The sequence below is a fragment of the Lygodium microphyllum genome, chromosome 9 (genome assembly GCF_053477565.2).
Source record: "Lygodium microphyllum isolate KBCC chromosome 9, Lygodium_microphyllum_v1.1.10, whole genome shotgun sequence".
NCBI lineage: Eukaryota > Viridiplantae > Streptophyta > Polypodiopsida > Schizaeales > Lygodiaceae > Lygodium > Lygodium microphyllum.
Window position 1 is genome coordinate 117,617,820 of NC_141143.1, and position 72,089 is coordinate 117,689,908.

The following is a 72,089-nucleotide window of genomic DNA, read 5'->3' on the forward strand; positions in this document are numbered from 1 at the left end:
GCTTAGAGAGATAAAGAAACTTCAAAAGAGAAAAAACCTTCTAATACGCAAAGCATCATTTTCCCAAATTGTAAGTAAAATGTTATGGAGCTATGAAGATGACAAGGTATACAAGGTGTAGCACTAGAGACCCTACAAGAGGTAGTAGAGGCTTATTGACAAAGGTTGTTTGAGGATGCACACCTATGGGTGATAGATGAAAAAAGTGACCCTCATGCACACAGATATGAAAATAATTAGGAGAATTAGAGGAAAATGGTACTAAGCTCCTCACAACTATAAATTTCTTATGATGGACCCAACTGGTAATCCATTTGCAAAGCCTTTCATTCCTATTTCAATGAGATGTAATTCTTTTTTATTTTACATATTCTTTTGCATCTATTAGTGAGTTTTTAGTAATGTTCATTTTCACTTATGCCAATCAAATATCCAAGTAGGGCCAATAAGTATTCCATTTCAAAAGTGCATGTTTTCATTCAATCAATGGCAGCTACATCACATGTAGGCTAGATTCGTAATTGACATACCACATTTCATTAGTATGGAGATGATTGCATTCCCTTCAATGAGCATCTTGTTTTGCATTGTAGTCCTTCTGAAGGGTATTTACTTCCTAGGGCCATTAAATATGCATTGTCTCATATTACTTAGGGTTAATCATGTGGAATAGTAGAGAAAGGGGATACATTTTGAGCTAGAGGACAAACAAGTACTAAGTGGTAGGAAATCTTTTGTGAATGCTTCATAACCTGGCATCATGAGTTACACTAGTGGTTTTGCTGCCACGTAGTAATAGGATCCCTTGGAAAAGTATAGGTTTTTATAGTGACTTTTGATCATCACACATGTTTAGATATGGATGTGAGGATGCATGTTATAATATCTTAGAAATGTAGCTTCATGGCTTGATAGACATTCTAGCTTTCTTAAAATGGACTAATTATTTAAAAAAATGGAAATTTTGATTAGAGTGTCTCCCCTTTCTTATTACACAAAACATCAAGAGGATTGTGAAATGGACCATGAGAGTGTACCACATGTTGGAACTAATGTTATGTCATCTTAAGAGTGAAAAAAATGCTACCAATGCCACTTCGAGCAAGAGATTTGATGCATTTAAAGGTGATTGTAGGCACATGCCCTATTTATAAAAGGTATTGAAGCTTGGGAATAGTTGAAGAAACTCTACTGCATCAAGACTTGATTGCATGAGAGACATGGCTAATGTTTCTAAGACTTCAACAATACCCAAAAATCAAAGAGATTGCAGATAGCTATTAAGGTCAACCAAAGTAGGAGAAACTATATTGTTGAAAGCAATGCCAGACTACTATGGTTTAATACTATATTGCTAAAATCAAGAGAGACTACCATTGTTTAATTTTTGTAGAGAAAAGACATATATATGCTACTACATATTTCATAAAATTGTTATCTATAGTTACATGTGGAAGAATAATTTCCCCATTGCATATCCAGAAGTAATTTTATACCTACATAGGGAAGGCAACTCTATGTTTGATATTTTTTTCTCTTCCATAAGGAGCATACATTTGATATCTATCAAAGTTTTATCAATGTGTAATGACATGTTGTCCAAAAAATATCAATTGCATTACTTGTAGGGATACATCCTAGCTAGCATTTGATTTAAAAAACTTTAAAAATTCTTCACCATGAGACTAAGTGGCATACAATGCAATGAAGGTAGTCCATGAGAGTGAATTACTGATAGGTAGCTAATCAAGCACTTGATGTGATTCTACAATAAAGCTACACTTCCCATACATATCAATAAGTGTCTGCCAATAAAGGTTCTTTGTGAAAAATCTCCCTTAGTAATTTTAGTGTATATTAATCCACCTAACTTTCTTGCTTTCATGGTGCTACATGCTTTTAAGAAAAGAATAAGGATGTCAACATTCACAAGGACTACAAGCATACTAGAAGGGGGGACTCTAAAAGAACTAACTGATAGTGCATGATCAAGGAGCATGTGCCTCATGTAAGTTTGAGATAGATCTCTTTATTGTAAATCCAAGTAGGGATAGCAAGCATTCCATTTCAAATCTACACATTTTCATTCATTCAATGTTAACTACATCAAATATAGGATGCTTTAGTAATTGGCATACCACATTTCATCAATATGGAGGTGATTGCAATCTCCTTAGTGAGCATATTTTTTGTGTTGCAATCCTTCGGAAGGGTATTTCCTTCCTAGGGTCATCACAAATGCATTGCTTGACATTACTTAGGGTTTTTCATGTAGTGTAGTAAAGAAATGGGACACATTTTGAGCAGACAAGACAAAAAAGTACTAAGTGGTTGGTAGGAAGTCTTTCCTCAATGCTCCATACCTTGACATGATGAGTTACACTATTGGTTTTGTAGCCATGTAGTAAGATGATGCTTTGGAAAAGTATAGATTTTATAGAAACTTTTGATTCATCTAGCATGTTTAGGTAGGGATGTGGGGATGCTTTTTAAGCTACAGAATTGGATTAGCACTTTGCAACTATAGACAAGAAAAGAAAGTAGATATGAAAAGAGCTTGTATAATTAAATTCTAGAATGAGCATTAGAATTACATCCAATTGCTAGAAACTACCGTCTGCTTATGCTACTTAAATGTCAAAGCTTGCAAGATGCTACACAACCTTTGGACAGCTTGGTGCTTTTCATGTTAGGAACCACTACTTCTTGAATTCTTTGATTTCAGTTTAGATGAGATATGCAAAGATACAATATGCCCCACTAGGGCCTCTATTTCCATTTTTTAGGAGGGTTTTTAGAAATGCTATGGTGATATCACACATTCTTATTTTGAATCTAAATGTCACACATTCTTGCCTATGACTTCAAGTGCCTTGTAGGATTGGCATGTCAATATACATGTATTTCATATTTTTGGTTAATGTCACATAGAATTGGAACCCATATCTCTTGATAGGTGCTTGTTTACAATCAATAGCCATTGGGAGATTTGGTCCATCGTAATTCTTCATCATGGTGTGACAAGGAAATATCAGTGATGCAAGAAAGAAAACGCTAATGTCTTAGAAATGTAGCTTCATGGTTTGATAGATATGCTAGCTTTCTTAAAATTGATTAGTTAGATTTAAAAATTAAACTTTTGATTGGAGTGTCTCCCCCTACTTGTTACACAATACATCAATAAGATTGTAAAATGGACCTTGAGAATGTACCACATGTTGGACATGATATTATGTTACCATGGTCACTTGTAGCAAGAGGTTTGATGCATTCAGAGGTGACTATAGGCACATGCCCTATTTATATAGGGTATTGAAGCTTGGAAATAGTTGAAGCAACTCTATTGCATCAAGTATTCACTAATTATAGAGACATGGTTAATGTTTCTAAGACTTTTGTTACCTATATACATGAGATACAACAATACCCAAAGACCGAAGAGTCAAAGGAAAAAGTAGTAGTGCAACATAGGAATTCCTGACCAAATGGCACAATCCCAAGTGACTTGGCCTATTTGCTAGTAATCTTTCTATAAAAGGCAAGGGTTAGAACCTAGTAAGGTAATTTTTGAAGACATCATTTGTATTGATGTTCTTCAAAAGATTAATGGGAACCCAATCCTATTGGGATACCTCAAATGATGTCATGAACTTGTGAAAGTGGTTGTTCATGTGTTTGGCGGGTCCTCTTAGATTGCATCAATGCTAAAGTACTATGTCATAGATATTAAGAGATGGGAAAGTTGACAATTTGAAAGTGAACTTCACGACCTTTGAATTTTTTTTTTCCCAAAAACTCCATGAAGTTTCTTAGTTGGGAGTCCATGCTTCTACACAATGGATGGGAAGGGATTCAGGGTAGGAGTGCTTGGGTGAGAGGGAAGCAAAAAGAAAGCTATGAACAGTGAGAATCAAAGCCCAATGAGCGCACATATATAGGGTCTGAGATAAGATCATTAAAAATAGGAAAAAATAAAAAATTTACACACAAGAGAGAAGAGAAATATTTACAACCTAAGAAAAAAGAATGTAAAAAATAAGCATAATACATCATTCTTCATTTTCATTTCCATCATCAAATTGTACATGGATCTCAACTCCATTTAAAGATGTAGATAACATTATAGATTTTTCTAGTCTCTTTTCACGTGCATGCAAAAAAATTACAACTCTTACGCACACATCAAAGCATAGAAGATCATAGATAAACTCAAATAAACATACATTCTTACATCCAACATGAAGCTAAAATGATCAAAATCCGTAGTCCCCATCAAATTTATTGGAGGGCCATGCAAGGGGGTTAAAATATTCAAACGTCGCTTATATGATGATGGGGCCATCACATTGGCAACTTTGTCATCCTACAAGTGACATAATTGTTTTTGTAAAAAGCTTGTTGTCGTATAAGTGACGACAAACGTCGCTTACGTGACGATATCGCTTAAGAGAATTTTGAAAACGACGCAAAGAGTGACATTTACACATTGCTTTGTGTTGCTTAAGAAATGGTATTTTTTGTCGCTTAAGCGATGCTAGAAATTCGTCTCCCCAGTTGCGGGAGATCATTACCTTGTTTGTATAAGAGCGTTTCAAAAAGCACGGACAGAGAGCGCACAAGACGATAGAGACAGAGAGAGCAAGAGGGAGCCACATCAACAGAGCGACCAACTACTTCTTCACCGAGAGAGGGAGCCACAACCAGACTCTTGGAGGCTTGGCGGTCAGCTGCATTAGGTAAGAAGAGAGAGACAGAGAGCTCCCCTCCTTTGGCCAAATGCTCGGTATGTGGGTTAGCATCCTTTGAAGAATAGACAATGTACATCAGAATGTCTAGCCACACATGTGCAAGAAGCTGCCACTTTAGGTGCTTCTCTTGTTCCGACATCTTTTGATGTAGACTTAGGGCGAATGGAAAAGCCAATTCCGCCATCTTTGAGGTCGCTGCCACCATACTCAAGAAAGGCCTCCCACTTTGGCTTAGGAGCATTCTTTAGGAATGAAAACTTTAGCCTCTTCTTTACATTAGTATACAACACGTTGGCCACATTCACGTCTTCCCGCATTAGCTTAGGCTTCTTGAGCATCAAATGCATGCAATACCTTGATATCCTTATGTTCACAATCACATCCATATCTCATGCATGTCCCCCATAAATAGATGAATGTAGAAGATGGAGTTCGAAGACACACATAAGCAAATGCTCGAGGCTTGGCGGTCGGATACATTAGGTAAGAAGAGAGAGAGAGAGAGTGTGTGTGCGTGTAAGAAGAGAGAGAGAGAGAGCTCCCCTCCTTTTTGGCCAGCTGCTTGGTATGTGGATTAGCATCCTCTAAAGAATAGATAATGTACATCAGAATGTCTAGCCACACATTTTGAAGAAGCTGCCACTTTAGGTGCTTCTCTTGTTTTGACATCTTTTGATGTAGACTCAGGGAAAATTGCAAATCAATACCGCCATCTTCGAGGTCACTACCACCATACTCGAGAAAAGCCTCCCACTTTGGCTTATGAGCATTCTCTAGGAACAAAAACTTTAGCCTCTGCTTCACACGTATACAGCATGTTGGCCACATTCGGGTCTTCTGGCATTAGCTTAGGCTTCTTGAGCATAAAATGCATGCAATACCTTGAAATCCCTATGTTCACAATCACATCCATATCCCAAGCATTTCCCCCATAAATAGATGAATGTAGAAGATGGAGTTTGAAGACACACGTAAGCAGATGGCATCTCACAATAACATCTTGCAAGCCTCCATCCTCATCGAAAGGAACATTATATATGTTCTTTAATATTTCACTCCTCAGTCGCGCTAGATCCTTGAATCTACTAAGAACTTTGTATCTTTCAACCATCTTATGGATCAAGAAATCTTGCACCTTCTCCATGTCAACTTGCACAAAGACATTAGTGATCTCCAATTGTAAGGTTTGCACCTCACATAATTTATCAATTTGAAACTAAATCAAGTAATGTCATCTGACAAGATTCAAGGTGTCTACGAGAATGGAGAGGTTTCCAAGTTTGAAATTCCAATGAGTGCTCTTGGTATTCCCCACAAATCTAAATGCACATGCGATTTCTTTCTTAATGATAAGATGTAACCTCCTTTGTCTCTCCTGGAAATGATTGCTTGTACTATCCTTGATGGGGTGTCGCATTTTGAGGCGCTTATAATGAACGTGGTATCCTGAGCTACTTGAAATGCTAGCTAGACGGCCCCTTGCAATGAACTTGGATGCCAGCCATACTCTCAACCAATTAAACCTCACAATCTTGTGAATTTGCAGGCACTCAATTAATAGGAAAACAATTACCAACATGTGTGCTAAATCGAGTTTTAATGGAAGCTCTATTAGTTTATGTCGAGCCTTATGAGCCCCATTGCAGTGCTAAAGAGTAATACCACTCTAATAAACCTAGTTAAGATTCCTATTTCTTAGTTTTTGAATAGATAGATTGAGCTCTCCTCTAAGAATGTATCTCTAGTCTGACATATAGTTGTTTTAAATATATAGATACGATGAGTGACCACAACCGTAAAGTGAAGTTGGCAATCATCAAGACTTTGCTATGTGAGGCACTGGACTTTCTAGAGATACATTATTAGAGGCCATGGCATATTATGTGGAGATGGATGATGCCAATTTAGACAGTGCCATAGTGATTCTTGGGAGATTCAATATGCTCGTACATCCTAGAGAGGGTATATCCTCCCAGCCACATGCAAGAGTGGAGACTTTTTCTCATGCATATACTACAATGCATCCGTAAGCTTCTCAATTGATAAAATAGTAATGTCATCCTTTTTTACTTATAGAATTCTTAATATATATATCCTTTTGATGTCTTTGTTTTCTTAGGACTCCTATCCTAGGTATACACATGAGAGTCAGCGGCTTACTCTTGATGTACCTCCTCCTACTTAGGTGACACCTGATTCACACGCTAGTGGCCGTTAGTCCCATAGGTATATCTTTTATGGTGATTACGGATTAAATATCAAGTAGTTTTTAAGAAGTCACATCTCAATGTATATTACGTTTGTATTTCATGTAGGCATTAGTAGCAGAGTAGCACACCACTATCCCGATCGATTGGCGAGACAACACCATTGCCCCTACCATTACCGATGCGCACGTGCACTGGCACTTTGGGTGTCACATGCGCCATCAAGCCTGATTGGGGTATCCTTCAGGTTAGAGCCAACATCGCCTTCAAACGTCGGATAAGAGACCTATGCATGCCTTATCTATAGCGAGTTCATGTACCATAAAAGTAAGTATTATTTAACATAAAGAATATGAATTATAGTTTTTTATTTGAATTTCTAATTGACTTTATTTTGCAATGTAGCAATCAGCTTGAGGATGACAAGAAATATGTCATCAACACACTGGAGTTGGAGTTTGGGACAGGACGGAGTTGGAAGTGGTTGCTCAAGAAAATGTGCAAACTCATGAGTCATTTACAAGACAATGCATGGTAAGCGCACAAAGAGAGAGAGAGAGAGAGAGAGAGAGAGAGAGAGAGAGAGAGAGAGAGAGAGAGAGAGAGAGAGAGAGAGAGAGAGAGAGAGAGAGAGAGAGAGAGAGAGAGAGAGAGAGAGAGAGAGAGAGATGAAACAAAATGAACTACTATATTTATGTCTTCAAAAGGCCAAAATGACCTATGATACCAAAAAGTTAGGACCAGAGAGCTCTAATACCAATGTTAAGTAGAACAGTGATACTGATGGTTTGCTGCGAAACAAGCATGAAATGATACATATATGTGGTCTCTCAATGTGAAACCATGAGGCAACTGACAAGCATGGGGCCCATAATACTGCTGCATACATCAAAGCTAGGGTGACCATAGTGTCATAGAGAGAGAGAGAGAGAGAGAGAGAGAGAGAGAGAGAGAGAGAGAGAGAGAGCATGATTCAAGCAACAAATGGGCAACGTGGGGGGGGTACTGTGGCTAAGGGTATTGTGGGTACTCACTGAGAGTGCTGTTGGAACTGCTGCTAGGAAACGATAGAAGACTATTGGCTTCGATGGTCTACTAAGTCGATCCAGGAAACAATGCTTGATTGCGGGTATTGAAGGTTGAGATGTTGATATTGGGATTAAATGCTATATAGAAGCCCTGGTAGAGGAGGGGAATCAAACCTCAATACAAAATTTCTTATAGTGAACTTGAAGTTAAGATTACCCTGTACACAACCAGAGAAAGAAAAATGAGTCTAAGGGGAATCGAACCCCGACATTAGCTGTATGAGGCTATCACCATGAGACTCCCCACCACCCACCCTTGTTAGTAAGTTTTCAAAAGAATAAAAATCATGACTTCACAATTAATTATTTTGAGATTAAATCTTATCGAACATAGGTTGAGAACATAGGTTGATGTGTGAGTTGACACATAAGACTAATAGTCCTCATCATCATCTTTGAGATTAACTGTCAATAAAATTTCATCTTTATTGACCTTGTTGACTTCTTCGAACTCCTCCATCATTAAATTTGTGTTGATATTCATTTTCTCCATAGGTTTGACATCCATTATTTCTTCCTCTTCGGTGTCTATAGTGTCAGAGTCTGGATCATTGTCATTCTCATCATCTACAATGTCATCATGATCGAAAAGAAGAATTCTACACCTCTCTGACACTGATGTGTCTAGGTTCAAGGACCTAATCAATTCATCTTGATCTTCTTCCTCAAGGTCAATGCTATTAAACAAGTGTCAACCTCTAGGTTGGACATGCACAACTTGCCACCACGGATGAGCATCCCTATTCTTGTAAAAGAATGCTTGTTGAACATGAGTTCACAGAATGTAAGGCTCTTTTGTTGTGCGCAATAACTTTGAGGAGTCGATGGACCAAAATCGGGACTGTTCTCTTTTCATTGTGGCATTATTGCCTTTATACTCGGCATAAAATCAATCCACCTTCAAAATCACCTGTCAAAATACACGAATCAAAACTTTAGAATTATGTATAGCTTTAAGAAATTGACATCTCATTGTTGCATGAAGAGAGATTTCATTTACTTGCTTGAAGATATGATCTGATACTTCATAAATTCTAACTATGGTTCCTATGTAACCGAGTTCATTGTCAACAAGATTTGTGTCTCTGGAACTTGCATGTGTTTAAAAAAAAAAGAAACTCACTTCCTTAGTTCAGAGCTTTCAAAACCCAACAAGTTACTTTTCTTTCACACCCGATCATAAACTCTCTTTGTTTCGTTGAATTTGACCATTGCATACGGGTGTATATCCAATCCATGAAAGTAGGCAAATCCCCATTGTTATTCACATTGGTTTGATGTCTCTATCTCCTCTTTTTTATGTCTACCAACTCATTTGCTTGCAAGTTCCTCCTCATACTCATCAACGAATTGTTGCATCCATTCGCTATTATAGACAATGAAAGTAGAAATATCCAATTTACCTTGGACCTTAAGTCGAAAAGGGACTCCCTTACCAGACAATACCTTGTGTGACCTGGTAGAAGATGACTCATTTGTCCATATTCATGGAGCTTGAGAATCGGTTTTCTCAAGGTATTCAAAAACGTAATACATGCATTCTTCAAGCATCCATCCCTCTGTCATAGAACTCTCTAGTCTTACTTTTTGATGTACATAACCTTTTAATACTCCCATAAATCTCTCAGCCCAAAACATCCATCGAGTGCTCACAACACCAGCGAGCTCTATCTTGTCCACTAGATGGATTAGAAGATGATATTGGATATAAAAAAAGGAGGCTGGAAGTTCCTTTTCCATTAAACAATGAAGCTCTATACATTCACTCTTCTTTTGTGGAATTGACCCTTTGGCAATCTCTTTAGATGTAATCCATCTATCAGTAAAAGAAAGAAGATATTAGAGATGTTTTTGAATTAAGAAGATATCAAATAAAATTTTATACTAAAAATTAATTAGCGATAAATACCTTGCAAGCAATCCAAGGCAATATATTACATCTCGGATTTCTCTTGTAGTACATTCATCAATAACAAGGGGTACAACATGCTGCATACATGATTATTCCGATCAACAAAACATGAAAGAAAATAAATACTTATAAAGATCTAGATAGATTTACCTTCAAAAAAGTGTGCTAATCATGTGTTTTTAAACCAGACAATCTCTTGCCATCTAGAGTGAACATGTTTCGACAAGATGCTCCATATCATGTAGGCGTACGAATCGACCGAATCTTCCTGTTGATAGTCTCTAGCTCTTCTATCGTGAGCACCCATGGGGTTGGCTCATAGGTTGTCTCATGTCTAGTTTCATCATAAAGTGGCCATAGAATGGGCTTTGAGTTTCGATCCTTTAAGTCATTTATTGATGCCACTGTGTCTTTCAAGCCAACAAGGTGTTGCCATAACGAATGACCAACATTCTTGAATATATGCATAGGATCAAGAATATGACATATCTTCAAATCCTTCCAATATTCCAAAGTATACCAAATCGAAGGACTTTGAACTAGAGCACATTTTCCTCTCACTCCCTTCTTCACAGCATCATCATCATTGCCACTTATGATCTCCGACTTTGAATTGATAGTGGATCCAATAGTCCACTTTAGATACCAATCCTTCAATGTCATTGGTATTGGACATCTCCCTTCTTCTAGCTTTCCATTAAAATGTATGTCTTTCCTTCTATTTTGTAGATAATGATCTTGACATAAAAATCATCTATGTTGAAGATATATATTTTTGTTCAGGTTTTTCTTGTAAGTTGATCTCAACCAATCACCACAAATTGGACAAGCTTTATGTAACATTTTCGAATCTAAAACACACATTGTTCATATGAATCTCCTCTTAGGAGGCCAAAAAGGTTAGGATAATGTAAATTTTATTATTATTATTATTCCCATTATCCCCCCAGCCGACTGTCGTGCTGGAGGGGAGGGGAATAGCAGGTATGATCAAGCTCCTCGATGGAGCTTGTAGGGGGGAAGATCCCATGTGAAATGACGCATGGGGGAGGGAGGATCCCCTCCCCTCACCTATTTAAGTTGAGGATGGTGGGAGGAGTTAAGGACATTGTTGCTGCCATGAGAGGGAGAGGAGGAGTGGAGACGTGCCAGTTGTTGCCCACCAGAAACCATTTTCTTATTTTCTTCCTCTCCTCCACGTGAGCTTTCCACGTTGCAGAAGCTCTTTGGAAGCTTCTGGAAGCTTCCAAGGGGGCTTCTTAAGCCCCCTTTCATATCCTTTCCTTTCCCCCCCACACAAAAGTTCCCTCCTAAGGGCTCTTTAAGCCCCTTTTCCCCCACACACAATCCCCTATATCCAATAGGGTCTTCTACACCCTTTTCCCCCCTTTTTTCCCCTTTTTACCCACCTAGAGCATCCTAAAAACTACCCCTCGAGATTCAAGAAAAGCCCATTCCCATGGCTTGATAAGCCTTGCTCTAAAAAGATTTTTCTACCCCCTTCCCGAGATTTAAACCTTTTCCCGTGGGTTTCTTTCCCCCTCCACGGAGATATCCCTTTTAAGGACTTTTTGGCCCTTTTTCCAATCTGTTAAAAGTCTAGCTAGTACCCTTTTCCGTGGGTCCTATTCGAGGCCTTTAAAAATGCTCATTAAGCTTGTCCCCTTGGATTTCCTTCAATCTCCCAATTAGCCTGAGTGCTAAACCCCTTTCCATATATTCAATTTGCATCGGAGCTTCTACAAAAGGAAGGAAAAAACATTCATAAGGGACGGTGGAATTACAAAGGGAGTTTCGCAAAGCCGCATCCATGACAGAAGGGCCGCATTCACGACGGCTCCTAAGAAAGCACAAGGCGCAACCGCAGGAGGATCCTCTCCTAACATCCACATGGACATCTCACCAGAAGTCCAGGTTTTTCTTCCTAATTTTTATTTTTCGTTGTTATAATTCAATCGTGCATGGATGATTTTTGGAGATAGGATGCATTTTTTGTCATAAATACTTTGGTTAATTTAAAAGAATTAGCTCATGATGGAAGAGTTCGGCCATTAGTATTTTCAATAAAACGAACAAAATAGAGTGAGCAGAAGATTGATATGCATTTCTAGCAAGTAGTTTTTGTGCATTGCAATGAATTGAAATTAGATTAATGTCCATATTTACAAAATGGAGTTATGAAAGTACACTCCAATTAAGCATGAAAGGAATAAGCCTCATATTTCATTCATTCACGTAATGTAGGGATAGTAGGGCATACTTGCGAGAAAAGATCTAGGGTTTTTACCCTAAGGATATCTTGATAAAAAGATGAAACTCAAAACCATAGGACCGACAATGTCCGCCTAATGCAATCAAGAACGGGTTGTTATATCTAATCATGACACCGTGATTAGAAGACACCGTTGATGGATAGAATAGTCCCATAGTTGATGCAACACTTGTGCAACAAGTTGCAGAGTCGCATGATCTTGTGATTGGATCACAAGGGAATGGCTAATTCCTCGGAATGAGGTTGGCAGATTCTTACGCAAGTTATCTTGCAAGAGGATGAATAATCGTCGTAATATAGTATCTTTCTTGGATAAAGATAATTGCTTGGAAGAAAAAGACCAACGAATAAATTGGAATAACATATGAACTTAAAGTATTGATCAAGTCGGGTTAATAGGGTATGCCCTAACCCAGGATATAGGGGATCTTGCCAAGTTGAAATTAATCCCGGATTGAGTGCTGGATGCATTCGGAAAGAAGGATTCACTCCTTAGTAGTTGGCCAACAATAACGACCAATGGAAATGATTGTGCTTGTTACAGATTTAAGAGCACTGTTTTTCTTTGTTTGATCAAAGAATTAAAGGATAAATGGATATCTAATGCTTCAGGTTGAAGGCCTGAAGGGAGAGGCAGCTTCAGTTACCCTCGACTGCCTGTCTGACCCTAACCAAGGGGGTTGTTAACCGCGCCGGGAAGGTGGAGCGAACCCGCCGCGTGAGAGGTCTCTCCATTAAGTGCTACTTGGAGTAGGAGGACACTTTGGTGCCAGGGGGCTCTGGCCGTAAATCCCTCACCTTTTGGGCCCTGCACAAGAGGCTAAGGTGACTCGGGATTGGATCTCGAGGCCCGCATACTAGTCTATGGGTAGAATCTTGTATTAGTGATCCCTGTGGATTGCTGGATAGCCTTTGGGCGGATTGTGGATAAGCCTATAGGCTGGAATTTATGTATTTCCAAGATAAATATGATAGCCTGTTAAAAAGGAACTTGTTTGACATTGTTTTTTCTATGTCAAGTGCTATGATTACGTGAAGGAACCAGTGCCTAATGGGCTAATTAAGGAAGCTGATTGATACATGTCCAACTAAATGTGTTAGGTAATTAAATAACTAAAACAACCTGACGAAAGTGCGGTGGATGTGGCCATAGGTTCGTCCTACGAATGGGTGGTCCCGGTTGGATAGGAACTTTTCTCAATCAAGATGGACAACAGGAAGATCGTTCAAAGAACACGAACAACAAGAGTGTTGACCTAGAGTTATAACTGATCCCAATTTACGCTATTTTAGGGGAATGGAATGGGACTATGCCTTATGGCAGAGAGGTTGAGCTTCGCATCCCTCTCGTTTCCCATTCTCCTTGAACCAAGTGCAGCGTGAATTCATTTCGGACCTGGCATTTCTGCGTAAAGTAGTTCACTCAAGTTCGATGCTAGTTGCCGTTAGGAATTGACCAATAGCGAAAACCCTCATTCACGTTGGTCCTAAGTGGGAACGGCCGGAATACTTTTGCTACATGGCAGATGCGGAAAGTCCTAGATCGCAAACCCCGTAACATTCCATGGGAATGCCGGGCGGAGCTTTCTAGACATCTTTTTCGATTGACTACTAAGACGTGTCCTGAAGATAATAGGTGGACATGTTATAGTTGGTATCAGAGCAAACCAACGAAGGATTTGTTTTTATGAAATCTTAATAAGATAAAGTAAAGTAAATGTTGATGTCCAAACATTTCCTTACTTTCAATGCTGTCTTGCAAAACTACGAAGCATGGAATAGGTTCTTGGTATTTCGAGTCATGTTTATGACTGCGATTCATTCCCCGCATTATCGACAAAGGGTTGAGATGATGAACATCCTAGAACATATCTATAATCCATCGCCTTTGTACATGGAAGGAAGATGGACGGGTACCTCAGGAATCTACTATATAGCTGCCCACCAGTTTGCATACCTACAAACCAACCTAAAGAGGATCAAGTGGTTGGAAGACCTGAAAGTTGTGAAGCTGTTTATTTTTGTGGAGGCTTAGGTAAACTCAACTATATTCAAGGTTGGAGGGTTGAACTGAACTCATATGTCTATGAGGAAGTGACCCGTGTAATCCCCGCCGACAGGATCAAAGTGTTGGGGCGCCATGAGAAGAATGGGTTCCAAAGGGAAGGATACCCTGAACTTCCAATGACTTACCGATTCCTGAAGATCCATGATCCAAAACCATACTATTATCCAATTCCTGTAGATAAATGTAATACAATATTATTCTTCCCAAACTAAATGTAAACAATTGGCTTATTATCCCAAGACATGTTGTATTCCGAAAGGGCTATGCCCATACAAATACAATAAGACTTCTTTTTATCAATGTCTGTTCCGTCGTTGAGAATTGATAAGAAATTAAGTGGTTAGATTACTTATTGATTGCTGAAATGGAAGTGAAATATAAATCACATCATTTAACGAGTAATAATGATAAGAAATCTTTGTCTAGGCACAACCCCAAGTACAAAATCCTTGTTCGCCTCCTACATCAAGTACTGCTGTAATCCAGGAGAAGAAGTTTCTTCTCAAGCAGATTAAGCCACCCCAATTTGATGGGAGAGGCAGGTCCATCCAAGCAGATGCTGAAATTTGGATTGAATCCATGGAGGACTACTTTGAAGTAGTCGATACTGCGCCCGCCAACCAGGCTATGCTCGCCAAGCTAAAGCTCACCGGCGAGGCCAGGCTTTGGTGGAAGCAATGGTGCAGAGATCAAGGGATTGCGGAAGGATCCGTTACCTGGGAGAAGTTGAAGAAAGCGGTGCAGGGAAAATACTTACCACCTGCGTATCGCACGCAGAAAATGAATGAGTTCTACGAGCTAAAACAACTGGGACTCACTCTTGACACATACTACTCTAAATTTGTCTCACTTCTTAAGTATGCGCCAGAGATGGACATGACACAGCAGGTGTCAAAATTTTGTGCTGGTTTAAACCCACCAGTGAATACCCGTCTCGAATCTATGTGCCCATCGGATCTACATGACGAACTCATTCAAGCTGCCCCTATAATTCAGGAGGTGCATGCTAGACCAAGAGGTAACAAAACTTGGTCTTATAATGACCTGAACAGAAGAGCATTCACGCCTCATATGAAGAAGGTTCAAGGTCAGAATCAGGGACAAAGAAAGAAAGCAAGGACTAATAATGTCAACAACTTTGTCCCTACTCAAAGCAATGGCTGAAACCTCCGTTGTTTCCACTGCAACAAGCCCGGTCATTTCAAGAGGCAATGTCCCAAGCTTGGAGGAGGACATCGCCAAGCACCTTTCCAAGGAAGTGACTGTGGTCAGGGAGTTGCTACCCGAGGCAGAGGAAGAACCGCCTGCATTGCTAAAAGGAAAATGTGCGAAAAAGAAGAAGATCCGACCATGGAAGCAGAGTTTGAAAGGGCGACAGTCCATGCCGCTCTTCACAAGAAAGGGCCGAATTGCCAGTTCTCGGTGATTCAGACACCGTCAGACTATCAAGGTAAAAGTTTCAAGACCTTGATTGATTGTGACAGTACACATTCCTTTATCTCACCAGCTTGTGCGAAAAGATTAGGAATAGCCATAGTAGAAGCACCTATCTTGCTTGTGGAATTGGCAAATGGTCGTGAGGTTACTTGTACCAGGCAAACTGCTAAGGTGAAATTCTTTTTGGGAGGAAAGACGACTTTGGTCAAATTCAGAGTCATGAACCTAGGTATTCATGAGTGTCTACTTGGAATGGATTGGCTTAAGCCTAATGACGCCCAAATTCATTGTGGAAAGGACCAAATTTCCTTTCGAAACTTTGAAGGGGATTTGGTCACAACTCAAGGTGAGGCTGGAGTGCCAAAAATTCAGTTGGACAAAGCATCTCGGATTATAAAGGGAGTCAGAAAGGGACTACTTGTTTACTTGATTAAGCTCAACAAGTTAGATCAAAAGCAGGAGTCTAGTGAAGGACCTTCTTGGCTAAAGGAATACACGGATGTATTTCCTGAAGAGTTGACTAAACTCCCGCCTCAAAGAGAAGTGGATCATGAGATCAAGCTAGTACCAGGAGTTGTGCCAATTGCAAAGAGACCTTATAGAATGTCTATCCCGGAAGCAATCTAGCTAAAGGAACAACTCAAGCAACTACTAGATCAGGGCTACATCCGTCCTAGCAGTTCACCATGGGGAGCTCCAGTACTATTCCAGAAAAAGAAAGATGGAACACTTCGACTATGTATTGATTACAGAGGATTGCATCAATAAACTATCAAGAACAAGTACCCTATTCCTAGAATAGATGAGCTTCTTGATCATCTTCAGGGTGCGAAGATCTTCTCCAAGATTAATCTTAGGTCTTGTTACTATCAGATAAGGATCAAGGAAGAAGATATCCCAAAGACGGCCTTCAACACAAGATATGGGCACTTTGAGTTCCTAGTTATGGCATTTGAGAGCTTACGAATGCGCCTACCACCTTCAACAGGTTAATGCAGGATATTTTTAGGCCATATCTTGATGACTTTGTGCTCGTCTTCTTTGACAACACTTTAATCTATTCTAAACAGGAAGAAGATCATGAACCCCAACTTCGGATTGTCCTTGAGATAATGAGGTCACATAAGTTGTATGCTAAGATGAAGAAATGCACATTCTTCAAGCGTCAGATTGAATATCTGGGATTCATCGTATCAACAAAAGGAATCTCAGTAGACCCTGCCAAAGTCAGAGATGTGCTAGAAATACGTAGTTTTCTTGGATTGACAGGATGGTATAGGGTCTTCATAAAAAACTATGCTTTGATTGCAGCACCTCTTACGAACTTACTGAAGAAGCAAACATCCATTGCATGGTCAACTCTCGAACAAACCAGCTTTGATCGACTAAAGCAAAGTTTGGTATCAGCACCTATCTTGAAACTTCCAAACCTCAGTAAGGAGTTCGAGGTAGTAACTGATGCTAGCACAGTTGCCTTAGGATGTGTGCTCATGCAGGAAGGTCAACCGGTAGCCTACTCTTAAAGAAAAATGAAGAGTCATGAGAGGAATTATGCTACCCATGATCTAGAATTGTTAGCTGTCATCCATGCTCTAAAACTTTGGAGACACTACCTGTTGGGTAACAAGTTTACTCTAGTGATTGATAAGAGTCTCAAGTGGATCTTTACACAGAACAAGCTCAACATGAGGCAACGTCGGTGGATTGAAGTGCTGAAGGAGTATGACTTTGAAATCAAGTACTGACCTGGAAAAGAGAATGTAGTTGCCGATGCACTCAGTCACAAGGCATTCCTTAACTCATTAATCCTACAAAATCCATCAACAGCTAGATCTCTAGCTACAAAGGTATCTATGCCAAATAACCCAATACTTGAGTTAGCTAGAGAGGAAGCATGCCATGATCAAGCCTACCAAACGATGCTAAGGGAGATCTCTACCAAGGATCAGAACCAAAAGCTCCAGGCTAAGTATCATGAATTCTCTGTCAATAGTGGACTTGTCTACTATAGAACGAGGCTATGTATACCGGTAAGCCAGTCACTTAAGCAGAAGATATTGTGGGAAGCTCATGACTCCCCTTTCTCAGGACATCCTGGCTATGCCAAGACTCTCAATGTAGTTAGGAAGAGCTACCATTGGGAGAGGCTTAAAGGTGACGTTCTCAAATATGTCACCAAGTGTTTGTCTTGTCAATGTATCAAAGCCAAACATGTCAAAATGCTAGGGAAGTTGCAACCACTTGACATTCCCCAAATGAAATGAGAATTCATCAGTATGGATTTTGTTGTTGGCCTACCCCAAGTTCAGGGAGGATACAACTCCATCATGGTTGTGGTTGACATGCTAACTAAGGTTGCACACCTTATTCTAGTAAAGACAAACTATAAAGCCTTAGACATTGCAAGACTATTTATCAAGGAGATATTCAAGCTACATGGGCTACCAAGAAGAATCGTTAGTGATCGTGATTCTCTCTTCACATCACACTTCTGGAGAGCCATCTTTGATGCCATTGGGACTCAACTCTGTTTTAGCACAGCTTATCATCCCCAAACGGATGGCCAAACAGAGTGAGTCAATCAAGTCATCGAGGATATGCTTAGGGCATACTGCGGTCGTGAACCAATCCAACCTTGAGGGTTGAAGTTTCAAGGCAGATGTTGGAAGAGATGGATGACCAAATAAAGTCAATAAGACAGGACATCCAAGCTGCCAAGGATAGACAAAAGGCATACGCAAATCTGAAGCATCAAGATAGAGTCTTCAAAGAAGGAGACATGGTCTTCATTCGCATACGCCCAAAGAAGAGTTCCCTATCCTTAGGAGATTGCAAGAAGCTAAGTCTAGGTATTATGGACCGTACAAGATCCTCAAGTGCCTAGGACCTAATGCTTATAGATTGAAACTCCCTGAGAACCTAAAGGTTCATAATGTATTCCATATCAGCCTATTGAAGAAGTATGTATCTAATCCTAACCATGTACTTGATGACCAATAAGTTGTAATGCCTAGTCAAGGAATCCTTGAACTACAACTTGACAGGATCTTAGATGTTAGGGAGAGACAACTGAGATCCAGAACCTTGAGAGAATGCCTCGTCCACCAGTGGAAAGATTATCCCAAGGAGGATGCCACTAGGATAGATGAAAGCACTCTCAACCACCAATATCCCCAGTTTATCTCGAGATAAGGACATCTTGATTCCTCCAAGGGGGAGAGAATGTAACATTTCCGAATCTAAAATACGCATTGTTCATATGAATCTCCTCTTAGGAGGCCAAAAATGTTAGGATAATGGCAATTTTTTTTAAAATTATTATTCCCGTATCCCCCCAGCCAACTGTCCTGCTGGAGGGGAGGGGAATAGCAGGTATGATCAAGCTCCTCGATGGAGCTTGCAGGGGGGAATATCCCATGCGAAATGACGCGTGGGGGAGGGAGGATCCCCTCCCCTCACCTATTTAAGTTGAGGATGGTGGGAGAACGCTACCACTGCCATGAGAGGGAGAGGAGGAGTGGAGACACTGTCACTGTCGTGAAGGAGGGAGAATCTGCCAACGCCGCTGTCGTATTGCTGCCCATTCGAGGTGTGAAAACCACCCAAAACTTGTGCGTGTGATTTGATACTTTGTACATGCTTAGTTGTTATGTTTGCTCTTTCATTCTATGCTGAAGACGGAGAAGAACAGGGAGTTTTGGTAGACTCGTAACTCGAGATGCAATCTCATGGGCTACACTTATTTCAAGATATGCCGATTATGGGCTTTGTGAGGATGTTTCCAACATCTACAACTGGATGGTATTTCTGCTGATGCTAGTACATTTGTTTACAGCCTGAAATCATGTAGCATCATAGGAGCTTTAGATACAAGCCGAGAACTTTATGTAGAGATATAAAAAAGGGGCTAGATAATGAGTTTCATGTTGGCAATACACTTGTGGACATGTATAACAGATGTGGTCGGGCTTCAAGCATGTGGCATTCTTTGGGCATGGCTGTAGCATATTGAGCTCATCTTTGGTGGCATGGATCCTAGACATTACATTGGACAACATACTTACGTGCCAGTCACACGAAAAGGCTACTGGCAGTTTGATATGGGAGAGTTTCTCGTAGGTGGAAAGACAACAGGTTTCTGTGCCGATGGCTGTGCTGCTATTGCTGATTCTGGAACATCTTTGATGGCTGGGCCAACGGGAATCATAACAGCTATAAATGAGGCCATTCGAGCATCTGGTGTCATGAATCAGCAATGCAAGGCCATGTTGTCTCAATATGGTGATATGATTATTGAAATGGCTAAGCAGCAGATCAGTCCAGAAAAGATATGTGCACAGATTGGCATGTGCTTCCAAAGAGCAAAGGATTTGAGCCCAGATATTGCAAGCGTACTAGATAGGGGTCATGAGGGTCTGCACGACACTGGATGTACTATGTGTCAAATGGCAGTAGTATGGGCACAGAACCAACTGATCACTGATGAGTCTGGAGAGCTTATCAAAGCGTATCTTAGCAAGATGTGTGAACGCCTTCCGAATCCGAATGGAGAGAGTGTTGTGGAGTGTGACCAAGTTTCTTCCATGCCCACAGTGACCTTTACGATAGGAGGGAAACATTTTGATCTTACGCCTGAGCAGTATATCTTGAAACTTGGAGAGGGTAATGAAATGCAATGTGTTAGTGGGTTTATGGGTCTGGATGTTCCTTCAGGGCCTCTATGGATTCTTGGAGATGTTTTCATGGGCGTTTACCACACGGTTTTCGATTATGGAAATACACATGTAGGCTTTGCTAAGGCCGCCTAATTGTCGTGAGGGCCATGGGAAAATATCTTTAATCATATTGACAATGAAGTGATTTGCAAGCTTGGTCGATATAAAAAAGTGTGATTAATGCTGAAATTGGCCCGCTTTCCTGGGGGAAAAGGAAGCTTTTCTGGAAAAAGGGGGGAAAAAGCTGATTCGAAAAGCAGGGAAGATTCGGCAGTTTAAGGAAAGGAAGGAAAAAACAGAGGAGGGGATCGATGGGAGATGAACGAAGAAGGAAGAAGTAATAAGGAATGAAAAGCGATGCTAATCGGGAGAAGACATTGGAAACGCAGAAGAACAGGGGAGCTACGGAACGAATCGGGGGAAGGATCTCTGCAGTCTGCCCACCAAGATCGTCCTCTGAGTCTGGATGACCTTGCAAGCAAAGAGATTGTGCATTTTGAGTTTTCATGCCCTTTCTGCTATGCAGAGTATGATATCGGTTCTCTCTGTTCTCATCTTGAGGAGGAATTCTGCAACTTTAGAAAGGAGGAAAGGAAATCAGGGAAGGGGGGCGATCCTCCTATCTACTTACTTGCCAGTCCGGAGTTTTTCATAATGTAATGGAAAGAGAAGATGAAGCCGATGATTACAAAGAAAGAGGACGACGCTAGTGGCAACTGCTTTACCCTTTCTTATGTGGTCTTCTCAGACATGGAGTGCCTCATTGAAGAACCCAAGAGGAGCTCGGAGGCAGGGACACTGCTGCGAGCGCAGGAGTGCCTGGTATATATGACACTAATGAAAACTATTGTAGATCGGAAGGAAAGGAGCAGCTCGACATTGCTGCGAAACGAAGAGAGAGTCATGGCGTTAAAAAATCAGAAGCTGATTATCAGGGAATAAAGATAACGAAGTGGTAGATGATGACAGAGAGGATTGAGGAACTGACCGGGAACCTCTCAGTGCCAAGGAGATTGAGCAAGCTGTGGAGATTGGGTACCAAATCGTTGGGCGCGTCAAACCTGAAGAAATCCCGCCTTACAGGGCACCTAAGGCTTTTGCAATCGTGCAGGTTGGTTCTCATCAATTCAAGATCTCACCTCGAGATTATATCTACACAGAAAAGCTGAAGCATGCTGATGTGAACGACAAGCTATGTTTACTGAAGGTCTTGTTACTAGGCTCAAAGGCACAAACAATCATAGGAAGGCCTGTTGTACCAAAGGCTGCTGTACATGCAGTGGTTGAAGAGAAGCTTTTGGATGCCAAAGTTATCATTTTCAAAAAGAAGCAGAGGAAAAATTATCGTAGGCATAGAGGGCATCGACAGGAACTAACCCGCCTGCGCATACTTGACATTAAAGGATTTGGAGAGGCTCGAAGCGCAAGGGTTGGGGCTTTGCAACCATCATAATTTATGTTCTGGAGAACAAAAACTTGGACTACTGTTTCCAAGGGGGGAGAGTATAGCAACTACAAGCAGGAAAGCAATGGATGCCTGCAACCAAGTTGGACTGTTGATTTTACATCTTAAATGTGGAAAGGAAATCTTTCAGCTTTTAACGGCATCCTAACACAGGGTGCTGCTCTTCCTTTTTTTTATGGAATGCAAAATAAAATGCTGTCCAAGACTGTGCCACATCAGCATGGCACCATCATATCAGTAGTGCAGTGACACGTGACCTACTTACAACGCCAATTGATTTGTATGGAGGCCCAATAAAGTTTAGATATGACTGCCTACATGGAGCAATTTTTGTTGCAACAGGAAAAAGGGGTTTCCAGAAGCTTGCTGTTGTATTCTGCAAAAGCCATTCATAATTCTTTCTTGAATGTACACCCACAACCATAAAACAGAGTCGTCCAGAACTTGTTGCTGTGTGGAAAATTGGATAATAGGATTATTCACATGATGGATCTTCTATCTTGAAATTTATCAAGGACTTCTGAAGTTGCGACATTGCTTTCGAAACCCTTCGACATCTTTGGTGAACCTGATGTGAAAGCATCGCAGAAATTTCAGGATGGGAGATACTTCAGCCTCTATTTCAGCCTCTTCTACAACTCCAGCTGCGTCTACTTCAGCTCCATCAATGACTGCTGCGTCAAGTACTTCAACGGAGGATCTAAAGCTGATTTTGCAGAATATGTCCATGTATATGCAACTCCAAAATCAGCAGACACAATTGTATATGCAGCAGCAGCAACAATTACATCAACAGCAGTTGTCTTAGCAAAGGCAACTCTATTCGGAGCAGGAGAATGCAAATAGCGCGACTAAGGCTATTGAAGCAGTTGAGAATGAGAAGAAGCTATTTGACGGGCGTAATGTTTCAGCATATTTGAAGACATATGAGATCAAGATGGGGTTTTTTGGAGTTCCAGCTGGACTTATGAGTAAGTACTTCGTTCGTCTTGTCACACCCGCTTTGAGGACAAAAGTGACTGATCTTTTTATTCAAAATACACATTGGCAAGATTTTAAGAAGGCCTTGAAAGAAGAATACTTCCTTGAGGACTTTGGTGTGGCTACTCGGCGGTCATTCCGAGAGTGGGTCTACATGCCAAACAAAGGTCTGGCTGCTTTGGAGTTGATTCGAGAATTTGAGGAGAGGTATAGTCAGCTTGATGCCAATGAACAAAGAGCATTGGATGTTGAAAAAGTTGAGCTTTTCTTGCAAGCTGCAGATCCTGCTCTTCAAGAAGAATTGGGTGAGCTTCTTGAGGATCGCACAAAGCCTATGGGTCTTAAAATGGATTGGCAGGATGGTCAGGATGCAGTCTCGACTTTGACCAAGAGGAGGATATGGAAGACTCGCCTACAGAATGGTTCTATGACACCTACACCATCATCAGCTCCTATGCCTGCTTCTATCCTTGTTATTTCTTCTCCTCCTCAGCTAGTTTCTTGGCCTATGCCAGTGCCTACTGTTTCCACTCCACCTATTCCTCCTGTTCCACGACCGATGCCTACACCTTCTGCTCCAAAACCATCTGCTCCAGGGTGCCTACCTCTCTTGATGACATAATCAAAGGCATCACAGATTTGACACTGGAGTCAATCAAAGCGGATTTGGTGGGAAAGTTGAAAGAGCAGTTTGCTTCGACTGCGCCTACTACTTCTTCTAGTGCTCCTACTGCACCTAGGATTGCTCCTAGTGCACCTAGGAGAGATCGGAGATGTATTTGGTGCGATAGTACGGATCATCAGCATTGCAGGGATTGTGAATCTTTTCAGGATGCAAGGAGGAAGAATTTGGTATATTGGGGACAAGATGGTAAGATTTGGTTGACTGAGACAGGAGCTCTACTTGCTACCAACTTTGGTAAAGGTGGAATGAAGAAGTTAGTGGATGACGTGGCTACGCGTACTTCTTATGTGACAGCTAGAGGTGATGCTTCTGCATATGGGGTCCAGATTGAGAAGGGATCAGAGACTCAGTCAGCACTATGGACTTATGCTATGGAGACTGCAAACAAGGGAAAAATTCAGCAAATTGTTTTGACTAGTGCAGGCTCTAGCATCAGATCAGAGACAGGTTGGGACTCACCTGTTGACAGGTATTCTATTTATGCTTATTTGGCTAAGTCTCATGGTGCAGATGTACTTATTGAGGAGAAGCGTAAGAGGGATGAAGAAAATCCAAGTGCAGCTAAGAAGACTAGAGGGGGTGAGTTTGTTACTCCACCTACTGCAGGACCGTCTTCAAGACCAGAGCCAGATCGACAGATGGAAGATGCTCAAAAGAGAGAAAAGAGGCAAGAGCCTAGAGAGAGAAAGCAGCCAGGGTTCAGATTGATGTCCGATATTGAGACATCTACAGACATGAAGAAAATCTTTAATGATAAGATACTTGGCAGTGAGGTGACTTTCACTATTTCTGAGATTTTGGGCATCTCGAAAAGAGAGTTTCAGGATCAGTTTCAGGAGGTCCTGAAGAGGAAAAGACATGCATTGTCTACCACAGATACACAGGGAGTTTTGATTGGGGAGTTGGATGAGGATGAGGATGAGGTTATGGTTGATAATGCTTCTGTTTTTCCGCAGGTAGAGAAGAGGGTTCAGCCTATGCATTATGCTGAAATTGATGAGCCTATCATGATACCGCGTAGTCACTTTTCGCGGAGCCATTGGGCTAGGGCAACTACAGAGACGATGGTAAAGATTGGAGAGAAACAGGTGCCTTATGTTGCATTGGTGGATCATGGTTCAGAGATTAATCTCATAGTTCATGGAGTTTATGAGAGTAACAGATGGCCTATGGATGTAGAGCATGGGTGGCGTATGAGAGCCGCCAATAACACTGCAGGTGATTTGTATGCTGCATGTCCTAGTGTCAGGGTTTCTATTGGTGATGTAGAGGAGGATTTTCATTTCTTTGTGCAGGATTCATGCTCTTATCCCATAATTCTTGGTCAGCCATTCATCACAGAGATGCGCATGGAAACAAAGGTCATGGATGATGGATCTGCTTATGCACGGATTCGCAGTAAAGATGCTATGAGAGCAGTTCAGTTTATGACTGTATGTGTGAACCATGTTAGAAACAGGGATATTCTCAGAGATGCACCTTTACCCACTGTGAGGGATTCGGGTTTTCATTAGGTACCGCCGTTTCACGAGACGACGGTGGTACATAGGAGAGGAGATTGGAGTTCTCGCCTCCTGGCAGCAGTGTTTTCTCCTCCAGTTTTGTTGGGATTTCAGCAAACAGTTCGATAAGCTATCAGAAGACTTCTAGGTTGCCTAGAGCTTCCAGGCAGTATATATGCAGGAAGGAGAAAATTTTGAAAAATGCAGGAATTTTGGAGGATGATGAGCATATAGATGGGATGTATGACAGTGTGATTTGTGCAGATACGATGACAGAGATGGGAGATATGCTGAAAACTGATATGCAGAATTGTCACAGTAATGTATTAGTGCAGTCCCTGGACATGTTTCATGAAATTGTAGATTTTATGTCACAGATTGAGTCAGAGGTTGAGGTAACTCAGCAAAGAGTGTTGAGTGCTGAAGAAATTCAACAAACAGAGTTTCCAGCTGGTTATGATCAGCTTTCAGAGAGACAGAGGGCTGAAAACTTTCAGCCAACAGAGTTTACTGCTGAAATATTTCAGCATTCAGAGTTTGGGGCTGTTTCTATGCAATCCATAGAGCAGAGGGCTGAGAATATTCAGCCATTGGAGTGCAGAATTGCTGATTTACAGCAAGATTTATGTAATGCAGAAGAGCATAATGAAGCCAGGGTTGACACAAAATACAAAACTATGGATAAGAAGGTGAAGCCGGTTGCTGTACCGCTTCCACCTGACAATGATCAGCAAATAGAGAGGGCTGCTAAACAGCCAATTTTGAGGAATTCGGAGCATATTGGTCATAAATTTTCAGCAGAGACTCTTGCTGAACTGAAAATTGGAAATGGTGATTTCTTGCTACCCATAGAGAAGCAATGCTTTCAGGATATGCTTGAGCGACATGAAAGGGGATTTGCTTTTTTCCCACATGAGATTGGATGTGTGAATCCTGATATTGTTTCTCCTATGGTCATTCTTACTATTCCTCATATCCCATGGAATCTCCGACCTATTCCAGTGCCTAAAGCACACTTACCAAAGCTGATTGATTTATTGAATGAGAAAATCAGGATGAGAATCCTTGAGCCTTTATCTACACCATACTCAAACAGGTGGTTTACAGTTCCAAAGAAGAATGGTACTCTCCGATTTATTCAGGACATGCAGCCAGTGAACATAGTTACTATCAAGAATGCTGGTATAGGTCCAGTTGTGGATGAGTTTGCAGAGGCATTTGCTGGACGTGCCATCTATTCTTTAGGTGATTTGTATTCAGGATATGATCAGTTTCAGTTGGCTTTGGAAAGCAGGGATATAACCACCATGAGAACTCCTATTGGGCTTGTCAGGATGTGTACTTTGCCTCAAGGTGCCACTAATTCTGTTGCGCATATGATGAATGCCATGCATAAGGTCCTTCGTGGTTACATACCTCAGCTTACCATGCCTTTCTTGGATGTTGTGCCCATTAAGGGGTGTGCAGAAGAAGAGAAGAATGAGAGTCTAAATGAGGAGGGATGCAGATACTTTGTGGCTGATCATATTTCAGCATGTGAGAAGATTTTGGCCAGGTTAGAAGAAGTGGACTTGACACTTTCAGGGCAAAAATCTATTTTTGGAGTGAATGAGGTTGTCATTGTTGGGCATATGTGTGGATATTATGGCAGGAAACCCTCACCTGATAAGGTGAATGCTATAGGCAAGATTGCGGAGTATTGTTCTACCACTTCAGAGGTACGGAGATTCATTGGAGCTTGTGTGTTTTATATGATTTGGATACCTCATTTTGCACACATAGTAGATTGTTTGTATCAGCTGCTTCGAAAGGGGCAGAAATTCTATTGGGATGAGAGCCACACTAGAGCCATGCGGAAATTGAAGAAGTTATTGCAGAATGCTCCTACTCTCAGGAAAGCGGATTATAATTGTGAAAGGTCTATTGTATTGACAGTTGACACTAGTCCAATTGGCATAGGTTGGGCTGTGGGTCAAGATGATGCAGATGGAAATAGGTGTGCTATTCGGTTTGGGGCGAAAGTCCGAAACGAGAGACAGAGGAGATATCCGCAAATCAAGAGGGAGTTATTGGGGATTGTCACGGCTCTCAAATGTGACAATGAGTACTTTATTGGAGCTTCAGTTGTGGTAGTGACAGATTGCTTGCCATTGATTGGTATGATCATGAGTTGCTCTACTCCGGATATAGCCATGTTGAGATGGATTGCATACATCAAGTCATTAAATCAGGAATTTAAACACATAGCAGGGAAGGATAATCCAGTGGCAGATATGTTGTCTAGAGCTAGATATGATGATGAGGAGACTCTACTTGCAGAAGAGGATGATGCAGAAATTTCAGCCACTATGGTTGATCATGTTTGTTATGTCTATGATATTGTGGCTTTCATAGAAGAACTCTATGTTGGAGATTGGTTGCAGATTGGCAGGTACCTTAGTACACTAAGCAAAAGAGATTAATGGACAGATGAAGAGTTCAAGAAGATCAGAAGGAAAGCCTATGATTATTTTCTCAAGGACGGATTTCTTTGGAAGCATCCGAAGAAAACAGGCGGATTACCTTTGTGGGTTGTCTGCGATAGAGAGACACAGTTACAGGTGATGAGGGAGTTTCATGAGATTCCTTAGGCTGGTCATAGAGGAGTGTGGGCTACTTATGAGAAAATTAAGGAGAAATATTGGTGGAAAGGCATGTACAGAGATGTTTCTCACTTTGTTGAGACTTGCAAAGACTGTCAGATGTATTCTGTAGTGCGTCATCGAGATGAGCTTCATCCGACCTATCTGCTATGCATTCATTATAAGTGGGTAGTTGACTTGGTTACCATGCCTATGGGTCTATGGCAGATGAGATACATTGTTGTGGCTAGAGAGGATCTTACCAATCATGTTGAGGGCAGATCTTTGAGAACGAAGACCACTAGTGCAGTGTGTAAGTTCTTATTGGAGGAAATTTTCTGCAGGTATGGTTGTGTGGGTAAGATCACTGCGGATCGTGGTGAATTGGATGCAGATGAAGCTAGGGAGTTTTTCTCTCAGCTAGGAATCAAGTTGGCTCTAACTACAGCATATAATCCAGAGGGAAATGGGAAGAATGAAAGAGGACATCCGCCGATAGTGAAAGCATTAGCCAAAGCATGCAGAGGACGAATTGGAGAATTGGTCTTTGATAGCAGCCTTGAAAATCAGCATACTGCACTTCGGAAGATGGTGAAAAGATGGGATGGGACAGTGCTTAGAGTGCCTATTGGTGGAAAAAGAATCAAGCTTTTCAAGAAAAGAGATGATGAGGATTATGTATTGGAAGAATTTTCAAGAGAAGAGCAACGAGAAGAAACTTCAGTGGAAGAGACAGATGATATGACAGATAATCTTGTTGATCTACCAGAAATGCATAATGATGAGATTGATCTATTTGTGGATCTTGATGATAACGATCATGGATAGTTGGCCCATCCGGAGGATGCGTAGGATTAGAGGGGGTGGATGTCGTATTGCTGCACATTCGAGGTGTGAAAACCACCCAAAAGTTGTGCGTGTGATTTGATACTTTGTACATACTTAGTTGTTATGTTTGCTCTTTCATTCTATGCTGAAGACGGAGAAGAACAGGGAGTTTTGGTAGACTGGTAACTCGAGATGCAATCTCATGGGCTACACTTATTTCAAGATATGCCGATTATGGGCTTTGTGAGGACGTTTCCAACATCTACAACTGGATGGTATTTCTGCTGATGCTAGTACATTTGTTTACAACCTGAAATCATGTAGCATCATAGGAGCTTTAGATACAAGCCGAGAACTTCATGTAGAGATATAAAAAAGGGGCTAGATAATGAGTTTCATGTTGGCAATACACTTGTGGACATGTATAACAGATGTGGTCGCGCTTCAAGCATGTGGCATTCTTTGGGCATGGCTGCAGCATATTGAGCTCATCTTTGGTGGCATGGATCCTAGACATTACATTGGACAACATACTTACGTGCCAGTCACACGAAAAGGCTACTGGCAGTTTGATATGGGAGACTTTCTCGTAGGTGGAAAGACAACAGGTTTCTGTGCCAATGGCTGTGCTGCTATTGCTGATTCTGGAACATCTTTGATGGCTGGGCCAAAGGGAATCATAACAGCTATAAATGAGGCCATTGGAGCATCTGGTGTCATGAATCAGCAATGCAAGGCCATGTTGTCTCAATATGGTGATATGATTATTGAAATGGTTAAGCAGCAGATCAGTCCAGAAAAGATATGTGCACAAATTGGCATGTGCTTCCAAAGAGCAAAGGATTTGAGCCCAGATATTGCAAGCGTACTGGATAGGGGTCATGAGGGTCTGCACGACACTGGATGTACTATGTGTGAAATGGCAGTAGTATGGGCACAGAACCAACTGATCACTGATGAGTTTGGAGAGCTTATCAAAGCGTATCTTAGCAAGATGTGCGAACGCCTTCCGAATTCGAATGGAGAGAGTGTTGTGGAGTGTGACTAAGTTTCTTCCATGCCCACAGTGACCTTTATGATAGGAGGGAAACATTTTGATCTTACGCCTGAGCAGTATATCTTGAAAGTTGGAGAGGGTAATGAAATGCAATGTGTTAGTGGGTTTATGGGTCTGGATGTTCCTGTAGGGCCTCTACGGATTCTTGGAGATGTTTTCATGGGCGTTTACCACACGGTTTTCGATTATGGAAATACACGTGTAGGCTTTGCTAAGGCCGCCTAATTGTCGTGAGGGCCATGGGAAAATATCGTTAATCATATTGACAATGAAGTGATTTGCAGGCTTGGTCGATATAAAAAAGTGTGATTAATGCTGAAATTGGCCCGCTTTCCTGGGGGAAAAAGAGGCTTTTCTGGAAAAAGGGGGGAAAAAGCTGATTCGAAAAGCAGGGAAGATTCGGCAGTTTAAGGAAAGGAAGGAAAAAACAGAGGACGGGATCGACGGGAGATGAACGAAGAAGGAAGAAGTAATAAGGAATGAAAAGCGATGCTAATCGGGAGAAGACATTGGAAACGCAGAAGAACACGGGAGCTACGGAAGGAATCGGGGGAAGGATCTCTACAGTCTGCCCACATAGATCGTCCTCTGAGTCTGGATGACCTTGCAAGCGAAGAGATTGTGCATTTTGAGTTTTCATGCCCTTTCTGCTATGCAGAGTACGATATCGGTTCTCTCTGTTCTCATCTTGGGGAGGAATTCTGCAACTTTAGAAAGGAGGAAAGGAAATCAGGGAAGGGGGGCGATCCTCCTATCTACTTACTTGCCAGTCTGGAGTTTTTCATAATGTAATGGAAAGAGAAGATGAAGCCGATGATTACAAAGGAAGAGGACGATGCTAGTGGCAACTGCTTTACCCTTTCTTATGTGGTCTTCTCAGACATGGAGTGCCTCATTGAAGAACCCAAGAGGAGCTCGGAGGCAGGGACACTGCTGTGAGCGCAGGAGTGCGTGGTATATATGACACTAATGAAAACTATTGTAGATCAGAAGGAAAGGAGCAGCTTGACATTGCTACGAAACGAAGAGAGAGTCATGGCATTAAAAAATCAGAAGCTGATTATCAGGGAATAAAGATAACGAAGTGGTAGATGATGATAGAGAGGATTGAGGAACTGACCGGGAGCCTCTCAGTGCCAAGGAGATTGAGCAAGCTGTGGAGGATGGGTACCAAATCGTTGGGCACGTCAAACCTGAAGAAATCCCGCCTTACAGGGCACCTAAGGCTTTTGCAATTGTGCAGGTTGGTTCTCATCAATTCAAGATCTCAGCTGGAGATTATATCTACACAGAGAAGCTGAAGCATGCTGATGTGAACGACAAGCTATGTTTACTGAAGGTCTTGCTACTACGCTCAAAGGCACAAACAATCATAGGAAGGCCTGTTGTACCAAAGGCTGCTGTTCATGCAGTGGTTGAAGAGCAGCTTTTGGATGCCAAAGTTATCATTTTCAAAAAGAAGCGGAGGAAAAATTATCGTAGGCATAGACGGCATCGACAGGAACTGACCCGCCTGCGCATACTTGACATTAGAGGACTTGGAGAGGCTCGAAGCGCAAGGGTTGGGGCTTTGCAGCCATCATAATTTATGTTTCGGAGAACAAAAACTTGGACTACTGTTTCCAAGGGGGGGGAGAGTATAGCAACTACAAGCAGGAAAGCAATGGATGCCTGCAACCAAGTTGGACTGTTGATTTTACATCTTAAATGTGGAAAGGAAATCTTTCAGCTTTTAACGGCATCCTAAAACAGGGTGCTGGTCTTCCTTTTTTTTATGGAATGCAAAATAAAATGTTGTCCAAGACTGTGCCACATCAGCATGGCACCATCATATCAGTAGTGCAGTGACACGTGACCTACTTACAACGCCAATTGATTTGTATGGAGGCCCAATAAAGTTTAGATATGACTGCCTACATGGAGCAATTTCTGTTGCAACAGGAAAAAGGGGTTTCCAGAAGCTTGCTGTTGTATTCTGCAAAAACTATTCATAATTCTTTCTTAAACGTACACCCACAACCATAAAACAGAGTCGTCCAGAACTTGTTGTTGTGTGGAAAATTGGATAATAGGATTATTCACATGATGGATCTTCTATCTTGAAATTTATCAAGGACTTCTGAAGTTGCGACATTGCTTTCGAAACCCTTCAACATCTTTGGTGAACCTGACGTGAAAGCGTCGCAGAAATTTCAGGATGGGAGATACTTCAGCCTCTATTTCAGCCTCTTCTACAACTCCAGCTGCGTCTACTTCAACTCCATCAATGACTGCTGCGTCAAGTACTTCAACGGAGGATCTAAAGCAGATTTTGCAGAATATGTCCATGTATATGCAGCTCCAAAATCAGCAGACAAAATTGTATATGCAGCAGCAGCAACAATTACATCAACAACAGTTGTCTCAGCAAAGGCAACTCTATTCGGAGCAGGAGAATGCAAACAACGCGACTAAGGCTATTGAAGCAGTTGAGAATGAGAAGAAGCTATTTGACGGGCGTAATGTTTCAGCATATTTGAAGACATATGAGATCAAGATGGGGTTTTTTGGAGTTCCAGCTGGACTTATGAGTAAGTACTTCGTTCGTCTTGTCACACCCGCTTTGAGGACAAAAGTGACTGATCTTTTTATTCAAAATACACATTGGCAAGATTTTAAGAAGGCCTAGAAAGAAGAATACTTCGTTGAGGACTTTGGTATGGCTACTTGGCGGTCATTCCGAGAGTGGGTCTACATGCCAAACAAAGGTCTGGCTACTTCGGAGTTGATTCGAGAATTTGAGGAGAGGTATAGTCAGCTTGATGCCAATGAACAAAGAGCATTGGATGTTGAAAAAGTTGAGCTTTTCTTGCAAGCTGCAGATCCTGCTCTTCAAGAAGAATTGGGTGAGCTTCTTGAGGATCGCACGAAGCCTATGGGTCTTAAAACGGATTGGCAGGATGCTCAGGATGCAGTCTTGACTTTGACCAAGAGGAGGATATGGAAGACTCGCCTACAAAATGGTTCCATGACACCTACACCATCATCAGCTCCTATGCCTGCTTCTATCCCTGTTATTTCTTCTCCTCCTCAGCCAGTTTCTTGGCCTATGCCAGTGCCTACTGTTTCCACTCCACCTATTCCTCCTGTTCCACGACCGATGCCTACACCTTCTGCTCCAAAACCATCCGCTCCATCGGTGCCTACCTCTCTTGATGACATAATCAAAGGCATCACAGATTTGACACTGGAGTCGGTCAAAGCGGAGTTGGTGGGAAAGTTGAAAGAGTAGTTTGCTTCAACTGCGCCTACTACTTCTTCTAGTGCTCCTACTGCACCTAGGAGTGCTCCTAGTGCACCTAGGAGAGATCGGAGATGTATTTGGTGCGATAGTACGGATCATCAGCATTGCAGGGATTGTGAATCTTTTCAGGATGCAAGGAGGAAGAATTTGGTATATTGGGGACAAGATGGTAAGATTTGGTTGACTGAGACAGGAGCTCTACTTGCTACCAACTTTGGTAAAGGTGGAATGAAGAAGTTAGTGGATGACGTGGCTGCGCGTACTTCTTATGTGACAGCTAGAGGTGATGCTTCTGCATATGGAGTCCAGATTGAGAAGGGATCAGAGACTCAGTCAGCGCTATGGACTTATGCTATGGAGACTGCAAACAAGGGAAAAATTCAGCAAACTGTTTTGACTAGTGCAGGCTCTAGCATCAGATCAGAGACAGGTCGGGACTCGCCTGCTGACAGGTATTCTATTTGTGCTTATTTGGCTAAGTCTCATGGTGCAGATGTACTTGTTGAGGAGAAGTGTAAGAGGGATGAAGAAAATCCAAGTGCAGCTAAGAAGACTAGAGGGGGTGAGTTTGTTACTCCACCTACTGCAGGACCGTGTTCAAGACCAGGGCCAGATCGACAGATGGAAGATGCTCAAAAGAGAGAAAAGAGGCAAGAGCCTAGAGAGAGAAAGCAGCCAGGGTTCAGATTGATGTCCGATATTGAGACATCTACAGACATGAAGAAAATCTTTAATGATAAGATACTTGGCAGTGAGGTGACTTTCACTATTTCTGAGATTTTGGGCATCTCGAAAAGAGAGTTTCAGGATCAGTTTCAGGATGTCCTGAAGAGGAAAAGACATGCATTGTCTACCACTGATACACAGGGAGTTTTGATTGGGGAGTTGGATGAGGATGAGGATGAGGATGAGGTTATGGTTGATAATGCTTCTGGTTTTCCGCATGTAGAGAAGAGGGTTCAGCCTATGCATTATGCTGAAATTGATGAGCCTATCATGATACCGCGTAGTCACTTTTCGCGGAGCCATTGGGCTAGGGCAACTACAGAGACGATGGTAAAGATTGGAGAGAAATAGGTGCCTTATGTTGCATTGGTTGATCATGGTTCAAAGATTAATCTCATAGTTCGTGGAGTTTATGAGAGTAACAGATAGCCTATGGATGTAGAGCATGGCTGGCGTATGAGAGCCGCCAATAACACTGCAGGTGATTTGTATGCTGCTTGTCCTAGTGTTAGGGTTTCTATTGGTGATGTAGAGGAGGATTTTCATTTCTTTGTGCAGGATTCATGCTCTTATCCCATAATTCTTGGTCAGCCATTCATTATAGAGATGCGCATGGAAACAAAGGTCATGGATGATGGATCTGCTTATGCACGGATTCGTAGTAAAGATAGTATGAGAGCAGTTCAGTTTATGACTGTATGTGTGAACCATGTTAGAAACAGGGATACTCTCAGAGATGCACCTTTGCCCACTGTGAGGGATTCGGGTTTTCATTAGGTACCACCGTTTCGCGAGACGACGGTGGTACAGAGGAGAGGAGATTGGAGTTCTCGCCTCCTGGTAGCGGTGTTTTCTCCTCTGGTTTTTTTGGGATTTCAGCAAATAGTTCGATGAGCTATCAGAGGACTTCTAGGTTGCCTAAAGCTGCCAGGCAGTATATATGCAGGAAGGAGAAAAATTTGAAAAATGCAGGAATTTTGGAGGATGATGAGTACATAGATGGGATGTATGACAGTGTGATTTGTGCAGATACGATGACAGAGATGGGAGATATGCTGAAAACTGATATGCAGAATTGTCACAGTAATGTATTAGTGCAGTCCTTGGACATGTTTCATGAAATTGCAGATTTTATGTCACAGATTGAGTCAGAGGCTGAGGTAACTCAGCAAAGAGTGTTGAGTGCTGAAGAAATTCAGCAAACAGAGTTTCCAGCTGGTTATGATCAGCTTTCAGAGAGACAGAGGGCTGAAAACTTTCAGCCAACATAGTTTACTGCTGAAATATTTCAGCATTCAGAGTTTGGGGCTGTTTCTATGCAGTACATAGAGTAGAGGGCTGAGAATATTCAGACATTGGAGTGCAGAATTGCTGATTTACAGCAAGATTTATGTAATGCAGAAGAGCATAATGAAGCCAGGGTTGACACGAAATACAAAACTCTGGATAAGAAGGTGAAGTCGGTTGCTGTACCGCTTCCACATGACAGTGATCAGCAAATAGAGAGGGCTGCTAAACAGCCAATTTTGAGGAATCCGGAGCATATTGGTCATAAATTTTCAGTAGAGACTCTTGCTGAACTGAAAATTGGAAATGGTGATTTCTTGCTACCCATAGAGAAGCAATGCTTTCAGGATATGCTTGAGTGACATGAAAGGGGATTTGCTTTTTTCCCACATGAGATTGGATGTGTGAATCTTGATATTGTTGCTCCTATGGTCATTTTTACTATTCCTCATATCCCATGGAATCTCCGACCTATTCCAGTGCCTAAAGCACACTTGCCAAAGTTGATTGATTTATTGAATGAGAAAATCAGGATGGGAATCCTTGAGCCTTCATCTGCACCATACTCAAACAGGTGGTTTACAGTTCCAAAGAAGAATGGTACTCTCCGATTTATTCAGGACATGCAGCCAGTGAACATAGTTACTATCAGGAATGTTGGTATAGGTCCAGTTGTGGATGAGTTTGCAGAGGCATTTGCTGGACGTGCCATCTATTCTTTAGGTGATTTGTATTCAGGATATGATCAGTTTCAGTTGGCTTTGGAAAGCAGGGATATAACCACCATGAGAACTCCTATTGGGCTTGTCAGGATGTGTACTTTGCCTCAAGGTGCCACTAATTCTGTTGCGCATATGATGAATGCTATGCATAAGGTCCTTCGTGATTACATGCCTCAGCTTACCATGGCTTTCTTGGATGATGTGCCCATTAAGGGGTGTGCAGAAGAAGAGAAGAATGAGAGTCTAAATGAGCAGGGATGCAGATACTTTGTGGCTGATCATATTTCAGCATGTGAGAAGATTTTGGCCAGGTTAGAAGAAGTGAACTTGACACTTTCAGGGCAAAAATCTGTTTTTGGAGTGAATGAGGTTGTCATTCTTGGGCATATGTGTGGATATTATGGCAGGAAACCCTCACTTGATAAGGTGAATGCTATAGGCAAGATTGCGGAGTATTGTTCTACCACTTCAGAGGTACGGAGATTCATTGGAGCTTGTGTGTTTTATATGATTTGGATACCTCATTTTGCACACATAGTAGATTGTTTGTATCAGCTGCTTCGAAAGGGGCAGAAATTCTATTGGGATGAGAGCCACACTAGAGCCATGCGAAAATTGAAGAAGTTATTGCAGAATGCTCCTACTCTCAGGAAAGCGGATTATAATTGTGAAAGGCCTATTGTATTGACAGTTGACACTAGTCCAATTGGCATAGGTTGGGCTGTGGGTCAAGATGATGCAGATGGAAATAGGTATGCTATTCGGTTTGGGGCGAAAGTCCTAAACGAGAGACAGAGGAGATATCCGCAAATCAAGAGGGAGTTATTGGGGATTGTCACGGCTCTCAAATGTGACAAGGAGTACTTTATTGGAGCTTCAGTTGTGGTAGAGACAGATTGCTTGCCATTGATTGGTATGATCACGAGTTGCTCTACTTCGGATATAGCCATGCTGAGATGGATTGCATACATCAAGTCATTAAATCCGGAATTTAAACACATAGCAGGGAAGGATAATCCAGTGGCAGATATGTTGTCTAGAGCCAGATATGATGATGAGGAGACTCTACTTGCAGAAGAGGATGATGCAGAAATTTCAGCCACTATGGTTGATCATGTTTGTCATGTCTATGATATTGTGGCTTTCATAGAAGAACTCTATGTTGGAGATTGGTTGCAGATTGGCAGGTACCTTAGTATACTAAGCAAAAGAGATTAATGGACAGATGAAGAGTTCAAGAAGATCAGAAGGAAAGCCTATGGTTATTTTCTCAAGGACGGATTTCTTTGGAAGCATCCGAAGAAAAGAGGCAGATTACCTTTGCGGGTTGTCTGCGATAGAGAGACACAGTTACAGGTGATGAGGGAGTTTCATAAGAGTCCTTGGGCTGGTCATAGAGGAGTGTGGGCTACTTATGAGAAAATTAAGGAGAAATATTGGTGCAAAGGAATGTACAGAGATGTTTCTCACTTTGTTGAGACTTGCAAAGACTGTCAGATGTATTCGGTATTGCGTCATCGAGATGAGCTTCATCCGACCTATCCGCTATGCATTCATTATAAGTGGGTAGTTGACTTGGTTACCATGCCTATGGGTCTATGGCAGATGAGATACATTGTTTTGGCTAGAGAGGATCTTACCAATCATGTTGAGGGCAGATCTTTGAGAAAGAAAACCACTAGTGCAGTGTGTAAGTTCTTATTGGAGGAAATTTTCTGCAGGTATGGTTGTGTGGGTAAGATCACTGCGGATCGTGGTGAATTGGATGCAGATGAAGCTAGGGAGTTTTTATCTCAGCTAGGAATCAAGTTGGCTCTAACTACAGCATATAATCCAGAGGGAAATGGGAAGAATGAAAGAGGACATCCGCCGATAGTGAAAGCATTAGCCAAAGCATGCAGAGGACGAATTGGAGAATGGCCGAGACTTCTACCATTTGCTTTCTGGGCTGATCATACGACTCATAGTGTTACCACAGGATATATGCCTGCAGAGTTGATGTATAGACAGAAACCTGTTATGCCGACTGAGACTTGTGCTTTGACTTGGTCAGTTTTACCTTGGCAGGAGGATTTGACGAGAGAGGAGCTCTTAGCTCTTCGGATTCGACAATTGGAGAGGAGACCTGAGGATATTCAGCTAGCTATTGACAGGTTGAAGGTTGCTAGACTAAGGAATAAGGACAGGTTTGACAGCAGGCATCGCTTGCGGCCTAGAGCAATAGAAGAGGGAGATTAAGTATTGGTCTTTGATAGCAGCCTTGAAAATCAGCATACTGCACTTCGGAAGATGGTGAAAAGATGGGATGGGACAGTGCTTAGAGTGCCTATTGGTGGAAAAAGAATCAAGCTTTTCAAGAAAAGAGATGATGAGGATTATGTATTGGAAGAATTTTCAAGAGAAGAGCAACGAGAAGAAACTTCAGTGGAAGAGACAGATGATATGACAGATAATCTTGTTGATCTACCAGAAATGCATAATGATGAGATTGATCTATTTGTGGATCTTGATGATAACGATCATGGATAGTTGGCCCATCCGGAGGATGCGTAGGATTAGAGGGGGTGGATGTCGTATTGCTGCACATTCGAGGTGTGAAAACCACCCAAAAGTTGTGCGTGTGATTTGATACTTTGTACATACTTAGTTGTTATGTTTGCTCTTTCATTCTATGCTGAAGACGGAGAAGAACAGGGAGTTTTGGTAGACTGGTAACTCGAGATGCAATCTCATGGGCTACACTTATTTCAAGATATGCCGATTATGGGCTTTGTGAGGACGTTTCCAACATCTACAACTGGATGGTATTTCTGCTGATGCTAGTACATTTGTTTACAACCTGAAATCATGTAGCATCATAGGAGCTTTAGATACAAGCCGAGAACTTCATGTAGAGATATAAAAAAGGGGCTAGATAATGAGTTTCATGTTGGCAATACACTTGTGGACATGTATAACAGATGTGGTCGCGCTTCAAGCATGTGGCATTCTTTGGGCATGGCTGCAGCATATTGAGCTCATCTTTGGTGGCATGGATCCTAGACATTACATTGGACAACATACTTACGTGCCAGTCACACGAAAAGGCTACTGGCAGTTTGATATGGGAGACTTTCTCGTAGGTGGAAAGACAACAGGTTTCTGTGCCAATGCCTATGCTGCTATTGCTGATTCTGGAACATATTTGATGGTTGGGCCAACGGGAATCATAACAGCTGTAAATGAGGCCATTGGAGCATCTGGTGTCATGAATTAGCAATGCAAGGCCATGGTGTCTCAATATGGTGATATGATTATTGAAATGGTGAAGCAGCAGATCAGTCCAGAAAAGATATGTGCACAGATTGGCATGTGCTTCCAAAGAGCAAAGGATTTCGGCCCAGATATTGCAAGCGTACTGGATAGGGGTCATGAGGGTCTGCACGACACTGGATGTACTATGTGTGAAATGGCAGTAGTATGGGCACAGAACCAACTAATCACTGATGAGTCTGGAGAGCTTATCAAAGCGTATCTTAGCAAGATGTGCGAACGCCTTCCGAATCCGAATGGAGAGAGTGTTGTGGAGTGTGACCAAGTTTCTTCCATGCCCACAGTGACCTTTACGATAGGAGGGAAACATTTTGATCTTATGCCTGAGTAGTACATCTTGAAAGTTGGAGAGGGTAATGAAATGCAATGTGTTAGTGGGTTTATGGGTATGGATGTTCCTTCAGGGCCTCTATGGATTCTTGGAGATGTTTTCATGGGCATTTACCACACGGTTTTCGATTATGGAAATACACGTGTAGGTTTGTCTAAGGCAGCCTAATTGTCGTGAGGGCCATGGGAAAATATCTTTAATCATATTGACAATGAAGTGATTTGCAGGCTTGGTCGATATAAAAAAGTGTGATTAATGCTGAAATTGGCCCGCTTTCCTGGGGGAAAAAGAGGCTTTTCTGGAAAAAGGGGGGAAAAAGCTGATTCGAAAAGCAGGGAAGATTCGGCAGTTTAAGGAAAGGAAGGAAAAAACAGAGGAGGGGATCGACGGGAGATGAACGAAGAAGGAAGAAGTAATAAGGAATGAAAAGCAATGCTAATCGGGAGAAGACATTGGAAACGCAGAAGAACAGGGGAGCTACGGAACGAATCGGGGGAAGGATCTCTACAGTCTGCCCACATAGATCGTCCTCTGAGTGTGGATGACCTTGCAAGCGAAGAGATTGTGCATTTTGATTTTTCATGCCCTTTCTGCTATGCAGAGTACGATATCGGTTCTCTCTGTTCTCATCTTGAGGAGGAATTCTGCAACTTTAGAAAGGAGGAAAGGAAATCAGGGAAGGGGGGCGATCCTCCTATCTACTTACTTTCCAGTCTGAAGTTTTTCATAATGTAATGGAAAGAGAAGATGAAGCCGATGATTACAAAGGAAGAGGACGACGTTAGTGGCAACTGCTTTACCCTTTCTTATGTGGTCTTCTCAGACATGGAGTGCCTCATTGAAGAACCCAAGAGGAGCTCGGAGGCAGGGACACTGCTGTGAGCGCAGGAGTGCCTGGTATATATGACACTAATGAAAACTATTGTAGATCAGAAGGAAAGGAGCAGCTCGACATTGCTGCGAAACGAAGAGAGAGTCATGGCGTTAAAAAATCAGAAGCTGATTATCAGGGAATAAAGATAACGAAGTGGTAGATGATGACAGAGAGGATTGAGGAACTGACCGGGAGCCTCTCAGTGCCAAGGAGATTGAGCAATCTGTGGAGATTGGGTACCAAATCATTGGGCGCGTCAAACCTGAAGAAATCCCGCCTTACAGGGCACCTAAGGCTTTTGCAATCGTGTAGGTTGGTTCTCATCAATTCAAGATCTCACCTGGAGATTATATCTACACAGAAAAGCTAAAGCATGCTGATGTGAACGTCAAGCTATGTTTACTGAAGGTCTTGTTACTAGGCTCAAAGGCACAGACAATCATATGAAGGCCTGTTGTACCAAAGGCTGCTGTTCATGCAGTGGTGGAAGAGCAACTTTTGGATGCCAAAGTCATCATTTTCAAAAAGAAGCGGAGGGAAAATTATCATAGGCATAGAGGGCATCGACAGGAACTGACCCGCCTGCGCATACTTGACATTAGAGGACTTGGAGAGGCTCGAAGCGCAAGGGTTGGGGCTTTGCAGCCATCATAATTTATGTTCTGGAGAACAAAAACTTGGACTACTATTTCCAAGGGGGGGGAGAGTATAGCAACTACAAGCAGGAAAGCAATGGATGCCTGCAACCAAGTTGGACTGTTGATTTTACATCTTAAATGTGGAAAGGAAATCTTTTAGCTTTTAACAGCATCCTAAAACAGGGTGCTGCTCTTCCTTTGTTTTATGGAATGCAAAATAAAATGCTGTCCAAGACTGTGCCACATCAGCATGGCACCATCATATCAGTAGTGCAGTGACACGTGACCTACTTACAACGCCAATTGATTTGTATGGAGGCCCAATAAAGTTTAGATATGACTGCCTACATGGAGCAATTTTTGTTGCAACAGGAAAAAGGGGTTTCCAGAAGCTTGCTGTTGTATTCTGCAAAAACTATTCATAATTCTTTCTTGAACGTACACCCACAACCATAAAACAGAGTTGTCCAGAACTTGTTGCTGTGTGGAAAATTGGATAATAGGATTATTCACATGATGGATCTTCTATCTTGAAATTTATCAAGGACTTCTAAAGTTGCAACATTGCTTTCGAAACCCTTCGACATCTTTGGTGAACCTGACGTGAAAGCGTCGCAGAAATTTCAGGATGGGAGATACTTCAGCCTCTATTTCAGCCTCTTCTACAACTCCAGCTGCGTCTACTTCAGCTCCATCAATGACTGCTGCGTCAAATACTTCAACGGAGGATCTAAAGCAGATTTTGCAGAATATGTCCATGTATATGCAGCTCCAAAATCAGCAGACACAATTGTATATGCAGCAGCAGCAACAATTACATCAACAGCAGTTGTCTCAGCAAAGGCAACTCTATTCAGAGCAGGAGAATGCAAACAGCGCGACTAAGGGTATTGAAGCAGTTGAGAATGAGAAGAAGCTATTTGACGGGCGTAATGTTTCAGCATATTTGAAGACATATGAGATCAAGATGGGGTTTTTTGGAGTTCCAGCTGGATTTATGAGTAAGTACTTCCTTCGTCTTGTCACACCCGCTTTGAGGACAAAAGTGACTGATCTTTTTATTCAAAATACACATTGGCAAGATTTTAAGAAGGCCTAGAAAGAAGAATACTTCCTTGAGGACTTTGGTATGGCTACTCGGCGGTCATTCCGAGAGTGGGTCTACATGCCACACAACTGGCTGCTTCGGAGTTGATTCGAGAATTTGAGGAGAGGTATAGTCAGCTTGATGCCATTGAACAAAGAGCATTGGATGTTGAAAAAGTTGAGCTTTTCTTGCAAGCTGCAGATCCTGCTCTTCAAGAAGAATTGGGTGAGCTTCTTGAGGATCGCACGAAGCCTATGTGCTTTAGGCACTCGAATAGGTCGAAGATTCCATGGGATATGAGGAATAGTAAAAATGATCATAGGAGCAACAATATCAGGATTCACACATCCAATCTCATGCGGGAAAAAAGCAAATCCCCTTCCATGTCGCTCAAGAATATCCTGAAAACATTGCTTCTCTATGGGTAGCAAGAAATCACCATTTCCAATTTTCAATTTAGCAAGAGTCTCTGCTGAAAATTTATGACCAATATGCTCCGGATTCCTCAAAATTTGCTGTTTAATAGCCCTCTCTATTTGCTGATCACTGTCAGGTGGAAGCGGTACAGCAACCGGCTTCACCTTCTTATCCACAGTTTTGTATTTCGTGTCAACCCTGGCTTCATTATGCTCTTCTGCATTACACAAATCTTGCTGTAAATCAGCAATTCTGCACACCAATGGCTGAATATCCTCAGCCCTCTGGTCTATGGACTGCATAGGAATAGCCGCAAACTCTGAATGCTGAAATATTTCAGCAGTAAACTCTGTTGACTGAAAATTTTCAGCCCTCTGTCTCTCTGAAAGCTGATCATAACCAGCTGGAAACTCTGTTTGCTGAATTTTTTCAGCACTCAACACTCTTTGCTGAGTTACCTCAGCCTCTGACTCAATCTGTGACACAAAATCTGCAATTTCATGAAACATGTCCAGGGACTGCACTAATACATTACTGTGACAATTCTGCATATCAGTTTTCAGCATATCTCCCATCTCTGTCATCGTATCTGCACAAATCACACTGTCATACATCCCATCTATGTACTCATCATCCTCCAAAATTCCTGCATTTTTCAAAATTTTCTCCTTCTTGCATATATACTGCCTGGCAGCTCTAGGCAACCTAGAAGTCCTCTGATAGCTCATCGAACTGTTTGCTGAAATCCCAAAAAAACCAGAGGAGAAAACACCACTGCCAGGAGGCGAGAACTCCAATCTCCTCTCCTCTGTACCATCGTCGTCTCGCGAAACGGTGGTACCTAATGAAAACCCAAATCCCTCACAGTGGGAAAAGGTGCATCTCTGAGAGTATCCCTGTTTCTAACATGGTTCACACATACAGTCATAAACTGAACTGCTCTCATACCATCTTTACTACGAATCCGTGCATAAGCAGATCCATCATCCATGACCTTTGTTTCCATGCGCATCTCTATAATGAATGGCTGACCAAGAATTATGGGATAAGAGCATGAATCCTGCACAAAGAAATGAAAATCCTCCTCTACATCACCAATAGAAACCCTGACACTAGGACAAGCAGCATACAAATCACCTGCAGTGTTATTGGTGGCTCTCATACGCCACCCATGCTCTACATCCATAGGCTATCTGTTACTCTCATAAACTCCACGAACTATGAGATTAATCTTTGAACCATGATCAACCAATGCAACATAAGGCACCTATTTCTCTCCAATCTTTACCATCATCTCTGTAGTTGCCCTAGCCCAATGGCTCTGCGAAAAGTGACTACGCAGTATCATGACAGGCTCATCAATTTCAGCATAATGCATAGGCTGAACCCTCTTCTCTACCTGCGGAAAAATAGAAGCATTATCAACCATAACCTCATCCTCATCCTCATCCAACTCCCCAATCAAAACTCCCTGTGTATCTGTGGTAGACAATGCATGTCTTTTCCTCTTCAGGACCTCCTGAAACTGATCCTGAAACTCTCTTTTTGAGATGCCCAAAATCTCAGAAATAGTGAAAGTCACCTCACTGCCAAGTATCTTATCATTAAAGATTTTCTTCATATCTGTAGATGTCTCAATATCGGACATCAATCCGAACCCTGGCTACTTTCTCTCTCTAGGCTCTTGCCTCTTTTCTCTCTTTTGAGCATCTTCCATCTGTCGATCTGGCCCTGGTCTTGAAGACGGTCCTGCAGTAGGTGGAGTAACAAACTCACCCCCTCTAGTCTTCTTAGCTGCACTTGGATTTTCTTCATCCCTCTTACGCTTCTCCTCAACAAGTACATCTGCACCATGAGATTTAGCCAAATAAGCATAAATAGAGTACCTGTCAACAGGTGAGTCCCAACCTGTCTCTAATCTGATGCTAGAGCCTGCACTAGTCAAAACAGTTTGCTGAATTTTCCCTTTGTTTGTAGTCTCCATAGCATAAGTCCATAGCACTGACTGAGTCTCTAATCCCTTCTCAATCTGGACTCCATATGCAGAAGCATCACCTCTAGTTGTCACATAAGAAGTACGCACAGCCATGTCCTCCACTAACTTCTTCATTCCACCTTTACCAAAGTTGGTAGCAAGTGGAGCTCCTGTCTCAGTCAACCAAATCTTACCATCTTGCCCCCAATATACCAAATTCTTCCTCCTTGCATCCTGAAAAGATTCACAATCCCTGCAATGCTGATGGTCTGTACTATCACACCAAATACATCTCCGATCTCTCCTAGGTGCACTAGGAGCACTCCTAGGTGCAGTAGGAGCACTAGAAGAAGTAGTAGGCACAGTCGAAGCAAACTGCTCTTTCAACTTTCCCACCAACTCCGCTTTGACTGACTCTAGTGTCAAATCTGTGATGCCTTTGATTATGTCATCAAGAGAGGTAGGCACTGATGGAGCGGATGGTTTTGGAGCAGAAGGTGTAGGCATCGGTCGTGGAATAGGAGGAATAGGTGGAGTGGAAACAGTAGGCACTAGCATAGGCCAAGAAACTGGCTGAGGAGGAGAAGAAATAATAGGGATAGAAGCAGGCATAGGAGCTGATGATGGTGTAGGTGTCATGGAACCATTCTGTAGGCGAGTCTTCCATATCCTCCTCTTAGTCAAAGTCGAGACTGCATCCTGAGCATCCTGCCAATCCGTTTTAAGACCCATAGGCTTTGTGAGATCTTCAAGAAGCTCACCCAATTCTTCCTGAAGAGCAGGATCTATAGCTTGCAAGAAAAGCTCAACTTTTTCAACATCCAATGCTCTTTGTTCAATGGCATCAAGCTGACTATACCTCTCTTCGAATTCTCGAATCAACTCCGAAGCAGCTAGACCTTCGTTTGGCATGTAGACCCACTCTCGGAATGACCACCGAGTAGCCATACCAAAGTCCTCAAGGAAGTATTATTCTTTCTAGGCCTTCTTAAAATCTTGCCAATGTGTATTTTGAATAAAAAGATCAGTCACTTTTGTCCTCAAAGCGGGTGTGACAAGATGAAGGAAGTACTTACTCATAAGTCTAGCAGGAACTCCAAAAAACCCCATCTTGATCTCATACGTCTTCAAATATGCTGAAACATTATGCCTGTCAAATAGCTTCTTCTCATTCTCAACTGCTTCAATAGCCTTAGTCGCACTGTTTGCATTCTCCTGCTCCGAATAGAGTTGCCTTTGTTGAGACAACTGCTGTTGATGCAATTGTTGTTGCTGCTGCATATACAATTGTGTTTGCTGATTTTGGAGGTGCATATACATGGACATATTCTGCAAAATCTGCTTTAGATCCTCCGTTGAAGTACTTGACGCAGCAGTCATAGATGGAGCTGAAGTAGACGCAGCTGGAATTGTAGAAGAGGCTGAAATAGAGGCTGAAGTATCTCCCATCCTGAAATTTTCTGCGACGCTTTCACGTCAGGTTCACCAAAGATGTCGAAGGGTTTTCGAAAGCAAAGTCGCAACCACAGAGGATCTTGACAAATTTCAGGATAGAAGATCAATCACGAGAAAATGATACCAAGTAATAATTATATTACTGTTATGAAGTTGGTAAAAGTCAAGATGACTTCAAATCTGATCAGTCCACTGATTTTAGGCCTCCCAATTTAATTCTGCTGCATTTGTAGATCCTTGACCTCAAACACTGTGTGCGGAAATCTTGAATTCAAAGATACAACACTATCGTGATCTTCTTAGATTCAGGCTGTCTAGTAAGACCATAAAAAGCTTCTTGTGGAGGAAGTAAAAAAAACTATTATGATGGAGGTACAACATAGGAGATCTTAGTTCTATAAGTATTCAGTTGAGCTCAGTCTACCCAGAGTTTGATTGATCAATTATAAGGAAAATATTTCCTTGTTCACTATATCTGTCGCTTTCTGGAAGTGCACATAGCCATTGAGAGGTTCAATCAATAAGAGGATTAGTATAGCCTTTCAAGCCAGCAGTGAAGAATACAAGCTCTACAAACTCTTTTTCCCTCCTCAAGAATTCATGTAATCCAGGGTGCTCTGGGTAACTATTTGTTTTCAGTTTAGTGTTAGCATCTGATTTATGAATATTCTGCTCTTCCTCCAAACGTTGATGAAGGTGGTGTTTTCAGTAATTATAGATGTATGACACCATCTCTCAGGAACTCAAAACACTGAATCTGTTCAGAGATGAACTCTACTTCTTGATGTGCAAGCCTTCCGCCCAAAACTGTTGTATTGTCATGAAGTGTTGTAGCAGGGCTCCCACCTTCCTCACACATTTGCTTTCGTTGTTTTTCCAATAACAATTGAGCCTTATCTGCTTTTGCTCTTGATTCAAGAACCTGTGTAAGTGTTGACTGTCTTCCTCTTGGCTCATCACCTCGTCTTCTTCTGTTTCCCTCTGGATGCGCCTTGTGGTAACATGGACAGCTCCACCGCAATGTAAATCGTGTGAGCCATTGCCTTGGCTAGTCTGAATCCTTAGAGGCTTCTACTACAGATTCCCTTCATACATATCTAAATTAGATATCCCAGTATCTAGAAGCTCAAGAAGAAGGTTTCTCTGCTGCTATATCCAGTAGCACCTCTCAATTATACCTCTACTATAATCCACATCAGCAGGAGTAACACCGGAGAAGGGAGTTCATCACACTGACTGGCCCCTCATGACTCCATCCTTCAAGCTTCAAAAACAATGCTCCATCACGACTGTAAGCAAAAGCTAAATATTTCTCCAGTCTCTGGGCTGCAACCAAAATATATTTTTCATCACCTAGTCCTTAGTTCAAAGAGCCATAAGCCTCCACACAGGCAACTCTTGTGCCGTTCTAGTAGTCGCCCCCGGGATACGAACAATGGCCGCTCCAGCTTGTTCTTCCTCTGAATCCATCCAGACTGCCCCTATCACTCTAAAAGGAGAGCTGCCTCGCTTCGCTATGCTTCCTTCATCAATCTTCTCTCCTTCTAGTCAAAGCATACTGTTCATCGAAGTCGCCCAGAAAACGAGTTCCCCACTGTTCAGCCGCAGCAGGGGTTGCTGCGTTGTCTGAATCGGGATCCAACATAATGAAGTAAAATAAAATTGTAGACTGCTGTGCTTAGATTGTCCCAACTGAAATACGCCTTCTGTGAGGAACCAGGTCTGCGCATGTCATTCATGTTCACTGTCTGCTACCAAAAAGCAACCTCGTTTCATCTGCTACGCCTAGTCTCTCGATCTCATTCTTCTTCGCTGTTGGAGATCGGGGAGTGGGTGTTGCAAACCTGGAGACCTGGGATTTGTCGTCTCTGCTCCCTATATTTCAGAAGGTGCTGGTTCTATTTGTCAAATTTCAAACAGTGTGACCTTGAGTGGGAGGAAGCAGGTCGAGATCCTCACGCTGCAGTTACGGCAGTTTTGCCAATTCTCCCCCCTTTGCGATTCAAAAAAAGCTCCTTTCTTTTTCTTTCTCATAGCTCCCCAGAGTGCCCGTTTCTCCCAGATTAGCTTTTCTGCCCCTCCAGTAAAGCAGCTCCTAAAAATAGCCATCTAAATTTGTTCCTTTCGTGATAGCCATCTAAATTTGTTCCTTTCGTGGGCCTCTTTGGCACAACCATATCTTTGTCATTTCCTTTGATGAAAACCTCAATCAAGTTTCTATCAACTGTAAGTTTGTTCAGAGTAAGTGTTCCTACAAGCCTTCAAGCAAAGAACAAATGTTGTAGCATTTGTAGATACACCTTTATGGTTGCACAAGCTTTCAAGCAGATAACATATGTAATAGAATTGACATGCACCCCTTGATGTTGCATCTCCTCATAGCATTGCATAGCCATATCACCTTCACGATTATGAACATAGGCATCTAGAATTATTGTCCATGATATAACATCATGGACAGTCAATTTCTCAAATGCTTCTCATCCTTCCTTGATAAAACCACATTTTCCATACATGTCCACGAGCATGTCACCAACAACAGAGTCTCTTTTTAGGCCCCATAGGATGATCTCAACATGTATCTCTTGGCCCATTGGGAATGCTCCTATGCTGCCACAGGCTTTCAAACAAACCCTTGGTCACAATCAAAGTGGTCCATGAGATTGCATCTCGAGTCACCAATCTACCAAAACTCCTTGTTCTTCTCCATCTTCATCATAGAATGAAAGAGCAAACATAACAACTAAGTATGTACAAAGTATCAAATCACACACACGACTTTTGGGTGGTTTCACACCTCGAATGGGCAGCGATACGACAACGGATTCGCAGTAAAGATGGTATGAGAGCAGTTTAGTTTATGACTATATGTGTGAACCATGTTAGAAACAGGGATACTCTCAGAGATGCACCTTTGCCCACTGTGAGGGATTCGGGTTTTCATTAGGTACCGCCGTTTCGCGAGACGACGGTGGTACAGAGCAGAGGAGATTGGAGTTCTTGCCTCCTGGCAGCAGTGTTTTCTCCTCCGGTTTTGTTGGGATTTCAGCAAACAGTTCGATGAGCTATCAGAAGACTTCTAGGTTGCCTAGAGCTGCCAGGCAGTATATATGCAGGAAGGAGAAAATTTTGAAAAATGCAGGAATTTTGGAGGATGATGAGCATATAGATGGGATGTATGACATGGTGATTTGTGCGGATAGGATGACAGAGATGGGAGATATGCTGAAAACTGATATGCAGAATTGTCATAGTAACGTATTAGTGCAGTCCCTGGACATGTTTCATGAAATTGCAGATTTTATGTCACAGATTGAGTCAGAGGCTGAGGTAACTCAGCAAAGAGTGTTGAGTGCTGAAGAAATTTAGCAAACAGAGTTTCCAGCTGGTTATGATTAGCTTTCAGAGAGACAGAGGGCTGAAAACTTTCAGCCAACAGAGTTTACTGCTGAAATATTTCAGCATTCAGAGTTTGGGGCTATTTCTATGCAGTCCATAGAGCAGAGGGCTGAGAATATTCAGCCATTGGAGTGCAGAATTGCTGATTTACAGCAAGATTTATGTAATACAGAAGAGCATAATGAAGCCAGGGTTGACACGAAATACAAAACTGTGGATAAGAAGGTGAAGCCAGTTGCTGTACCGCTTCCACCTGACAGTGATCAGCAAATAGAGAGGGCTGCTAAACAGCCAATTTTGAGGAATCCGGAGCATATTGGTCATAAATTTTCAGTAGAGACTCTTGCTGAACTGAAAATTGGAAATGGTGATTTCTTGCTACCCATAGAGAAGCAATGCTTTCAGGATATTCTTGAGCGACATGAAAGGGGATTTGCTTTTTTCCCACATGAGATTGGATGTGTGAATCCTGATATTGTTGCTCCTATGGTCATTTTTACTATTCCTCATATCCCATGGAATCTCCGACCTATTCCAGTGCCTAAAGCACACTTGCCAAAGCTGATTGATTTATTGAATGAGAAAATCAGGATGGGAATCCTTGAGCCTTCATCTGCACCATACTCAAACAGGTGGTTTACAGTTCCAAAGAAGAATGGTACTCTCCGATTTATTCAGGACATGCAGCCAGTGAACATAGTTACTATCAGGAATGTTGGTATAGGTCCAGTTGTGGATGAGTTTGCAGAGGCATTTGCTGGACGTGCCATCTATTCTTTAGGTGATTTGTATTCAGGATATGATCAGTTTCAGCTGGCTTTGGAAAGCAGGGATATAACCACCATGAGAACTCCTATTGGGCTTGTCAGGATGTGTACTTTGCCTCAAGGTGCCACTAATTCTGTTGCGCATATGATGAATGCCATGGATAAGGTCCTTTGTGATTACATACCTCAGCTTACCATGCCTTTCTTGGATGATGTGCCCATTAAGGGGTGTGCAGAAGAAGAGAAGAATGAGAGTCTAAATGAGCAGGGATGCAGATACTTTGTGGCTGATCATATTTCAGCATGTGAGAAGATTTTGGCCAGGTTAGAAGAAGTGAACTTGACACTTTCAGGGCAAAAATCTGTTTTTGGAGTGAATGAGGTTGTCATTGTTGGGCATATGTGTGGATATTATGGCAAGAAACCCTCACCTGATAAGGTGAATGCTATAGGCAAGATTGCGGAGTATTGTTCTACCACTTCAGAGGTACGGAGATTCATTGGAGCTTGTGTGTTTTATATGATTTGGATACCTCATTTTGCACACATAGTAGATTGTTTGTATCAGCTGCTTCGAAAGGGGCAGAAATTCTATTGGGATGAGAGCCACACTAGAGCCATGCGGAAATTGAAGAAGTTATTGCAGAATGCTCCTACTCTCAAGAAAGCGGATTATAATTGTGAAAGGCCTATTGTATTGACAGTTGACACTAGTCCAATTGGCATAGGTTGGGCTGTGGGTCAAGATGATGCAGATGGAAATAGGTATGCTATTCGGTTTGGGGCGAAAGTCCTAAACGAGAGACAGAGGAGATATCCGCAAATCAAGAGGGAGTTATTGGGGATTGTCACGGCTCTCAAATGTGACAAAAAGTACTTTATTGGAGCTTCAGTTGTTGTAGAGACAGATTGCTTGCCATTGATTGGTATGATCACGAGTTGCTCTACTCTGGATATAGCCATGCTGAGATGGATTGCATACATCAAGTCATTAAATCCGGAATTTAAACACATAGCAGGGAAGGATAATCCAGTGGTAGATATGTTGTCTAGAGCCAGATATGATGATGAGGAGACTCTACTTGCAGAAGAGGATGATGCAGAAATTTCAGCCACTATGGTTGATCATGTTTGTCATGTCTATGATATTGTGGCTTTCATAGAAGAACTCTATGTTGGAGATTGGTTGCAGATTGGCAGGTACCGTAGTACACTAAGCAAAAGAGATTAATGGACAGATGAAGAGTTCAAGAAGATCAAAAGGAAAGCCTATGGTTATTTTCTCAAGGACGGATTTCTTTGGAAGCATCCGAAGAAAAGAGGCGGATTACCTTTGCGGGTTGTCTGCAATAGAGAGACACAGTTACAGGTGATGAGGGAGTTTCATGAGAGTCCTTGGGCTGGTCATAGAGGAGTGTGGGCTAGTTATGAGAAAATTAAGGAGAAATATTGGTAGAAAGGCATGTACAGAGATGTTTCTCACTTTGTTGAGACTTGCAGAGACTGTCAGATGTATTCGGTAGTGCGTCATCGAGATGAGCTTCATCCGACCTATCCACTATGCATTCATTATAAGTGGGTAGTTGACTTGGTTACCATGCCTATGGGTCTATGGTAGATGAGATACATTTTTTTGGCTAGAGAGGATCTTACCAATCATGTTGAGGGCAGATCTTTGAGAACGAAGACCACTAGTGCAGTGTGTAAGTTCTTATTGGAGGAAATTTTCTGCAGGTATGGTTGTGTGGGTAAGATCACTGTGGATCGTGGTGAATTGGATGCAGATGAAGCTAGGGAGTTTTTATCTCAGCTAGGAATCAAGTTGGCTCTAACTACAGCATATAATCCAGAGGGAAATGGGAAGAATGAAAGAGGACATCCGTCGATAGTGAAAGCATTAGCCAAAGCATGCAGAGGACGAATTGGAGAATGGCCGAGACTTCTACCATTTGCTTTATGGGCTGATCGTATGACTCATAGTGTTACCACAGGATATATGCCTGCAGAGTTGATGTATGGACAGAAACCTGTTATGCCGACTGAGACTTGTGCTTTGACTAATGGAGAAGATGGAGAAGAACAGGGAGTTTTGGTAGACTGGTAACTCGAGATGCAATCTCATGGGCTACACTTATTTCAAGATATGCCGATTATGGGCTTTGTGAGGACGTTTCCGACATCTACAACTGGATGGTATTTCTGCTGATGCTAGTACATTTGTTTACAGCCTGAAATCATGTAGCATCATAGGAGCTTTAGATACAAGCCGAGAACTTCATGTAGAGATATAAAAAAGGGGCTAGATAATGAGTTTCATGTTGGAAATACACTTGTGGACATGTATAACAGATGTGGTCGGGCTTCAAGCATGTGGCATTCTTTGGGCATGGCTGCAGCATATTGAGCTCATCTTTAGTGGCATGGATCCTAGACATTACATTGGACAACATACTTACGTGCAAGTCACACGAAAAGGCTACTGGCAGTTTGATATGGGAGACTTTCTCGTAGGTGGAAAGACAACAGGTTTTTGTGCCAATGGCTGTGCTGCTATTGCTGATTCTGGAACATATTTGATGGCTGGGCCAACGGGAATCATAACAGCTATAAATGAGGCCATTGGAGCATCTGGTGTCATGAATCAGCAATGCAAGGCCATGGTGTCTCAATATGGTGATATGATTATTGAAATGGTTAAGCAGTAGATCAGTCCAGAAAAGATATGTGCACAGATTGGCATGTGCTTCCAAAGAGCAAAGGATTTCAGCCCAGATATTGCAAGCGTACTGGATAGGGGTCATGAGGGTCTGCACGACACTGGATGTACTATGTGTGAAATGGCAGTAGTATGGGCACAGAACCAACTGATCACTGATGAGTCTGGAGAGCTTATCAAAGCGTATCTTAGCAAGATGTGCGAACGCCTTCCGAATCCGAATGGAGAGAGTGTTGTGGAGTGTGACCAAGTTTCTTCCATGCCCACAGTGACCTTTACGATAGGAGGGAAACATTTTGATCTTACGCCTGAGCAGTATATCTTGAAAGTTGGAGAGGGTAATGAAATGCAATGTGTTAGTGGGTTTATGGGTCTGGATGTTCCTTCAGGGCCTCTATGGATTCTTGGAGATGTTTTCATGGGCGTTTACCACACGGTTTTGGATTATGGAAATACACGTGTAGGCTTTGCTAAGGCCGCCTAATTGTCGTGAGGGCCATGGGAAAATATCTTTAATCATATTGACAATGAAGTGATTTGCAGGCTTGGTCGATATAAAAAAGTGTGATTAATGCTGAAATTGGCCCGCTTTCCTGGGGGAAAAAGAGGCTTTTCTGGAAAAAGGGGGGAAAAAGCTGATTCGAAAAGCAGGGAAGATTCGGCAGTTTAAGGAAAGGAAGGAAAAAACAGAGGAGGGGATCGACGGGAGATGAACGAAGAAGGAAGAAGTAATAAGGAATGAAAAGCGATGCTAATCGGGAGAAGACATTGGAAACGCAGAAGAACAGGGGAGCTACGGAACGAATCGGGGGAAGGATCTCTGCAGTCTACCCACATAGATCGTCCTCTGAGTCTGGATGACCTTGCAAGCGAAGAGATTGTGCATTTTGAGTTTTCATGCCCTTTCTGCTATGCAGAGTACGATATCGGTTCTCTCTGTTCTCATCTTGAGGAGGAATTCTGCAACTTTAGAAAGGAGGAAAGGAAATTAGGAAAGGGGGGTGATCCTCCTATCTACTTACTTGCCAGTCTAGAGTTTTTCATAATGTAATGGAAAGAGAAGATGAAGCCGATGATTACAAAGGAAGAGGACGACGCTAGTGGCAACTGCTTTATCCTTTCTTATGTGGTCTTCTCAGACATGGAGTGCCTTATTGAAGAACCCAAGAGGAGCTCGGAGGCAGGGACACTACTGTGAGCGCAGGAGTGCCTGGTATATATGACACTAATGAAAACTATTGTAGATCAGAAGGAAAGGAGCAGCTTGACATTGCTGCGAAACGAAGAGAGAGTCATGGCGTTAAAAAATCAGAAGCTGATTATCAGGGAATAAAGATAACGAAGTGGTAGATGATGACAGAGAGGATTGAGGAACTGACCGGGAGCCTCTCAGTGCCAAGGAGATTGAGCAAGCTGTGGAGATTGGGTACCAAATCGTTGGGCACGTCAAACCTGAAGAAATCCCGCCTTACAGGGCACCTAAGGCTTTTGCAATCGTGCAGGTTGGTTCTCATCAATTCAAGATCTCACATGGAGATTATATCTACACAGAAAAGCTGAAGCATGCTGATGTGAACGACAAGCTATGTTTACTGAAGGTCTTGTTACTAGGCTCAAAGGCACAAACAATCATATGAAGGCCTATTGTACCAAAGGCTGTTGTTCATGCAGTGGTTGAAGAGCATCTTTTGGATGCCAAAGTTATCATTTTCAAAAAGAAGCGGAGGAAAAATTATCGTAGGCATAGAGGGCATCGACAGGAACTGACCCGCCTGCGCATACTTGACATTAGAGGACTTGGAGAGGCTCGAAGTGCAAGGGTTGGGGCTTTGCAGCCATCATAATTTATGTTCTGGAGAACAAAAACTTGGACTATTGTTTCCAAGGGGGGGGAGAGTATAGCAACTACAAACAGGAAAGCAATGGATGCCTGCAACCAAGTTGGACTGTTGATTTTACATCTTAAATGTGGAAAGGAAATCTTTCAGCTTTTAACGGCATCCTAAAACAGGGTGCTGCTCTTCCTTTTTTTTATGGAATGCAAAATAAAATGCTGTCCAAGACTGTGCCACATCAGCATGGCACCATCATATCAGTAGTGCAGTGACACGTGACCTACTTACAACGCCAATTGATTTGTATGGAGGCCCAATAAAGTTTAGATATGACTACCTACATGGAGCAATTTTTGTTGGAACAGGAAAAAGGGGTTTCCAGAAGCTTGCTGTTGTATTCTGCAAAAACCATTCATAATTCTTTCTTGAACGTACACCCACAACCATAAAACAGAGTCGTCCAGAACTTGTTGCTGTGTGGAAAATTGGATAATAGGATTATTCACATGATGGATCTTCTATCTTGAAATTTATCAAGGAATTCTGAAGTTGCGACATTGCTTTCGAAACCCTTCGACACCGCCGTGAGAGGGAGAGGAGTGGAGACGCGCCAACTGTCGCCCACCAGAAACCATTTTCTTTTTTCCTTCCTCTCCTCCACGTGAGCTTTTCACGTTGCAGAAGCTCTCTAGAAGCTTCTGGAAGCTTCCAAGGGGGACTTCCAAAGCCCCCTTTCATACCCTTTACAAAAGTTCCCTCCTAAGGGCTCTTTAAGCCCCTTTTCCCCCACACAAAATCCCCTATATCCAATAGGGTCTTCTACACCCTTTTCCCCCCTTTTTTCCCCTTTTTACCCACCTAGAGCATCCTAAAAACTACCCCTCGGGATTCAAGAAAAGCCCCTTCCCGTGGCTTGATAAGCCTTGCTCTAAAAAGATTTTTCTACCCCCCTTCCCAAGATTTAAACCTTTTCCCGTGGGTTTCTTTCCCCCTCCTTGGAGATATCCCTTTTAAGGACTTTTTGGCCCTTTTTCCAATCCGTTAAAAGTCCAGTTAGTACCCTTTTCCATGGGTCCTATCCGAGGCCTTTAAAAAGGCTCATTAAGCTTCTCTCCTTGGATTTCCTTCAATCTCCCAATTAGCCCAAGTGTTAAACCCCTTTCCGTGTATTCAATTTGCACCGGAGCTTCTACGAAAGGAAGGAAAAAACATTCATAAGGGATGGTGGAATTACAAAGGGAGTTTTGCAAAACCGCATGGAAGGGCCGCATTTGCGTTGGCTCCTAAGAAAGCACAAGGCACAACCGCAGGAGGATCGTCTCCTAACATCCATGTGGACATCTCACCAGAAGTCCAGGTTTTTCTTCCTAATTTTTATTTTTCATTGTTATAATTCAATCGTGCATGGATGATTTTTGGAGATAGGATGCATTTTTTGTCATAAATACTTTGGTTAATTTAAAAGAATTAGCTCACGACGGAAGAGTTTGGTCATTAGTATTTTCAATAAAACGAACAAAATAAAGTAAGTAGAAGATTGATATGCATTTCTAGCAAGTAGTTTTTGTGCATTGCAATGAATTGAAATTAGATTAATGTCCATATTTACAAAACGGAAGTATGAAAGTACACTCCGATTAAGCATGAAAGGAATAAACCACATATTGCATTATTGAATATTTTTTTTAAATGATTCTTAAAGAAAGTTATTAGCAATCGTAGGAAATTGCTAGGACTACAATTGAACTAGGCAAGTGGTCTAAAAACTTAATTTATCGGAAGGGTGTGTACGTTCTGCATAGAACAAATTCATTCGAAAATGAAAGTAGTAAAAGGCTGCATGTTTTAGCATGAATCTTGTTCGCATGTTATAGGATGATTAATTGGAATTAGGCTATAAGCTAACCTATGCTTGATCTTAAATCGAAAAGTTAGGGTTTGAATATCAACTTACGCGTAGACAATGAGTCATGTGGTTCTGGAAATGATAGCCTAATTATCTTCAAGAATAGACAGGTTAAATTGACATAAACCTAAACACCTAAAACCGTGGAGTACTCGTTTAGAAAAGGGTTATTTCAATGCAACATATCCCAAGGAACTGACTAGGGTTAGCACGTTGGAGACATTACCTAGTCACTTGTTTTACCAATGCTAAAACTCTGGGGTCAACCCAAATGGAACCATTTGGTCATTCCATCCAACACCCTGAGATCTTTGGCCTCTAAGGTCTCCGTAGGGACATTGACAAGATCATCCACTATTAGAGGATCTTCTTCAACTACACTTTCATAACCTACTTCATTTTCTTCCTCATCATTTTCATCCTCTTCCTCTGGAGGCTCTGTCTCTGCTTTTGTAGAGACTCTGCAAGAGAAGAACAGATTTTGTGCCTCTTTGTCTGTTTTTGTTTCTACTTTTGCTTCTGTCTCTGGCTCTGTCTCCGCTACTGTCTCTGCGACTGCCATGTAATAGGGAGAACAGTATATCCATGCTTCTATTTCACTGTCAGAGGTGATTCAGTCAATTCAAGTTGAGGCACGAGGTATTCTCCCATGGACACAGACTTTGCTTCCTTCAGTAGTTGGCTTACAGTGTTCTATGTCAAGTACTATGATTACGTGAAGGAACCAGTGCCTAATGGGCTAATTAAGGAAGCTGATTGTACATGTCCAACTAAATGTGTTAGGTAATTAAATAAATAAAACAACCTGAGAAAAGTGCAGTGGATGTGGCCATAGGTCCGTCCTACGGATGGGTGGTCCCGGTTGGCTGGGAACTTTTCTCAATCAAGATGGACAGTAAGAAGATCGTTCAAAGAACACGAACAACAAGAGCGTTGACTTAGAGTTATAACTGATCCCAATTTACATTGTTTTAGGGGAACGGAATGGGACTATGCCTTATGGCAAAGAGGTTGAGCTTCCCATCCCTCTCGTTTCCCATTCTCCTTGAACCAAGTGTAGCGTGAATCCACTTCGGACCTGGCATTTTTGCGTAAAGTAGTTCTCTCGGGTTCGACACTAGTTGCCGTTAGGAATTGACCAATAGGAAAAACTCTAATTCAGGTCGGTCCAAAGTGGGAACGACCGGAATACTTCTGCTACGTGGTAGACGTGGAAAGTCCTAGATCGCAAACCTCGTAACATTCCATGGGAATGCCGGGCGGAGCTTTCTAGACATCCTTTCCGATGGACTGCTAAGACGTGTCCTGAAGATAACAGGTGGACACGTTACACTTTATAACCCTTGATACATATCCCTGCATGGAAAACTTAACAAAGGTGATTAGTGCAATGAACATCGTATAAACGTATGAGACAATCTATATATTTAAGCCATTTACCTGAGCAAAAACCATATCTCGAAAAGTCATCGATAGTCCATGCTAGAATTCCACGAACAATGAACTGCCTTTGACTGATGCTTCTGGACATATCCATGACATCAATTCCGCTCCACAAATCTTAAAGATCGTCGATGAGAGGGGCCAAAAAAACATTCAAGTCTTTAACTTGTCGTTTTCCCAAAATTAAGAGTGAGAGTATTAAATGCTCTTTCTTAGTGCTGAGATATGGGGGTAGATGATAGTTAATAACTACCACTGGCCATGTAGACCATTTACTTGATTTCATTGAAAATGGATTCACACCATCTAATACTACATCCATCTTTAAATTGTGTGGTTCTTTTGCAAAATCTGGCCATCGCAAATTAATATGCTCAAATGGAAGACTATCTGACGGAATTTGCATTACTCCATCTTTGCTCTTCTATTCCGCTCCCCATGTCATAAGTTTAGCTAATTCGGGACTTTGGAACATATGTTTTATATGCAGAGCCAGAAGAAAATGTCTCAATACCTTTCTAGGGGCCTTACCTTTTTCCTCTTTATAAGAAGGCATTTGACATTTTGGACATGTCACACTATCCTCGTATTGAGTACCTCTATATAAAATACAATCGTTGGGACCTGCATGTATAGAAGAATTGTAAAGTCCAAGACTACTTATCATATTCTTCACCTCATCATGTGATGCAGGAAGGGAATTGCATGTCGGTAAGAACTTCTGAGAGAGTAGTCAACAAGTTCATTAAAAATATGATCAATAATAAGCAAACAATTTTAGAAGGTAACAAAAAAATATGTTAGATTATTACATACTTCAAAAGTGTTGAAATGGATAGATTACTCCATCCAAAATGGTTTTGAAGATTAAGAATAAGTAAGCTTGCACTTAGTCATGTCAATTGGCTTCTTGCATAGATACACTTTAGAGCTTCTTCTAGAAGATACTTCTCGTTGTTAGGAATATCACTTGCACTACAGTTCTCAATAAAATTAGACATGCCATCTTCGTTATCAAAGATATCATCATGCCCATTAAAGTCCTTATAATATTGTTTCTTTAGTCCTGCATACACATTAGGATCACTCCTACGTAGGATCCTCATACACTCTATTGACATGTGAGATACATAATGTGAACATTGATTTGTGACATTATTGATATCATAATCCGGAATCTACATATTTGAAGGTAAAGAAGATTGTATCAATAGAATGATTCTATATAAAAGGAAAGAGAGATGTGCATGGATTTCAATAATTATCAAAGATACAAAACATTTAGAGACAATAAAATATAATTATCAAATTAAGTTAGAGACAATAGAGAACATAGTGCAAATTAAAGTGTAAAATTAGGGTAGAAGAGGCCAAAATAACATTAGGAATTGCATACAATGAAGCTCTCAACCCTCATCTCTTAAGGGTGCTTGTGGAGGTCTATGCCATCCATAATTGACTAGCAATTCATCACTAGCATGTAATGATCTAAAAGCATTGACAACTGTGTATCTTTATACATCCCTACTCATATGTGTTGGTTCATGACTATTCTCACACTCCACAAACATGCAATTGGCTCTTGCACTCATCCATCGACTACTATTGATTAAACTTGCTATGTTTCCTTGAGAGTAGGGTCTTTCATCAACATAGAGTCTCTCTCCTTCTGCATGTGTAATCCCTCTATCAAAAAGAGAGATTGCATTGCGACATAACCCATAAGTACTCATGCTTTGAATGTAGCGGAGTAATTTGGTGCTATGGACCCCATCTATATATAGGTCCACAAAAAGACACAAGGGTGACCTCTGAATGAGGGGGCACATGCAAATCATGTGCAATAAAGAGGCCTTGTCTTGATCCATTGATAGTAGATAGAGAAACCATGTAGCGATTGCCCTAGAAGCTAAAAACCACTCCATCTAAAGGAAGTGATCATCTCTGCGATCCTTCATATCATCTTTGATCATATGTCTGTGCAAGATAATGCAAACGACTAGGCAACGGATGATCTCCACCTGTCTCAACCTCCAAAGCAAGAGGTAGAGGATGTCAAAAAACCTCGAGCTGCAACTAACAAATCACCTGTCTATGTTGTGTCATGTGCACCACTGATAGTGAAGTCATCCTTGTCATCAAGTGAATATACCTACATATATAATATGGTTGCATTATATATGAGCCTTTGATTGATAAAATAACCAATAATAAAACTAAGGGAGAACAATCACATACCATAGGTCGATGTCGCTCCTCAGGTGGTGATGCTCGCTCAAAAGTACCATGAGTCATCTCATGTGAAAACCACTCCCATTGTGGCCTCCGATATGTGCCATGACAGTGAGTCCACTAGCATATAATAGACTCATTGTAGTAGAAATAATCGTAAATGGGTTCATGTGTAGTATTGGAACTCTATTTACCCCAACCACCAATAGTAGGAGGTGGCGGTGTACCCTCTGATTGGTCCGAATCTCATGTTCAAGTACCATAAAAACATGAGACATTTATCAAATGATCAAAGTTAAAAAATCAATAAAAGTAACAGAACATTGAAATCTTACAAGTTCTTTGGTATATTCTAACACTTATTGTAATATGAAAAATAAACAGATGCTATTGTATGGTGGAGACAAACAAGAGGAGGGCTAATATGTGCATGGGGACATGGCAATACTTCTACAAGGAGAGACACCTACGCATCAATTTTCTTCAGTAGAAGGTGTGTGCCTTTGCTAACATATATTAGAATTAATATGAACTTTGCTAGATTGATTCTAACTATTCTCTAATCTATGTTATTTTTTTAAATCAAATTTACATGGGATGCAACACGAAAGAGAGTGAAAGATGGTCACACATTTAGACTAGGCCGAATTGATTCTAACTATTCTCTAATCTATGTTATTTTGTTTAATCAAATTTACATAGGAGGTAACACGAAAGAGAGTGATAGCTCGTTACACATCTAGACTAGGCTGGATGGGATAGGATGAATTTGTGGCCACATTTGTGAGTATAGATCACTCAAATTTTAACTTTCAAAGGTTATATTATTGAGTGAAGGAATCAATATTTAAGTCTATGGTTCTGTCTTGATGCAAACCAAAGACTATGGTCATGCACACACTTTGGTTCTCTCTTGAAGTATATGTAAGGATTGATCACCACACACTCTAGACAAATGTACATATATTTACTGATGATATATATTGACGTATGTTCATTGCATCATTGAATTTGAATATTTTTGAACAATTAATTATTTCTCTATTTTCTATTTTCTATTTGAAAGCTAGATAGAGACAAATCAAAACTTTTATCACAGTTCACTCTATTTCTATGTTAGGCTCTAATATTAACAAGCTTTTAATTTCCATAGTTTTTGCTGAGGTCCTAGATTCTACACTACATATCATGTAACCTCCCCATTACTTAGTTTATTTTAAGGTGCATATATGTGGTGTTGCACATCCACACATAGAAAAAAAAACTGTAGAATCTCTACAAAATTTATAGGAAGCATGAATAGTTTACTAGAATAGTCTGAAATCTCTAGTATCGTGTTTAGATGACTTAATTTCCACTTTAGATGGATTCAAATATATACTGTGAATTATTTTGAAGAAAATAAGTCGTCCAAGGGAAAAGATAGATAAAAATAATGTGATTTATGAAAATTGTAAATTTTGTCTATTTTTTTAATAGATTTTTGCAGTTCTGCCTACGTAGGCTGGTCAACTAGATTTGTTCCAATTGTTTTAAGTACCCAAATGTCTATATTTCAAGTTCATATGACGAAGTTATGATCCAAACAAGTTGCAAAGAAGAAAAAAAAAGAAATCTTGTCATCGATGATGTCATTAAAAATGCCAAAAAGCAAGCGTCCTCTCTTTACCCCCCTCTCTCACTACTATATAAATAGGGGTAGAGCATCACATACGAAACACACAACGACCCATGCAAAAGTCTCTCTACTGCTGCTATTGATGCGACAAAGCTCTGATGTAATCAGTCTCTCTCTCTCTCTCTCTCTCTTTCTCTCTCTCCAACCCTATGCAGAAGCGCTACTTGAACTCGTCAGGCTTCTTCCATGACTCCCACGAGACAAGGAGCGACAAGAGCAATCCTTATGGGAGGAGATGCTGATCGAGAAGGAGGAGCAACAAGAGCAATCTTGACAAGGACGAGATGCTGATCGAGAAGGAGGAGACTCTGCTCCATGAGACAAAGAGGCATCAACCCAAGGAAGGGGATACATTGAAGGTCTCTCATCCTCTTCTACTCTGATCCGAGAAGAGATGACACTGAAGAACTCTATCATATTCTATCATACATCTACTCTTATCTCTATTCTATCATGGCCCCGAATAAAAAAGAGTTCAGAAGTGGAAATCGCAAATAATCCTACTAATGTAGAAGCAACAGTGGGAGTTGCGAGCACGGGAGTCACGCGCGCTGATGACAACCCTCTATGAACCACGATACCACAGGTTTTTCTAAAAAATTTCTATCCAAATAAGATAAGTCTCTTGAGAAATACTGACTTAAGGCCTAGAAACTCGGTTACAAGAACTAGGAAGTTGGAGATCCCGAAATCTAGATGCCCCTAGTTAAATCCCAAGGGGAAGATTTCATTATGTGAAACTCAAGTGTTGATTGCTACTAGAATTAAGCATCACTTGAAAGTTGCATGATTGATTGAAGTCATAACTGCTTATAAACATCAATCTTGTTTGTGATATTCTAGATTAGATCCTGATTGAATTAAATATTGGAATAGATAAGAATTGAGGAGCCCTATGCCTCCCCCAAGGATAGGTGTTGGATCCCAATATCAAGAGGGAATGTTTTTACCGTTGCACAAGCATGGACGGGATCAGATGGCGAGAGGTCTCCTAACAGGGATCATATTAAGTAGGAGGTGGAAAGGTGCCAGGGGAGCTCTCACTAGTAAGTCCTTTTCCGCACCTAGGAACTACTTGGTCCCCTGTATGGCCTGAGTTTTACTTGGGACACCTATGAATGCTAGCTATAGGTGGATTTGATCTTGGTGACGTGGAGATGCATCGGGTGAGGTAGCACGTGAAATTGTAATTTTTCTTCTGTATGGGTGGAAAAACACACATTATGGAATATAATCAATGAATTTGTTTTATTTTGACTATTTGTCTGTGAGCAAATCACGTAAACAAAAAACTGTACATAAATGGAATTTTAATTAATGAAGTTGTTTTTATATGTCTCACGTAATGTGGTAGGTATTTAGATAACTAAGAACTTCCATAGAGGGAAGAAGGTGTATGGGTTCCCGACGAATCCGATGCTATGGCAAGGTGGTCTTAGTTAGCCGAGAGGTTTTCCCGAAAACAAAAGCTAGGAAGAAACTCTAGGAAGGGCCGATTCACTGACTTACTTAGGGTTTGGTCTTAGAACCAGAGCTGTAAATTAACTTAGGGGAAAGGTATAGCGGTTTTCCTAGAGCACTGCAAGGAATTTAATAAATAATTAGCCTGCTACTAAAAAAATTGTTGCACTCCATGAACCAAGGGTAATGGCAGTTGCTCCTTCCGAACAAGAAGCCGCTTGAAGGACACCTCCAGATGTGAGTTAGTTGTTGATAGGTGACTGTTAGGTCAATCAGGAACCTTCAGGTTGGTCCTCTGTGGGTAACGGGAGGATGCTTCCCTTGCTGGGTAGACCTAGGGTTAACTAGGTGGACAAAATGCGACCATTCTTGTTAGAGTACAAATAGCAAGGGCTGGAAGATAAACTCTAGGCAACTACTAAAACGTTACTCGTCATGTAATCGAAGGCAGGTACATTACAAATGGTATCAAAGCAAAAAGAAATATTAAAAAAACTTGGTATTGTGGCCTGAGATATGAGTTGTTTTTTTCTTGGCCAAGATAAAAATATCAAGGTTGAAGCAGAAATATGGATCGAGTTCATGGAAGATTATTTCATTGCTGCTCGAATTACTCTAGCTAATAAAGCAATGATCGACAAGTTAAAGCTATTAAGGGAAGCTCGAATTTGGTGGAAACAATGGTATAAATGTCAAGATTGTGGGAGAGAAGGAAGGAGTCTCACTTGTAGCTTTCTTGCTTGCACAATGGGGGAATACACATAAGGGTGGAGGCTGAAAACAATTTTTCTCTTCTTAGTTGTGTAAGCCAAAAAGAAGTCTCATACAAAGAAATAGAAGAACCCTATATATGGGTCTCAAACCAAAGACAACTAACTAAGGTGGCATACTAACTGAGCCACGAACTAGAGTAGATAAGGATAGCTGTCATCTAGCTATTATTCATGGGCGGTGTACCAACCGCATCTACAACTGACAAGTCGGTGACATAAATGCACAACAGTCACCCTGGCATATCACGAGTGGAGCTCGATATCTCAACACTCCCCCTCGAGCTCAATCCCAATTCCTGCATACCAAGCAGGTCTCTGAACTTGCGCAGCTTCTCTACGCCCAATGCCTTCGTAAATATGTCAGCTACCTGATCCTCTGTGCAGACATAAACTAGATCAATAAGACCTAGTAAAACCCTCTCCCGCACATAGTGATAATGCACCTCAATGTGCTTTGTTCTAGCATGATAGACTGGGTTATTTGCCAAGTTTATACTGCTCATGTTGTCACAATAAATGAAAACTGGCCCATCTGTAGGGGCTGATGCATATAATAAAGTAGCTTATGCAACCAAGCTACCTCACATGCAACCATTGCTGCACCCCTGTACTCGGCCTCTGTGCTTGACAAGGCAACTGTAGGCTGTTTCTTGCTGCTCCAAGTGACTGCAGCACTCCCAAAAGAGAACACATATCCACTGGTAGATCGTGTATCAGAAATACTACCAGCCCAATCAGCATCAGTGTATCCATGCAGCTGTATCTGAACCCCAGTTTCATAAAATAGTCCATACTGCAATGTGGACTTCACATACCTGAGTATGCGTCTAGCTGCATCCAAATGTGGTTTTCTTGGAGCCTGCATAAACTGACTTACCAATCCAACATCATAGCTCAAAGCTGGCCTAATAATAGTCATATAAATCAAACTTCCTACTATGCGTCTGTACATAGTAGGGTCTTCCAGAAGCTCACCTACATCTGTGCTCAGCTTCACATTCTGCTCCAAAGGAACTGAAATAGGCTTATAGCCTGTCATCCCATATTTGGACAACATGTCCAATCCATACTACCTCTGCAAGAGCCGTATCCCACTTGGTGATCTAATCACCTCAATGCCCAAGAAATAACGCAGCTCTCCCAAATCCTTCATCTCAAATTTCCGCTTCAATAGCATTTTCACATGAAGGATATCTTCATGACTGTCACCTGTCATAATCAAATCATCAACATAAATGACAAGAAGCATAATACCTTTCTCTGTTTTTCTCACATAAAGTGAGAAATCTGCCTTGGAAATTTGAAAGCCAATAGTGACAAGATACTGTCCTATCTTGTCAGACCATGCTCTAGGTGCTTGCTTCAAGCCATACAAGGCTTTCTTCAACCTGCAAACAAACTCAGGATGAACATCATGCACATAACCTGGTGGCTGCTCCATATAGACCTCTTCTTGCAAATCACCATGCAAGAAGGCATTCTTTACATCCATCTGATGTAAAGACCATCCCTTTGATGCAGCCATAGCAATGACTGCTCTTACGGTTGCCATCCTTGCAACCGGACTGAATGTTTCCTCATAGTCAATGCCATATGTTTGTGCATACCCCTTGACTACTAATCTTGCCTTGTATCTGTTCATAGAACCATCTGCATTGTGCTTCACCTTATAAACCCACTTACAGCCCATTGCATTCTTACCTTTAGGCAAAGGTACCAATTCCCATGTAGCATTTGCTTCCAAGGCATCCATTTCTTCATCCATGGCTTTCTCCCATTTTTCTTTTCCCATGGCTTGCTCAAAAGAAGTGGGTTCTGGTTCCTGTATCACTTTGACCATATATGCATAGTGAATGGCTGTAAATCCATCATATTTCAACCTATCCACAGGATACCTAGCTCTCATAGACCTACCAAAATAGGTTCACTCCCAGGTGCTCTCAAAACATCCCTGGTCTTCCTTACTCCAGGTGTAACAATAGAAGGAATACCCAACTCATCATCAATGCTCTATTCTGAGCCACTGGATTCACCATCCACATAAGAGTGACCTGCATTCACATCAAACATAGGCTGATCAACCTTCTCTTTTCCTTTTCGTGATACCTGCATACCACTATCTGCATTGCTTTGAGAAGATTCTCCTGATCTCAATATGCCTATCCATGGCGAAGAATGTGAACCACTACTAGAGGATGCTCTAGGTCCACTAATATTTTGTGACTGCTGCTGTGAATTCTATGCAGCATTACCATTTTGTGCATCTACATCATCAATCACATTTACTGGTTTATACCAGCTACTCATCTCATAAAAAACAACATCTCTGCTCACTGTAAACTTACGAGTAGAAGGGTTATAGCATCTATACCCTTTTTGCTGCAGAGAGAAACCAATAAAGATGCACTTCTCAGCTTTTGGATCCAACTTGGATCTCAACTCATCTGGCACATGTACATAGGCAATGCAACCAAAAATTTTCAAATGAGAAATATCTGGTTTCCTACCAGTATACCTCTCCTCTGGAGTCATCCCATGTATTGCTGCAGTGGGAGTCATGTTCATTATGTAGACTGCTGTAGCAACTGCCTCAGCCCAATAAAAATCTGGCATGTCTTTTTCATTGAGCATGGCACGAGATACCTCTCCAATATGCCTGTTTTTCCTTTCTGCAATTCCATTTTGTTGTGGGGTATGACTGCATGAATATTGCTGCTTTATGCCATGCTCCTGCAGGAATCTTGCAAACTCATTTGAGAGGTATTCTCCCCCTCCATCTGACCTTAGGCATTTTATTTGCAGGCCTGTTTCTTTTTCAACCATAGCTTTAAGAGTTTTGAAATGCCCAAAAACTTCACTTTTCTTTTCCATAAAATACAGCCAAACTTTTCTGCTATAGTCATCAATAAAAGTGACAAAATAATGACAGCCTCCAAGAGATGCAGCTTTAGTAGTCCACACATCAGAGTGGATTAATTCCAATGGCTTCTCACTCTCTTGAACATGTCTAGGAAATGGTTTCTTTGCGTGTTTTCCAAATTGGCAGGCTTAAAATACCTTATGCATTTCTGCAACCTTGAATTTAGGCAATCCTGCAACAATATTTTGGGCCTGCATTGATTTAAGTCATTGTACATTAACATGACCAATGCGTTTATGCCAGATATCAATATCTGCAACTACACCGGTCCCATGTGCAAACATTGCTGCACTCAATTCAGACATGTCTACATCCAACGTAAACATTCTGTCCTTCTTCTTTCCTTTTGCTATCAAGCAACCTTTATTTTTCATATCCTCAACAAAGCATCCATGAGGATTAAATCTGGCCTGCAAGCCCTACTCAACCATTTGACCAACAGAAACCAGATTCTTGGTGATATTCGGGACATGAAATACATCGGACAGGTATTTCTTTTTCCTATCCTGCATAGACAAATGAATTTTTCCAATCTGCACAATAGGATGTGCAGTATCATCACCAGTCTCCACAAATCCTGGTTTTTTCATTTTCCTTGCATCCTCCATCTATTCTGCATGACCTGTCATGTGGTTTGATGCACCTGAGTCAATATACCATACATCATTGCTTTCTTCTGCCCTTGTCACAGAATTGTTCATGTGCTGCACCATAAACAAATGCTCATTTATGTCATCACCCTGTCTACTAGAAGATGCATAATTCCCTTGTTGCAGTTTTCCATTCATGATGTCATTCTGCTTTTTATAGCAGTCTTTTGCCATATGACCCATTTTACCACAGTAGTAGCATTCAACATTACTGTTTGCATTTTGGCCTCTTTGCCATCCACCACGACCTCTTTGGCTCCCCCTGCCTCTAGAGTTACCACGTCCTCCTCCATAGGATTGGTTTTCTTGAGTTTGCTGCATATTCTGTTTTCTACCACGGCCTCCAAATCGGCCTCCTCTACCTCTGCCTCTACCTCTTCCAGCATTTGAGTAGAAGACAACTTCTTTTGAAGTTCCTCTTGAAGAAGATGCACCACCATTTCTCTGCTCCTCAGAAATTAGAAGAGCAATCAACTCCTCAAAATCAGGAAATCTTTCACGGACGGAAATGGATGTTCGGAACTGTGCATAATCATTTCCTAGACCATTCAAGGTCACTGAGACTAAATCATCATCTTCCACTGGCGACCCAATGGAAGCAAGTGCATCTGCAATCTTCTTCACCTTCATGTGGTAGTCATTGATGCTCATACTTTCTCTTTGCACATTGTGCAACTCTTGCTTGAGCTGCATTTTCCTGGCTTGCGTATTTGTGCTATACATTTTTGACAAAGTATCCCATGCCTCCTTTGGCGTACTTGCATCCTGAATATGCACAATCATAGAGTCCAAAATACTGATAGACAGCCAATACATAACTTTCCTGGCTCTCTCATGCCATGCTTTGAATGCCTGCATTTGCTGTTGATTGGGAACATCAGGAAGAACTGGTTCTTCTTAATTTCCTACAACAAATTCCCAATATCCTTTTCCCATAAGGAAATTCGTCATTCTAAACTTCCATGCTTGGAAGTTGTTCTTGTCAAGCTTTTTAGTGACAATCTGTGAGAGAGAATCAGACGCCATTACAGAACACTACAAAAAATTCTGTCACTGCAAAGGACACAGCTTCAGCCTCACAAAGGCAAATCTGCAAAGCTAACGAAAGTGGTATTTGACCACACAGTCACTTCCTAGTGATGATTTTGCATCAACAGGCAACAAGGATGATTCTGTAACTCCCAATGTCTCTGCGCATAGGCATACGATGCAATTTCTATAGTAACTTTTCACCGACCTGTAGAACAGTGGCTGCACAGCATAAAACTGGGCCTTTCCCTGAGTGCGTGCAGAAAACTTCCGCCTCCAAAACAGGCCTTGAAATGGCCTCAAATCAAAAAAACAGGGTCGCCCAGGGCTAAAGCCCTATCCCGCAGCATATACTGCCCTCTTGCTTCACCGCGAAGGGCGTCTCAACCTGAGACAATGCACTCTTGCAATTTCCGGCTGTGCTACCTGCAGAGATCTGCTCCTAAAATAGAAAATGAAAGCAACACTGCTCCTCTTACCAGAACACCGCGAGCTTGGCTTGCTTTCTTGAGCTCCTTACCACGAATAAGGCTCTGATACCATGTCAAGATTGTGGGAGAGAAGGAAGGAGTCTCACTTGTAGCTTTCTTGCTTGCACAATGGGGGAATACACACAAGGGTGGAGGCTGAAAACAATTTTTCTCTTCTTAGTTGTGTAAGCCAAAAAGAAGTCTCATACAAAGAAATAGAAGAACCCTATATATGGGTCTCAAACCAAAGACAACTAACTAAGGTGGCATACTAACTGAGCCACGAACTAGAGTAGATAAGGATAGCTGTCATCTAGCGATTATTCATGGGTGGTGTACCAACCGCATCTACAACTGACAAGTCGGTGACATAAATGCACAACAGTCACCCTGGCATATCACGAGTGGAGCTCGATATCTCAACAATAAAGACCAAGGAATCTTTGAAGCGTTTGTTAGTTGGGACGTATTAAAGGATGTAGTGCGAGGCTGGTATCTTCCACCAGCATATCGCACACAAAAGATGAATGAATTCTTTGGTCTAAAGAAACTTGGAATGACACTAGAAGCCTATTACTCAAAGTTTGTAGCACTTCTCAAGTATGCATCATTTATGGACATTGCGCAGCAACTATCCAAGTTTTACCACAAATTAGATGATCCTTTGAACACACGGCTTGAAGCAATGTGTCCATCCGAACTCCAAGATACATTGATAAGAGCAAGACCGATTGTACAGGAACTCCAATCCAAACCAAGAAATGATAAGCCTTGGAATAATAAGTTCCAAAATAGAAATATAACTAGGGGCTATGCAAAAAGAGCCCAAGGTCAATTCCAATCTGCTAATAGCAAAAAGGCTAAGACGTCAGTGGTGGAGAGCTTTACTAGTGGTAATAAAGACACTTTCAGGTGCTATTATTGTAATGATCCTGGCCACATCCAAAGGCGATGCCCAAAACTTGGACATAATGAACACCACAGCAAGTTCCGTAACCATAACTAGAGGAAGAATTGCTAGCATAACCCTCAAGGAAGTAGAAGAGGACGAAGGTCCCACATTGGAAACTGACATGGAGAGAGCGAGAATTCACGCCTTTCTCAACAAGAAGGGACCAAATCCACAATTCTGAGTGATTCAAACACCATCAACCTATAACGGTAAACCCTTTAAAATTTTGATTGATTGTGGAAGCACACATTCATTCATATCACTAAGATGTGCTAGAAAACTAGGCATAGACACAATGCATGAACCTAGGCTATTAGTTGAGTTAGCTGATGGAAAAGAAGTTTCCTCAACACAACAGATGAGTAAGGTGGAGTTAAAACTGGGTAGAAATCAGACCAACATGAAATTCAAAGTGATGAACCTAGAAACCTATGAGTGCCTGTTAGGAATGGAGTGGTTAATTCCCAATGACGCTCATATTCATTGTGAAGGGCCAAGTCACATTCTTGAATCTTATGGGACAACAAGTGACCACACAAGGAGAAGCATGAAAACCAAATATTCAATTAGCGAAAGCTTCTCGAATCGCTAAAGGTTTAAGAAAAGGCTCACCTGTATACCTAATAAAATTAAGTAAATCTTAACATGATAAAGAAGCCGAAGATGAACCGTCGTGGCTTAAGGAATATGCTGACATATTCCCTGAAGAATCAACTAAACTTCCACCATAAAGGGAAGTCGACCACAAAATCAAGCTAGTACCAGGAACTGCACCAGTTGCAAAATGACCATATCGAATGTCCATTCCGGGAGCCATACAGCTAAAGGAGCAACTCAAACAACTCTTAGATTAGGGATACATTTGACCCAGTAACTCACCTTGGGGAGCATCGCTGTTATTTCAAAAAAAGAAGGATAGGACTCTCTGTCTTTGCATTGATTATCGAGGGCTAAATCATGTAACAATAAAAAATAAATATCTGATTCCAAGGATCGACGAGCTACTTGATCGACTACAAGGAGCGAAGATTTTTTCCAAGATTGATCTCAGATCAAGGTATTACCAGATCAGAATCAAGCAAGAAGGTATTCTAAAAACTGCTTTTAGCACAAGGTACGGTCATTACGAGTTTATTGTAATGTCATTTGAATTAACCAATGCCCTCACTACCTTCAACAGATTAATGCAAGATATATTCAGACCTTATCTTAATGATTTCATCCTTGTATTCTTTGACGACATCTTAATGTATTCCAAGGATGAAGGAAGTCACGAGTCACAATTGCGGATAGTTCTTGAGACAATGAGGACTCACAAGTTGTATGCTAAGAAGAAGAAGTGTGTGTTCTTCAAGAAGCAAATTGAGTATTTAGGGTTTATAGTTTCAACAAAGGGAATATCAGTAGATCATCAAAGATGTACAAGACTAGCTGCCACCAACCAATGTAAGCGAAGGTCGTAGCTTTTGGGTTTAACAGGATGGTATCAGGTCTTTATTAAGAATTAGGCCTTAATTGCTACACCCCTCACCGACCTACTCATGAAGCAAGTTGCCATTAAATGGACCCAAGTTGAACAGTCTAGCTTTGACACACTGAAGCTAAGATTAGTCATATCCTTGATCCTCAAACTACCCGATCTTAGCAAAGAATTCGAAGTGGTGACTGATGCGAGCTCTCTTGCTTTGGGATGCGTACTCATGCAAGAAGGACATCCAGTAGCATATTCCTCCATAAAATTGAAAACTCGCAACAGAAATTATTTTACTCATGACTTGGAATTACTTGCAATTATCCACGCTCCTAAGTTATGGAGACATTATCTACTCAGGAGGAAATTCTCGCTAGTAACTGACCATAAAAGTCTTAAATGGATCTTCACTCAACCAGATCTAAATATGAGGCAATGGCGGTGGATCGAAGTCTTGCAAGAGTATGATTTTGAGATCAAGTATAGACCGGGCAAAGAGAATGTAATTGCAGATGCTTTAAGCCGCAAATCATTTCTCAATGCACTTATCTCAGATGAACCTCTTAGAGCTCAAGCACTAACTACAATGATATCAATGCCTAGCAATCCTATCATCAAGCTAGCCAAGGAGAAGGCAAATAATGATCCCAAATATCAACAAATGCTGAAGGAAAATGAGAATAAAGAACAAGAC

The 72,089-nt window shown here is 41.5% G+C and overlaps 8 pseudogenes; 7 read left to right on the plus strand and 1 right to left on the minus strand.

Annotated features, from left to right (window-relative positions):
- The first annotated feature begins 6,527 nt into the window (after positions 1-6,527).
- On the plus strand, positions 6,528-8,656 carry LOC148031467 (uncharacterized; annotated as a pseudogene).
- Positions 8,657-8,932: 276 nt separating this feature from the next.
- LOC148031468 (uncharacterized) lies at positions 8,933-58,165 on the minus strand (annotated as a pseudogene).
- Positions 19,207-20,592, plus strand: LOC148031469 (phytepsin pseudogene; annotated as a pseudogene).
- Positions 20,805-21,900, plus strand: LOC148031470 (large ribosomal subunit protein bL21m pseudogene; annotated as a pseudogene).
- On the plus strand, positions 29,020-29,830 carry LOC148031471 (phytepsin pseudogene; annotated as a pseudogene).
- Positions 30,076-31,521, plus strand: LOC148031472 (large ribosomal subunit protein bL21m pseudogene; annotated as a pseudogene).
- On the plus strand, positions 38,522-39,415 carry LOC148031473 (phytepsin pseudogene; annotated as a pseudogene).
- On the plus strand, positions 52,558-53,117 carry LOC148031474 (aspartic proteinase A2 pseudogene; annotated as a pseudogene).
- Positions 58,166-72,089: the final 13,924 nt, after the last annotated feature.